A 60,948-nucleotide genomic window follows, 5' to 3' on the forward strand; every position below is an offset into this window, starting at 1 on the left:
GTCTTAACTTTAATTCCTCCTTCAGTTGCTATCATACAGCTCTGAGGTGTTTGGTGCTGGTTTATCACATAGTCCAGAAAGAGCAATGGGGCTCTTCAGTTCAGGTTGCCTTGAAGGAGATCAGGCACTCACCAGTCAGCATGAACTGATAGGCGTTGTCAGAGATGGAGAAGATGTGTGGAGGAGCCTCCTGGCGCTTTTTGCCTCGGTAGGCCAACACCACCTCCGGGTTGTACACTGGAAGCCACTTGTAGGGGTTGACAGTGACACAGAAAAGGCCCGAGTAGGTCTGTGAGGAAGGGACACAGCACGTTCTTGCATTGCACTCAGCCTGGCACAGCAGTCCTCTCCAGCTACGCTACCCAAGGAAGAGCTGCTGGTACTTACATAGATCATCCAGGCTGCATAACGCTCTTTGAGGTTGTACAGCACAGCGGGTTCATGGAGGTGGGTCATCATGGCCATGTCCTCAATTTTATCGTACTTGGGAGGGTTCATGGAGAAGATTTGATCTTCCTTCACAGTCATTGTCTGCCAAAGAAAAGACATATCCCTGCATGTCAGCTCAAAGACCACTGTGGGAATTAAATTCATGCTGTAAATCTTGCCTTTTACTCACTTCTCCACCTTCAGTCTTGACAGTGACCTTCCCTGATTCTTTACTCTGTATTGTGCTTTTCACATAGGATTCTTTGGGATGTACCACAAAGACAGATGTCTTGGCATCAAAAGGCTTGTTCTGGGCCTCAATCCTCTCCTTTTCTGACTTTCGGAGATAAGGGGCTGCCTCCCCGAATATTGCCATCTCAGCGTCTGTTGACATGGCTGCAGTTTATGCAGTTCAGCACAGCAGGGGGCTGAAAGGAACAAACATACCAAAGTGACAAGTGAAGGAAGAAATACCTTTGTACTACACATTACTGTGTTCTGCTCTATCCATTCTTGTTTTACCTCTTTGTCTAATCTTTTTTTCTCCTACATTTATTTTTAATTTATTTAGATCTCAGATATGACAGATGTCTTTGAGTTAGATTACTTTTACTTTCTCTTATTTCCCATTTTCATGTTCCATTTTTTAGACCTATTAGATTTTTAGTAGCCTACAGAGGAAAACTTCTGCAAATTTTGGTTCTAGCATGACATTCTCCTGAGTTAGAAATTGGCCCTCTAGCTTCTCTAGTTGTTCTGCCTTTTTCTTTTGAACTGATCCTTTAAGATTAAGTTGTACCAAAATCAGGAAACTTTTCAATACAAAATTTCCAGAGCAATCTGAGAAATGCATCTTCTCCTTCATGAATTTCTATTCACAGGCAGTTTCTTATTAATAGTCCTGTTTGGTAAAAGGCTGAGTATTTCCCAGCACGAATAGGATGTTTTATGAATGAATAAATAAATAAATAAATGCTGTTGTAGACAGCAAACTGAAGTGGGAATACACTGCAGTAATTTGTACTGATCTAAGAGGTTGTAGCAAGTGCCCACGTAGCTGCATAAAACTCCTCCTAGAAGGTCTATTCCTATGGAATATGTAAATCAGAGTCTTACCTCTTGTGACACCAAGTGGCTTGCAGGCTGGATGCTGGTCAGTGCTGAAAAACAGAAATGACAGATTTGTTCTTACTGTTGCACAGAATGCAAGGATAAACCATGGAGTGAAAACATGCAAGTGACTTGAATGTAGAAAGAAATCTCTGCTGATAGAAGCAGCCCTTTGAGGAAATCCTTTCCACAGGCAGCAGAAATGCAAAGGGCTTCTGCCAGCACCCAGCCAACTATCTTTGTACCTTGAAGGTTTCTGTGGAGACAGAACAGGCTTGTCCTAGCAGTGCTTTTATAGGTTCTGATCAGCACATGCAACTCCCTCCTCCTCTTTCTTAGGTAAAAAAAAAAAAAAATTGGCAAAGCATTGTTTGGCAAACTTGACTGAGTACATGATTCTCTTTCATGTTCATCATGGATATATTTAGAAATATTTGAAGTATTACTTGCTACATGAATAAATCTCCTATAAATATTTTGACTAGGGGTCTGAAAGGAGGAAGTGCTATCCAGCAAGTAGAGCAGGACTTGGAATTGTTGGCTTCTGTTCTCCTGACTCCTGGATTGCTGTTTGACATATAAGATTTGTGTGCCACACGACTCAGCAGTAATGAGAAGGATAAATGTTACGAAGAGCAAAGAGGGAGATTCTATTCCAAGATATTCCTCCAGATAACAACTAGGAATGTCTTGAATAATCTAGTTGTAAAATTTTGGACAGCAATGTCATCTTTATCTTATCACAACTACTTACAACTCACTGTTCTTCTTGTTTTGTTTCAAAAGGTTGTTTAACCCATATACTTATTTACATCTTTTACTTTCTTCTGAATTGCCACAAGTTGGCTACAACTGGAAACTGTAAAAGTAATGCCTTGCTGTTCACCATATCTGTCTGTGAGAGTTCCCCCAGACATATGTCTAGCAGAGGTTTCAGTCAGGTTAGATCAGGAGCAATTACTGGCTTTTTGATTTCTTTCCCTTGTAGGTTTATTGACAGTATTAACTCAGCAGTCTACTGCTACTGTAAAGGCCTTGAACAGTGTCTGTTTTTTCCAAATTAGAGAATGGGGTTTAGATCACAAATAAATCTCTTCTGGCTTCCCAGCTCCCAAACACAGGCTCCACAGAAATGTGCAGAACTCGTGTGGAATTCGGAGTCTAGACAGGTCCAACCTGTGGATGTAGACACATTTATTTCCTACAGCAAACAGTGCAAATTCTGAGTAGTGTAGGCAGATTTATTTCACCAGATGTTTCTACTAACATAAAGTAATAAGAAAACTAACATAATTGTAATCCATAGCATACAATTTTAGATCAGTAAAGATGTTTTTCCTTAAACTAAGAATACCTTTCCTTTCCATTTGAAAAACAACAGCAAAAAAAGGAATAATTAATTTGAGGAAAATTCACTAGGGTTTTAGATGCTATTTATGTAGAGGAAGAAGAGCACTTGTTGTCTTCTCATACATCAGTAATGATATATTGTGACTTAGGAAGGCACCTTGTTTACCCATGTACAAGTAAGTTTCATTGTCTAGATAGCTTTTAGACTTAGCATGATAGTTCTCAGTGGAAGGGAACATTGGATATACTTGGAAGAGATGCATTAAATAATTGAAAACTATTCATGTATTTTTTAAATTCATAGCGTAGTTTAGACAATATGATGTGTTCATATTCTCTGGTGCTACAGATAGACAGTAGATAGAACTAATGTTTATCATCTTATATGAAGGTAGTAAGGAAAAAGACACAAGTAGAATGCTAGCTGTTCTATATAGTGGAAGTCTGAGATTCATGTGTTTTATAGGAATAATTTCTGGAACCTGCAGATCTGTAGTTTTCTTTGCAAAGAGTAGGTGCACTTTACCACTTGAATTCCTTCCATGGAAGAAGGATGAGCTGCTCTGACTTCTGACATACTGACTTCCAAGTTGTGCAGGAATGGAAGGCATAGCAGCTGAAATCCATACAGTGGTAAGAAAACTGTCATAATTTTCATTTTGATTAAAGCTCTCAGTGCCCTTGGCAATACCACTTAGGCAGTCCTTACTTTGTCATTATGTCTAGTATTAGTTGAAAATGATTATTATTCAGCTTGTTTTTTAGGTCCTCTGCACATGTTAATTAAAGAGGATGACTAGGATTCCAGTACAGTGGTTCAAAGGTCACACTAACAATATATCATCCTGTCTGTCAGTTTGATACTTTGTATTTTGTTTCACTTCCTAGGGCTAATAGGAATGATCTGGCATGGCAATAGTTTAAAGAGGGAATTACAGATGACTTGCTGTTTTTAAACCTGATAATAATGGGCTGCTTTCTGCAGTCCATAGAATTCATTTCAGGAGATAGCACCTCAGACACTTTCTTTATGCAGCACATGCACTACTATGTCCCAGAGACACGTTGTGCATTGCCTTGCATCTCTATCTAGCTTGAAAAAGTGAGAGTGCGGAGACTATAACCAGCCTTTATTTCCATCAACTCAGAAGCATTTTTCCTTACTTTGCTGTATGAGAAGAGAGGAAATGTTTCTCTTGCCTGTCCTGGTACTCAACATACTTATCAGAAACACAACAATAAGTGTTCCCCAAATTCATCTGTCTCTCGTAGAAAAAGAAGTGGCACTTCATAGAACCGCAGAAATGTCAGTGGGAAAGGACATCTGGAGGATCCTTATCATAGTTTCAGTTTGAAATGGTGCACTATCCTCCTAGCAGAAAACAATTTGCAGGCTGAGCATTTCAAACCACTACTTGCAGACACTGCCACTATTTCATCATGTGATGATTTCAGGAATAATTTGCCTTCATCATCTTTTCAACTGCCTGTCAAGCAGTTTTAGTCTGCCACACCACCCTGCAATCTATTTCAAAGACTGAATGCCTTGTGTCCTGTATGTGTTGGCCAATTCAGTAGCTCACCAACCCACTCTCTCCTGTTTTTCTATGTTGTTCTTGAATAGAGGGGTAATAATGCCTTCTTCCCATGTGTTGATCACATTCTCTAACATATCCTCATATACGATAGTTAAATTACATACCATCATTATCCCGGGTGTTGGTGAAAACACTGAATAAGTATCACGGTGTTGAACCACTGTGTGTTGTTGACTACCTGCTGAGGATCACACCATTCATTACAATCTCTTGAACTCAGGATCTGAGACAATTTTCAACCCACCTAATTATCCATCCACCTATTCCATTCTTCTGTATTCTGCTGTAGAATATCATGTCAAAACCATTACTAAAATCCAGTCCTCTTTTCCCTTTTCCCCACATACCACACTTACTATTCCTGGTGGAATAGTAATCTCTTTTCTAATTAAATATTAGGAAGCCCTTTACTGTTGAGCAGTGGCATAGATTGCTGAGAGATTGCAGAATCTTCTTCCTTGGAGATCTTCAAACGCTGCCAGTACACGGTCCTGGGAACATCGTCTAGGTGTCCCTGCATGAGCAGAGAGATTGGACCAGATGACCTACAGAGGTCCCATCAATCCTTAACCATTATGTGATTCCAGTGCAATTCTTTCTCCTTCCTTCTTTCCATCACTTAATTGGGCATTCTGTGACTTCTAAATAAGTTTTTAAAAGAGAGAATGAAAAAAAAAAACACCAACCCAACTACCAAAATAAAAAATACTGTCACGGTTTAGTAGTTTTGCTGTTGGTATTCCACATCATGAAATCATGTGAAGCACAGAGAAAAAGAACCACACATCCCAGAGGACCTCACGGTCAGAGAGGGAAATACATCACAGAAGTGATGCTCACTCTCTCACTCCTGGCAGCGGGTATGGGTGTGCTTCCAAGCCATGCACCTTCCGTTTCAAAGCAGGCTCCTCAGTCTTCGGAAAACCTCTCTCTCTCTTATTTTACTTGATTTATTAGCCTCAATTTCAACTAGATTGTATTATATTGTGTTATCTTGCATTCCAATATCATAGTTAGTAAAATAAGTTTTCCTCCTTAGATTGTTTCCTTGAGTCCAGCTCCCATTTCCCTACACCTTTCCCTTTTTTCTTCCCATTTTTGGGGTCAGGGAGCGCATGAGTCTACTGCCCCCTAACACAGATATAGATTGACCTAGATAACTCCATGACAAATACTTAGAAAAGAGCAAAACAAAACAAAAAGCATTAAGTGGGGAATAGATACCCAACAATCTAAAGTTCATTCAATTTCAAAATTAAGTTATACCTATCTAACAAATCTACTGTATCTATTTTATAATTTGTATTGTTGTGTTTGGTCACCTTGCATCTGAGGACTGAAATTCACACAAACTGGCACATCTACATTGTTTATGACATTTTCTGATTGATTTTCATTTCATGGTGTTTCTTTCCTCTGATAATATCATTCAAGTGATTTTCATCTTATAGATATAAAATGTTTAAGCAGTTGAATCATAGCTGAAATAATAGAAAAGTTTGTAACTCCAGCTTTCTTTCTTGACCAATCTGGTCACTTTCTATGATGATCTGACAACATCAGAAGACTCAGGAATAGTAACTGATATAATCAGCTTGGACTTCTGCAAGGCCTTTGACACAGTCCCATAGCACATCCTTTTTGCCAAGTTGGAGAAATGCAGATTTGATGAGCGGGCTAGTCAGTGTGCAAGAAATTGTGTGATTGCAGCTAGAGTATGGTGGTTAATGCAACAAAGTAACAAAGGCCAACAGGCAGAAATTGGAACACAGGAAGTTCCAGGCGAACACAAGGAAGAACTTTATTTTCAGAGGGATTGAGCACTGGTACAGGTTGCCCAGAGAGGCTGTTGAGTCTCCTTCTCTGGAGATGTTCAGGACCCATCTGAACTCCTACCTGTTTGACTGCTTCAGAAAGGGGACTGGACTCAATGATCTAGAGAGGTCTGTACAGTCAGAAAGTGTGCTGTAGTGAAATAACAAAGGAACAAATGGAGAAGGAATGCTCACTTGTATCCGAAGACTTCGGCTCACAATGAAAAGCTCTACAAATGAGGGGTCTCCAGAAAGAGATCCTTCCCCAGTTGGGAGTGAACCCTTAAATGGTGTCTAGGAGAGCTGCAGCCAGGCTCCAGCCTTTCTGGTCACACAGATGAATTGCCTTTACTTGTGCTCCCGCAACTGACTCAGTGCTTGCCTCAGGTGGTCAATCAGAGGTTCAGGCCATGATTCAACAGTTCCCATACACTTGCATTTATCTAGTCTTTCTTTTTGCTGATGTTGTATTTCTAGAGGCCCTTTTATTTCTTTTTGCTTTGCCAAATTCAACTCAAGATGGACTTTGACTTTCCTCACTCCATCCCTACACACTCACACATCTTTATATCTTCTATGTGATGTGACCTTTTTCCATCTCCTCTGTGCCCCTTTTATGTTTGAGTTAGGAGCTTCTAGTTCCTTGTTAATCCATGTGTGTTGCCTGCCATTTTTCCCTGACTTCTTGAATGTCATGATGGACCAATGCTGAGCTTGGAGGAGATGATAGAAATAATCTTGAAACTTAGCCAGCTTTCCAGGATCCTTCTCTCCAGAACAGTCTCCCATAGGATTTTTCCAATGCTGAACAGGCCAAAATCCAGGATATCCAGGATTTTGTTCTTGAAGTTCTAATTTTTCTCTCCTCTCAAGATCCTGCATCTCACCATCTCATTTTCACTAAAGCCAGGCCCTTGCATCTTTGACTCATTCTTACTAGTTTGTAAGTATCTATCCCTTCCTGCAAGTCACTGATGAAGATGTTAAAAAAGACTGGACCCAGTGTTGATCCCTGGGGAACACCAGTAGCTAAAGGACTCCAACTAGAGTCTGCATCATGGATCACAACCCTCTGAGCTTTTCCCGTCAGTCAATTCTCAGCCCACCTCACTGGCCACTCATCTACCCCACACTTCCTGAGCTTAGGAAAGCTCAAGGCTTGTCAAAGCCTTGATGAAGTCAAGGTATGCAACATCTATTCCTCATCTACCCAGCTGGTCATGACATCGTAGAAGGCTAGCAGACCGATCAAGCATAATTTCCCCTTGGAGAATCCATGATACTCCTGATAACCATTTTCTCTTCCACTTGACAGCTCCCTTGACACTTGTGGGTATATCTTATTGGAGTCAATGGATTTCCATGCATTCAGTTTACTTATGTGACCTCTGATCAGATGCACCTCAACCAAAGGGAAATCTTCCATTCCTCAGACTCTCTCTGTTACCTCCAGGGTCTGGCATTTACAAGAGGCAGTCTTAGTGGTCAAGACTAAGCAAGGAGAGTGTTCAGTAAATCTACTTTCACAGTGCCCTCTGTTACCAGAGCACCTATCATATTCAGCAACAGGACCATATTTCCCCTAATCTTCCTTTTGCTATTGGCATGCTTTCTTGTTGTCCTCAACATCTCTTACCAGATTTAATTCCATGTGGGCCAAAGCTTTCCTTTTCACATCCCTGCATGCCCTGAAATTGTTCCTATATTCCTCCAAAATGGGCAGTCTAAAGCCATAAAAGAGGAATGTGAGATAATGTATCAATGGCCTTACTGAAGTCCAGAGAGGTGACATCAGTGGCTCTTCCCATGCACATTGGTGCATTGACCAACATCATAGAAGGCCACTAGGTTGGTCAAGCAAGATTTGCCTTTGGTGAAGCCATGCTGGTTCTCCCATATCATGTTCCCATCTTTCATGTGCCTTAGCACAGCTTTCATGTGGATTATACCCACAATCTTTTCTGGTACAGAGATGAGACTGACTGGTTAGTAGTTCCTGCAGTCACCCTTTTTATCCTTTTTAAAAAAATTGATGTGATGTTGCTTTTTTTCCTGTCACCAGAGATTTCACCTCTCTGCCATGACTTTTCGAATATTATCAAGGGTGTCTCAGTGACTACGTCATTTTTCACTACTAGAGGTTTTTCAGACTTGACACTGTCTGACAGTAGTGTCTGAATGTCTACATGTTGGCGGTATGGCTAATCTTTTCATGAAAATTCTCATATCAATCTAGCCTGCTGGAAGGAAGATTAGCCCCATCATTAATTACCCAAATATGTGTGAATGGGAGTGGTAAGGTTGAGGTCTCAAAATGACTGCAGACCTCTCTCCAAACACGTACACATAGTTAACACAAATAAAGGACATAATTTTGGTCCATTGATGTACATGTTAAATAGCAATATTCCCTGTGTCTATCACAGTGCTTTCCTCTGGCTGTGCAAAGAGGGCAGGACACAGATCTATGTTCCTAGTCCTCTTCCTTAGTTTGTACTGCATCCTTTGTACAATATCCTTAAACATATACTTGCATTTCTATCATCATTAACTGCTTGAACCAGTCACATTTGTTGGGGTCCAACTACGATGGGAATTAAAGAAATTCAGGCATGCATTATCCTTTTGTCTCACACCAATTTCCATCAATTAGATTTCTGTAGCTTTGCCTTATAGCCATACCGTCATATATCCTACTGGAAGAAAATGTTATCCAGTATTTCTCAGTTTTCAGCAATCTGAAGCTGTCTCTCTGCATACTCTGCCAGGTGAAGTACAGCTTCTGATAAAATTTAGACGTACAGTTACCATGTCTACCACATCATAAGTGCTGACTTCAGGGCTACCTTACTTACCTTTTTCTTCTATGCTTTGTGTTCTTCATCAAAGAACCAAATCTAGTTTAAAAATAGATGCTTGTGAGTTCAACTGGGAGACCTACTGATGCTTTAGAAGAGAGCATAGCAAGACTTCACCACAAAGTACATGCTCTTTGTGTTCTCTCAGTGTTGGGTTTAAAAACTCCTCTATACATCTGCATTTTTGGTATAGTATTTCCTGACTTTTGGGAAAATTTTGCTCAAATAGGCTTGCTCAGTTATCTTTATCCTCAAAAGAGACAGAGAGGAGTCTTTAGCAGTAGATTGTTACAGTTAGGGTAGAATGGTTGGGTTGTGGATGGACTTGATGATCTTTAAGGTCTTTTTCAACCTGATCAATTATATGAATCTACGATTTAGCTTTCTTTATTCTATTAAAGGGAGAGACCACTTGAGCACATCCCTGTGAGATCCCTCCATCTGTTAAAAGTCACAGCTGCTTTTTTATCCCTTGTCTTGGCACATTGTCCCTCCTCCTTTCCTCATTGGCTGAAGTACTTGGTGGGTGCAGACTTCCTGGTCCACTTAATACATGTGATCTATTAGGCCTGTGCATTAAGTTCAAAGATCGTAAGTTCAAGTTGTCTATAGGCCTTTGTAACTAAAACCTTATTTGATAAGAGTGTACAGACTGAGTGGAAAGGAACTGGCAAGCTTCTTCACAACAACTTGCAAGCAACAGAAAATCATTTGTGAGCCTCTGAGTAAATGATCTTGAATCTTCAGGCTTTTTTTATCTCACTCACTCTCTGCTTCTTGGAGGCAAGCAGGAAAGTTGTTCTACTCTGCCCTTAAAAACTGATGGAAAACACCTTGAATTGAACTGCTGCAGGGGTAGGTAAGAGTAGAGATAGCTTCATTGCCATGATATGATCGTTGCAAAGGGATGAGTCTTTGGTCCTCAGAGCCTTTATTGAAGGAGAAGCTTGGAGCCCTGCCCAGAAGACCAGAAAATTTTGATCAGTTGATCTGAGCAGCTGCACTTTTCTGTTCCTACTCTACCAACAAAGAAACAGGCTTAATTAAAGACTGTGTTATTGGAAAGATGGTAGGAAATAAGTAGTATGTGAAAGGGTACTGGTGTCTTCTTTCTCTTGAGACTGGCAGTTTCCTGATTCTGTCTTTCCTAGCGCATATTTGTGCTTTCCTTTCTAGCACATATGTGTGCACAAGTGTCAGCATTTCCTGGTCAGTGTCGTTTGATCACTATCCCTGGCAGCTGCTCTTTGCTATCCTGTTAACTGCACCTGGATACTAATAATCCTCACACATCCTTGAAAATTACTCCTGAGTAGCTTTATACCTTCCTCTGACATCCTGTCTTCAGTATGACATGCACTTCTTGCTGTATATAAAGAAACTTGCAAAATTATGCCTCTTTCCCTCCTTTGTCCAGGCTTCCCTCAACCAAAGTTGTAATTTACTGCAGTTTATGAAACAGCTGTTCACTCTGGATGTATTTTTTCTTGTGATCTTTGGGTAGACTGCAAAGATTTCACAACAAAGCTGCAAGTCACTGAATGCAAGGGAAGGGGAAAACTTGCCAAGATGCACTAGTGGACAGAGAAGGTTCACTTGTAAAACCTCTATGCTTCTGATCCATCCATTTCTGATTATTTATTTTTTTAATGTATGTTCTTATGAACTCCATTTAAGTAGGATCAGGTTAACAGTCCTATAGAAATGCTGATGGCATGACTTTATAAAAGATCATTTCTGAAGAATAGTAACAAAGATTTGATTGTTCTGGGGCCCCAGCTTAGCCAGATATCTCAGAAATTTTATAAAAAGCGATTAAAAATGTGGCACTCAGTCAAATAGGTCAGAGTTTGGCAACTCTCAAAACATTAATAGAATATAAAAAAGACAAACAGGAAAAAACATTGTGCTATGCTGTTAAATGAACGAGGCATGCATATCTTGAGGGAGCCCAGATGATAACTCCACTTAAAAAAGTACACAGTAGAAGCAGAAAATAAAAAAAAATAAAAAATTTTTTAAAAAAGGAAAAAAGAGAAAAGAACCATCATTGATTAGGAGTGGCCCTTATATAAAATACACTATGTAAGAAGGGACTCTCACTTTTTGGAAATGCAAAATCTCCACAGATCACTGTGAAGATCATGAGATGGACGCATTAAAAAGAACTTGGTTTTTTTTGTTTTGTTTGTTTGGTTTTTGTTTTTTGTTTTTTGTTTCTTATGTGAGATTTCAATTAAATTAAGAATAATTTTGGGGGGAATAAGTCCATTTTGATCCATCAGCTGAACACAGTGCTCTGAACGGTGAAGAATACTGTTCACAGCAGTGCTTTCCATTTTGATATGAGAGAAAGTGACTGCACTGAAAAGTCTGGTTACATCTCTTTACTGGACTTTCATACTCCCTCTCCTATTAGAGAAAAATAGCCTTTGATGAACAATCACACTTTATTCATGTCATCAGTTTTTGGCAGTACACTCATTTTTTAGCAATTGTATTCAAGGATGAGGAATAGGAAGAGTGAAATTCCTTCAAAAATCTCTTCACTGTTTCTCACTGAGACGTCACTGAGAACTGAGGCCGCTGCCATCAAACCAAGGTGATATGTTTGCTTCACAAAAATGAGGTCACATATCCCACTAGTTTATTTTTTTGTTATTCTCTTTTTTAAATGCTTTAAGAAAATCACTAAAAATTAAAATGTTTTTTATATTAACAATATTGTATGCTTTAGAAGGTCTGCTCTGAAAGTAATACATCTAATGTTATGATGTTGGCCCATAATGTCAGTGGCATACATATTCATTCTTTTCAAAAACTCAGTAATATATGCTAACATCCCTCAGTGAATGTGCAGTTGCATCTAAGGTACAACCACATTCTTTCTCTCTGTTTTTCCATCATCAGCTTCAACACTGAGACCTTTGGCTGACCTTCAGCTGTTTTTCCAAATTCAGCAGATTTTCATTGCTTATTATGCCATAATGAGCAACCATATGCAAAGGAAAAAATACAAGGAAGAAGTCCTTGCACCTAGTGGATGCAAAGAAAAGTGGCCTATTACAGTGCTTCTTGTGGAGCAGAATCATTGAGAAAAACAAGACTGCTCACACACCAAGAAATGCTGAAATGGAAAGTTTTAGAATTCACTGATTACTTTTGCTAAACTAATGCATTGGTCTACTACACTGATCCCTACTGCTAAACAAATCAGCCTATTTCAGTGTGGCAGCAGAGGCTGCATCTTCCCACCAATATTCCATTACATTTTGTTGCTCTGTGACAGATGGCAGCAGAGGGGCTGTCTGAAAAAATGATGGCTAACATGGAAGTGTATATGAAGCAAAAGTGTGTCAGTGAACTCATCCATGTGGAAAAAATGGCACCCACTGACATTCCTTGGCTCTTGATAAATGTTTATGAAGACCAAATAGTCAATGTGAGCACAGTGTGGCCTTGGGTGGTGTTTTACAACAGTGGCAACTCCACGGGTACAGATTTTTTTGAGCATGGCATGCAGGCTATTGTTCATTGCTGGCAAAAATACAAAGCTAATGGTGATGACAATGTTGAAAAATAGTGTTTTGCAGCTGAGAATTTGCTCTATCAAATAGTATTATTGTGCTCTTTGTATCTGTTGTAGCTTCTGTGGAAATAAATAGGAGTCATTGCTTCCAGAGCAACTTACGTACATGTGGCCCTGACAAACCAAAAGTTTGGACATCCATGCACCATAGCACGTTGTTTGCAATTTTCCCACTTCTGTCCAGGCTTCTTGCTAAACTAGAGAACCTTGGACAAATACAAGTATGTCAGGATACCATTGGATACCATGAATACTGTGGGACTATCCAGAGCTGGTGCTAATCCTTCTTGCATGTTGAACATCAAGATACATTCCCTGATGATTCAGAACAGCCTGCAGTTAGCATCCACTTTTATAATGTAATTTTCTACTGTTAGATGATATCAGGACTTTGATGTAATAATGCAAGTACACTTTAAGATAGGTCAGACTGAAGCTTAATAAAGAGAATGCTCAGGCATCATTTCTCCTCAGTGCCCCTATGTTCTGTCCCCACTGATTGCAGAAATCTGGATTATATCCTGTTTCAAAGAAATGAAAGAGGTAAGGATCATCGCTGTAGTGTTTATTTAAGTCAGGTGTGTTGTTTTGGGAAGACTGGACTTGAGACAATAATTTATATGTTAATGAAGGCAAGGATGCATTCCTGGGAGGGATGGACTTCTTAGGTATCTCGTTAATTGCCACAGTCATAGACTCATAAAGTCATAGAATGGCTTTGGTTGGAGTGGACCCCAAAGATCATCAGGTTCCAAGCACTCTGCTACAGGCAAAGTTGCCAACTGCTAGATCATGTACTAGATCAGGTTGTCCTGGACTTGAACACCTCCAGAGATGGGACACCTACAACCTTTCTGCATAGCTTGTGCCAGAGCCTCACTACCCTCTCAGTGAAAAACTTCCCCCTGACATCTAATCTACATCTCCCCTCCTTTAGTTTAAAACTATTCCCCTTTGTCCCATCACTATCTACACATGTAGAAGATGATTTCCCTCCTGCTTATAATCTCCCTTTAAATACTGGGTGGCCATAATGAGATCACCCCACACCCTTCTCTTTTCCAAGCTGAACAATCACAGCTCCTTCAGTCTATCTTCACAGGAGAGGTGCTCCAACCCTCTGAGCATCTTCATGGCACTCACTCATCTGGACACTTTCCAAAAACTTGACAGCTTTTCTCTGTAGGGGGCCTCAGACTGGATGCTGTACTCTAAATCAGGCCTCACAAGAGCAGAGCAGAAGGGGAAAATTCCCTCTCTCTCCCTGCTGGCCACCCATCTTCTGATGTAGCCCACATTGTCCATTGACCTTCCGGCTGCAAGTGCACACTGCTGGCTCATGTTAAGTTTTTCATCTACTAGAACACCCAAATCTTTCTCAGCAGGGCTACTTTCTAGGTTGTATACATATCTGGGATTGCCTCAACCCAAGTGCAGAACCTTGCACTTTGCTTAGGTCAGTAAGGGCCCACCTTTCAAGTTTATCAAGGTCTCTCTGGATGGCATCCCTTTCTTCCGCTATATCAATTTCACTGCTTAGCTTGATGTCATCAGCAAACTCGCTGAAGGTGCACACAGTTCCACCATCTTTGTCACTGATTGAGATGTTAAAGAGTACTGGATCCAAGACAGACCCCGGGGGACACTGCTCATTACTGGCCTCCACCTGGACTTAGAGTCATTGACCACAACCCTCTGGCTGCAACCTTTCAAACAATTCCTTATCCACTGAGTAGTCCAGCCTTCAAATCCATCTCTCTCCAATTTAGAGATAAAGCTGTAATGGGGAACAATGTCAAAGGCCTTACAGAAGTCCTGGCAGATGACATCTGTTGCCATCTCTTTGTCCACCAATGCAGTCAGGACCTGTAGGAGTGGCACGTGTACTATTACATTATCTCAGAAGTGGGAAATGGGAACAATCAGACTGCTAGATTTTGGTTGAATGTTCCTTTTTTTAGAATAAACTTCTTAGACCTATTGTATCTTAAATGTTAATATTTTTTCTCACCACAGTACTCTTTAGGTTCCTAAGGTCTTTATCCACCTCATCTTAATCTCTGGGATGGCATAATCATGGCTTTTCTCTCTGGAAATATTAAACCTTCTTTATCAACAGCTGTCAAATGAGTAGCCTAGAAGAGATACATAGTATTCATTACAGGTCCAAGCAGAGATGATGAAGAAATCTGTCAAGATTTCTTTGGCAATATTGTCAGTGTCAGCATGTTTCAGTGTTTTGCTCCGGTTTGATTCTGTGTACAGACATGACACTTTGCTCCCAGAATCCAATCAAGCAAGCAAACTCTCCACCAGGCAGCTATAGCACAATGAGATAATGTTAGTTCACCTCAGGGTCTGATCCTGCCAGTCAGCACAGTTACAGAACACACTGTCACAGTCACTATTCAGAATCAGTTTTTAACAAACATGAAAGGGAGGTTAATTTGCTAAAGCACACTTCCCTTCCCTTCCCTTCCCTTCCCTTCCCTTCCCTTCCCTTCCCTTCCCTTCCCTTCCCTTCCCTTCCTTCCCTTCCCTTCCCTTCCCTTCCCTTCCCTTTTCCCTTCCCTTCCCTTCCCTCCCTTCCCTTCCTTCCCTTCCCTTCCCTTCCCTTCCCTTCCCTTCCCTTCCCTTCCCTTCCCTTCCCTTCATTATTTTCTGAACTTCTTGTGCACATCAGCCCATCTTAACTTCTCTGAGCATTTTTCTGTGGTAGAGGTATGTTGTCTGATCATATAGATTACTGCTTCAATTGATGCTGTTGAATGGTCCGGTCAGAGGGACCTTGGCAGGCTGGAGAAATGAGAAGACAGGAATCTCTGGAAGAAAGGGAATGTTCATAGTTTAATGTCAGGTAGGTACAATCCTAGGGAAGTGAAAGAGGGAAAGGATATGCATGTCTGTATGTTTTAAAAGCAACAACAACTAAACACAAAAAGTGTTCCTACAAAAGAGGATGTAATTGTGACCAGAAACACAGAATTGCACCTGAAGTTCACAATGGGAACTGCATTCAGCCTGTGAATCTGTATACTATATCAAATCAGGATTCAGCTACATAGTGCAGAAGGACTGTCCTGACAGAGCCAGCAATATCTTGATACAAAATGAGAAACAACTAAGCTCCTGTCAGCAGCTGAATTTTGGTGAATCCCTTTTCCATCTCTAACGGCTGGACTCCAGTAGTGCTGAAAGTAAAAAAGCACAGTCAAGTAGAAGTAGTTGACTGAAAGCCATTTCTGGATATATAATATCCTGCACTGCTATGTGGTGTGAGCAAGGCACTGGATTGCTGACATTCTCTGCAAAGGAGGGGGGATTTGGGTATGCAGAAAATAGATTCTTCCCTGGAAGATGATCTGGCAGCTGCCTCATACTGCCAGCTCCAATGACACAACGTCCAAAGACACAAGGGGCCATAGAGGGGAGAGGTTATTCCAGCAGTTCAGATAAGGTTGGAAAGACTCAAAATTTTCAGTTTGTTGTTTGGCATTTCAAGAGCCTCAGGAGAAGTTAAATTCCTCCTTTTCATGTTGCTGCGGTGCTGATGGTTACATTTCAAGTGTAAACAACTGAGTTGAACAATGCACTAATTTGAAAGGAGTATTTACTCATAAAGAATACAATCTCTATGGTGTTATCTTCATCCAGTAGTATCCAGTTTTAGTGGACAGTATCCATATTTTAAGGCAGTACACTATTTTGTCAGTGCAATGGGTTAGAATCCTGCCTACAACTTGTTTATATTACTCAAACTATTGGGAGATTTCTAATCTGTGGCACCTTCACTTCATTCAGTCCCTTTGCACTAATTCATTTAAATTGGGAAGAACTGTATGACAACACAGCACTTCAAAGTAGGTAGATCATAGGGTTTCTTGTCCCAGACTTTGGACTCTGATCCTTCCCCTGAACAGTCTGATCCAATCTGAAGCTTCTCTAATCTACCAAGTCTTAACTGGGAACAGTGCTGAGGAGTTAATGGCCTAGACCACATCTGTTCTAGACTGAAAATACTTTACATAAATGTGTTTTGGGGTTAGAAAGAAAGAGAAAATGACTGCACATGAGAAAGCAGATGCAATATTGATTTGTGATCTTTCCTAGGTGTCTCTTCAAGCCCAACATGACATCTTTCCAGACTATTTTCTATACCTTCTCTTTATCTTCCCTCCCTCTCTTCCTTCCCATTCCAGACAGACAAGGGCCCTGGATAACCTCCCCTCTAAGACTGTGATGGAAAATGTGTATCACTTAATAACTAGCATGCAGCTTATTTTGCTTACTGGAAGTAACCAGAGCTGCTACTACCTTCCTAATTGTTACACAAACAAAAAAAAAAGCAACAAAATAAAATCAAAGAAAAAAAAACCCCTCCAAATTTCAAGAATATAATAGTCAGACATTTTTCACAAAACCAAAGTTTTCTGTAGTTTACTGGGGAGAATTAAAAAGCAGTAGCAGGTTCTGGTGAGTGTGATGCTTCTTCATCTCTTAAGCTTCATCTTTTGTTTTACACTTTTTTCATTACATGCTATACAACACATGCTCACAAATATGACTTTGTTCAGGAAATGAGTTTAAGAAAACCAAATAGATTAACTATATATATCTTCTAGCTATTCAGGCAAAAATTGAAGAGCTCTCTTTAGGGAGCCATTTCTTTAAGTGCCATCGGTCACTTATATAAATAATGTAACACATCACAGTACCTTAAAAACAAGTAAAACAAAACAAGTCTCAAAATCAGGTGATGTAACCATGGCAGGTTTCCTCTGGTAAAAGAAGCATCTAACATCATCAACTCATAGAATTATAGAATATCTCGAGATGGAAGGGATACATAAGGATCATTATGTTCAAATCCTCTGGATCCACTTGAACAGCCATAAGTCTTTCTTGTGCTGGGTGCCCCAGGTCTGGACACAGCACTGCAGGTGAGACCTCACAAGAATGTAGTAGTTAAGAACAACCCCTTCCCTGCCCTCTGCCACCCCTCTGTTAATGCAATACAGGATGCAGTTGACCTTCCAGGCTGCAACCACACACTGCTGGGTCATTTCCAGCTTTTCTTCCATCTGAACACTCAAGTTCTTCTCTGTAGAGCTACTCAATTGAGTTATCTCAGTCTGCATACATATCTGGGATTGTCTTGACCTAACCTTGCTCTTGGCCTTGTTGAATCTCATTAGGTTAATGTGGGCCCACTTTTCAAGCTTATCCCAGTCAATGCGTGATGGGTCTTTTCTGACTCTGCTCAGTGTGAATTAAAAGCATATTCTCATTTTCTTCAGAATTGTCTTAAGGAACTGGTAAATTATATACTAGGGCTGGGAATATAATAAAGAATTAAATGAGGGGATATTGGAATATCTTGGTTTTGTTATTGTTGAAAACGTTATACTCTGCATAGAATAAGTAAATATTTTGAGGGCAAAGTTGATTAGAGATGTTCAAACACAGAATTTAGCAACATTTTTCTTTTCAGATCTATAGGCCTGTCAGTTAGGTCTCTGTTCATGTAGATGGACATCTATGATATTGTAGGTCCTTTCCAACCTTGTGACTCTATGATTCTATGAGTCTGTGATCTACCTGCCACTGATAGCTGTTATTTATGTAAACACAGCATTATAGTGTGACCTTTGGTGCATAATTATATGCATCTTAGCAAAGACTGCTCACAGCTCCCCCATGAAAGGCTGAAGTTTACATCATCCCTTCAAAGAAAAAAATCCAAGCTGTCAACCTGTGAGAACTTTCTGCCCCCTCTGCATTAGCAGATTTTGAGTGACCTCATGGAGTTAAAAAGCAATCCCCGTGCAGTACAACACTGGATATTAAGATTTTACAGCTTGTTCACACGTTCTTACCTCAGGCCATGATTTCATCTTGGGCTACTGTAAAAGTCCTTCTCTGGGGAGCTAATTAGAAACAGCATGTTCTTTTCTCTGGGGCAACAATAACTCTGAGAAGTTTTTCTTCTTTCTAAGGATATTTCCACCACTCCTGAATACAAAACTTTTGAGGACAATTCATTTAATTGTTCTTCCTACCTCTGGTGAAAGTGAAGTATTGTATTAGGAAAAGGAAGCAGGATTAAATGATCTAGATATAGTGATCTGGTTTCAGATGTAGAGGCCTGCCATGGCTTCTTTATAGTTTGTGGAAGATATTCCTAGATAAAACTGTGACCACCATTTAAAGTCATGGCAGACTTCAGACTACAGAAGTTTGGAATTCTAAAAGCAAATTGATTTCTAAGCTGGCTTACACCTAATCATTATTATTCTTTCCTGTTGACGTAGGTTTCTGGGGCGACTTCTTCTCATACAGATTCAATGTCACCAGCTCTTCAGTAAAAATGCTTCATGCCGGAGTCTGTTTCTCTGCCTCTTGTGACAGGTAGCATACTCTAATCATGCCTACCCACATCAGCTCTGTTGGTGAGCAGCTGATATGAGACAGTATCAGAGACCAATATTCTTTGATATATTTAGATGTTACACATGAGGAGGGTTTAATGCATTATACCAAGTTTGCTTATTTGAAGGTATTTGATGTTAGAGAGGATTATGATTTAGCAGAGTGAAACAGCAATACAAAGAAATGAAAATACAATACAAATGCAGTATAGCAACTGCAATATATTCTTCAATTACAAAACAGTTTCCATTACTGGTCTCTGTGTTCACCATTACTGGGCATCCACAACAGCTGGGAACATATCCCCTTCCTGTCCTGCTGAGATGGAGCCACTCCCACATTTGTTGGTGACCTTTGGTGTGTGATGCAAATGGAAAAGAGACCAGTGGAGTTGCTTAACTGATGAACTGGTAGAGGTAGAGCTGGTGGATGTAGCCCAGGTAGGGACTCTATGGGAGTTGCTAAGTTTCCTGTGACCATTCCTGAAATGCTGATCTCCCTCAGCCATGCTTCAGCATTAACCACCTTCCCACCTTTTCTCTGAGACTTCACCAGACTTCAGACTTTCAAGACTGCACATCTTCCTAAGCCTGCTTGGTTTCTAACAACAAGGACATATCATGGACCAAATAGCTCTATGTTTGAATTCTATTTCTAAGCACCAAGTTGGTCGGGGGATGGAAGCACATGATGTATAAGAAGAAACAAAAAGAAATGGATTTTTTCAGTCTTACAACAAAGAAGCAAAAGGGAGACTGATGTCTGCTGCTGCCTGATATGATGAGGAAGAGTGGATGCAAGCTGAAACACGGGAATATCAGATCTAAATAAATATATAAGGCACATGAGATAGAAGAATATAGACCTCTGAGGGCCATCTAGTCCAGCTCCCCTGCAATGCATAGGGACACCACAGCTCCATCAGGTTGCCCAAGGCCTCATGGAGCCTCTCCTTGAAAGTCTCCAGGGACAGGGAATCAACCACAACACTAGGTAATCCGTTCCAGTGTCTTACCACTCTCACTGTACAAGACTTTTTCCCTGTATCTATCCTAAACCTACCCTCCCTGAACTTGAAGCCATTTCCTGTTGGGAGTTGGTTGAGAGAACAGGGAGGACATGATGGCTTCAAGGACATAATGGCCTTGTGAGAGGCTTAGTGAGGTGGGGACCAGGTGGTGAGGGTCTCAAGTTGTCATGGTGTCAGGGTATTGTTAAACTGTTTAGTTGGGGATGGAAGACAGCCAATCATTTGTTATGCTGTGTCTGGGTTATCCAATCGTATTATGCCATGACTGCAGTTTGAAGGTATAAAAGGTTGTTTGCACCATAATAAAGTTGTACTCAGTTGTTAACTCACATTGAGTCATCTCTGAGTTCCACAATCCCGCTCTTGCAGTTTCCCCTTGCCGCTGAGCCTGATTCAATGCAAGAATGGATTCCCCACAGATACTGTGGAATATTCATCCTTGGAACCTCTCAGGACTTCATAGGATAATTGCTAGAACAACCTAATCTATTTAGGCCTGATTTGAGCAGGGTGTTTAATAAGATGACATCAGGAGGCCCTTCCAATCTCAGCCTTTCTGCATGATTCTATAATCTCAGCTACAAAGTAGCCGAAACTGCATTGAAGGCTGTTTCTCTCATGCAAGAAGCTGCAGGCGGCTGTTTTATGTACCTCTGCATGACATTGCAAACTGCAGTACAGATGTGCAATAGCAGCACCTGTATTAGCTTATATCTCATTAGTCAGAAGGTATTAACAGTGAGAATGTAATGGGCCAGGGACCAAAGAAGTGAGCCAGGATCTCTGGGTCAGACTTTCATTGACATACATAAGCAGTAGAAGGCAGACTGACTTCAGCAGCTCCCTGGCTCCACTCTCTTTGTGGCACAGCCTCTGTGCCAGGCACTGGGGGCCTACCTGCATCACTGCTGTGTGCCGGCTGCAAGTGACAGACCTGCCAGGAGGTGGGAGCTGCTCTGGTCAGCCCAAAGATGCGCCCAGAGCAGTGTCTTTCAGGCAGTGGCCATGAGCCTCTCTGGTGCTGAGGATGAGAAAGGAAAGCAGGCCAGCCAAGAGGCTGATGTTTCCCCTGGGTGCTGCCCTGTTCTCCAGCAACTCCTAACTCAGGCACACCCTGATCCCATTGTCTTTGCTGTGGGGGTATTGGGCATCTGCACCTGGGCTTCCCCCATGAATGCTTGTGGAAACTCTTTGAACAATGAAAAAGCATCCACTGGTGGTGAGGAGCTGTGCAGATTAACTGCAAGTCAATTGAAGAATCCCTTCTGTCTTTGGCCACCTGCTAATTTCACTAATTGATGCACTCTTGTGCAGGCAGATTTCAAGGATCCATCCACTCTCTACAGCCTGTTCTTGTCCTCTCTCGATTTTACAGACCTTATCTTACCCTTGCTGGCTGTGTCTTCTCAGACTTGAAAAGCCAAAGGCTGACTGGGCATTTTCAAGCATGGAAGGACATTTCAGATGCCTGCACCAGATGACACTGAATGTTCTTTCCAGTGGGAGGGACCCCATCAGGGTGCTTGAAAATCTCACTCCTTCTGATTCTTGAGCATGTTGGAATAGATGAAAAAGTTGCCTGCCTCCCTCCTGTACACTAAATGTATGAAGATTTCCTCAAAATGGACTTGCCTATACTGGGGGAACCCAATAGAGCCTGATTTGGTATCAAAATCTCTCAACTCAGCAATTCCAGCACAAACACGTCTATGAGGACCCCAGCTGAAGTGTCTATTTTTAAGGTTATTGATACCACTGAGCACCTTCTCAAACCTGGGATCAGGTTTCAGTAGAAAGAATATAATTTTTCGCTGACGTTGTAAATTTGGAAGGGGAGGTTAAATGTCTCTGGAGAGTAAATGAAGCATTTGGTTCCACCAGCTGCACAGGGAATATGATCTGGGCCAAATATAAGAACTCACAGATTTATACATTTGCTTTAGATGTTAGAAGTTCATCTAAAGTGATGGTTCTATTTACACCCATACCTGCACTGGTGCCTGCCCATACTATTTATGGAAGTTTAATATTTCTCCTTTGGACTGATCATGTTGTTGCTGTGCAGAGTCTGAAGCCTTCCTGGGAGGAGGTAATCTCTGGATGAATGTGTAGATGGACTGGTTTTTCCTCAGAGAATCATAGACACTGTTGACCATGCTCACTCTTCTGTTTCATCAGGACAGTTCTCAGTTATTGCCAGTTAAATGAAACAACATTCATGTTTTTTGTGTTTTTTTGTTTTTTTTTATTTAATTGTAATTGAACTAGTTACAGAGTGCAAGAGAATAAAAGTTATCCTCTTCTTATTTGATAAAATTGTTATTTTTAGAGGGCACTGCTGCTTTTGCACTGGCAAGAGCATTTATTTCCTCCTTTGACAGCAGCAGAAGTGAGACTGTGGAAACAAAAGAAGATTCTGTATATAAGGTTTCTGTATAAGATTCTGTATATAAGATATAGTTAGACAGTCATTTTACAGTCATGGAATCACAGAATCATAGAATCACAGTTCAGGTCAGCAGGGACCCCTGGAGGTCCCGTGATCCAACCTGTCGTACTCATGCAGAGTCACCAAGACCATCATCTGGGCAGCTTTTGAGTATCTCCAAGGAGGGAGAGTCCATCTCCAGACCACTCTGTCACACGAACAGTAAAGTGTTTCCTGAACCTCATGTGTGCCAGTTTGTTCCTATTGCCTCTTGTCCTGTCCTTGGACACCACTGAAAATAGCCTGACTCTGACTCTTTGCACCCTCCCTTCAGGTGTTTATGGAATTATAGAATCATTCAGGTTGGAAAAGATGTTAAAGATCATCAAATCCAACCACAATCTAACAGTACTACCCTAACCCTCTGCTAAATCATGTCCTTGCACACCTCATTCGAATAGTTTTTAAACACATCCAGGACCAGTGACTCAACCACCTCCCTGGGGAGCCTATTCCTGTGCTTAACAACCCTTTCTGTGAAGAAGTTTTTCCTGATACCCAAACTAAAGTTTCCCTGGTGCAACTTGAGATCATTTCCCCTCCTCCTGTCACCTGTCACCAGTGAGAAGAGACCAACCCCGCTCTGCTGGGAGCACCTTTTAGATACTGGAAGAGAGCAATAAGGTCTCCCCTCAGCCTCCTCTTCCCCAGACTATACAGCCCCAGTTCCTTCAGTCACTCCTCATAGGCCATATTCTTCAAGCTCTTCACAAGCCTTATTGCCCTTCTTTGGACCTGCTCCAGCACTTCCATATCCCTCCTGTACTGAGGTGCCCAGAACTGAACACAGTAGATCCTCTCTTGAGTGTTCTGCTCTCTAAATAGTCCCGTCTCTCTCAGCCTTTCCTCACATGTGAGATACTCCAATTCCCAAGGCGGCCAAGAAGGCCAATGTCATTCTGGCTTGCATTAGAAACAGTGTTACTATCAGGAACAGGGCAGTGATTGTCCCCCCCTGTACTCAGTTCTGGTGAGGCCGCACCTCAAATGCTGCACCCACTTTTGAGCCCCTCACTGCAAGAAAGACATTAAGGCCCTGGAGTGTGCTCAGAGAAGGGCAGCAAAGTTGGTGAGGGGTCTGGAGCACAGGCCATATGAGGAGTGCCTGAGGGAGTTGGGATTGTTTAGTCTGGGATTGTTTAGTCTGGAGGAGACTCAGGGGAAATCTTATTGCTCTCTGTAACTACCTGAAGGGAAGTTAGTGAGCTGGGGGCCAGCCTCTTCTCTCATGTAACTGGTGATAGGACCAGAGGGAGGTTCAGGCTGGACGTTAGGAAATACTTTACTGAAAGAGTGGTCAGGCAGTGGAATGGGCTGCCCAGAGCCATGGTGGAGTCACCAATCCCGGAGGTGTTCAAGGAACATTTGGATGTTGTGTTGAGGGACGTGGTTTACTGAAAACTGTTGGTGATGGGTGGGTGGGTGGACTGGGTGATCCTGTGGGTCTTTTCCAGCCTTGGTGATTCTAGGATTCTTCAGTCCTGTAGCCCTTCACTCTCTCCAGTACATCCATTTTTCTCCTGCAATGGGGAGCTCAGTACTGCTCACAGTACTCCAGGTGTGGCCTCCCCAGTGCTGAGTAGAGGGGAATCACTGAATTGTTAAGGTTGGAAAAGACATCTAAGGTCGTTTAGTCCAAACATAAACCCACCACTGCTTTGTTCAGCAGAAACTTGGGTTTATTTGGGGTTTATTTTATATTCAAGTATCATGAATCTTAGAATTATCTTAGGCACATGTGACATGACCAGCATGTATCAAACCATCTGGCAGATTACATGGAGATATTTCCTGTTACAATTTGCTGTGCGCTCCAGTATATTGCTGGAAAATACACCTAGATGTAGAGCAGCTATGAGCACATATTCAGGTATATATACGTACAGAAATGTGCACATTAAGTTGGCATGTTTGATAAATCATGTCATGAAGATGGGTTTTGTGAATAAAATTACAGTTACACATGGGGACAACTTCCATAATACTGCATTAAAATCTAAATCCTCATTTATTTGTCACGACTGATTGTGTATTAGTTTCATAGTTTCGTGCGGGTTGGAAGGGACCTTAGAGATCATCGAGTCCAACCCCCGGGATTCGAGCTTCTGTGTAGCAGAGCGGCACTTCTACCACTTGAGCCACAGGGGGGATTCGAACTCCGGGCCCCAGTGTTGCAAGGCGGCGTCTTTAACCACTGCGCCACCGGGGCACACAATAGTTCTACAATTTCAAATGACTTTCAGGACTCACAGAGTTTTAGACTAAAATCAACAAAGGCCAATTTAATAGCCAACTTAGAATTAACTAATTTGTGGTTGTCTATTATATAATTATAGCTTGGAAGTACAGGCATGGTAAGCACTTCTGCCTTTGTGAAACATGTATACTCCTAATGTTATCTTAAAATCTTATTTCCTTCCTTATAGGATAAACATTTATCCTCCCAGTCTTTGCCATTTGAATAAATTATAAACATACTTATTCCAGTAGTATTTGTCATTGATAATATCTTTTAGAATTGAGGCCAGCTGCAAGGCCCCAGGATGGGGGAATCCCAAGCACAAATAAAGTCTGGATGATGAGTGGATACATAACAAAACTGCAGGCGAGAACTTGAGGGTACAGGTGGATAAAAAAGTGAATATGGTCCATCAGTGTGCACTTGCAAGCCAGAAATCCAACTGTGTCCCGAGCTGCATTAAAATAAGTGTAGCTAGCAGGTCAAGGGAGGTGATTCTTGCTCTCTGCTCCATTTATAAGACACGGCCTGCAGTAGTCTGTTCAGCTTAAAATAAGAAGTATCCAGAATAAGGATTACGTAGACACGAAGGAGGTGAAGCAGTGGAATAGGTTGCCCAGAGAAGTTGTTTATAAAGTTCCAGATGATCCCTAGAAGTGCTCAAGGCCAGGCTGGAAGAAGCTTTGGACAACTGGCTTTAGTGGCAGTTGTTCATGACTGTGGCAAGGCTAGTTGCACCTAGGCAATCCCTTCCAAATCTAACCATTCTGTGATTTTGTGAATAGCTTTATGCTCAGATGACTTCTGTCCTTCTATTCACCACAAAATTCTGCATCAATGCTAGAGAAAATGGTGTGTTCAGTGGTCACAGAAACCCTGCAGTAAAAAGGAGCAGTGTTATCAGGAAACTGACAACAGAATATGGGGATGGAGAAGATCTGGCAGTTGACAATGCTCTGCATTTAGCATAGGAGAAGGTGCTGAGCTTCCACCAGTTCACCCTCACCAGAGCAGCAGTTCCCTCATGTCCTCAGCTGAGATGTCCATGCGGAAGTCCTGCCAGAAGCAGCCCTGCAGCACAGGGCTTGTTAACATGCCCAGGAAACAATCCACACATTGAATGGCTGCTTGGATTGTTTGTGAACTGTTGGAGTGTCATAGAATCTGCTAAACAGTGGATTATCTGCATAACAAGGAAGTTTGGCACCTACAGAGTTTGGCTTCCACATAATGCAAAGCATTCAGGCAGCTTCCAGCACAAGCCAAGGGCTCAGTGTGGTAGGTGTGAGGCATACACAGAGCTGGTAGTTCTGAACAGGACAGAGTATGGACTGGATGCTGACACTAGCACAGCTTTGTCCTCTTAGATGGGAGAAGGGAAAAGAAGGGGTTTGCCTTAAGACTGCTTCTGTGTAGAGGAGAAAATGCTGGAATGCTGTTTCTTGGGTTGTGAGCATCAAATTTCAGGTGACAAGAAAGAGCCCTTTCCAGGCTTTGTGTAGTTTGGTGAGGGAGTGCGTGCACATGTGAGAGTACATGTGTTTGTGCAGCTGCCTGCACACACTCCTGCATCTCCTACAGCCTTGAGCCAAGTGCTCTCCCACTTTTATGCCACCTGCACCATCAGCCAAGGGAGAGCTCAGCATCCCTGTGCCAACGTGTCTGCGTTTTGCTCTGAATGGTGCACTTCCATCGCGTCCTTTTGTTTGGACATTTCACAGAACCGCAGAGTCACAGAATGCCAGGGATTGGAAGGGACCTCGAAGATCATCTTGCCCAAATCCCCAGCCTGGGCAGGAACACCTACTTTATGTCACCCAGGAACTGCTCCTTTCAGGTGAACCTGGAAAATGTCCCAGATGAACAAGGCCTTTACCAACAGTTCTCTGAGGGCATACTGAGCTGGAGATGGTGATCACAAAACCACACCATTCTATTCAGTTTCCTTCTCTTTTATTTGATTGATTTGCTTTCCATCAAGCTTCCTCCTTGTCAGCACTGAGCAAATAACAAGTTCCTAATATAGAAGACAAATAGTGAGATTTGTCCCTTCTTGGCCTAGTCAGACACAGGAACTTTCCAACTATGTTTGTCATTCACTTGTTATCTAAAACACTGCCAGAGTATTTTGAGCAGCGTGTTCCTGCAATGCTGCCACTTGACAGGGGTCAGTTAGAAGGCTGTCTGTCCTTCAAGGAAACACTTCTTTCCCCACCTTACAATGATCATCTCCTTCCTTCTCTTTTGCCAGCAGTTTTCCTGCTGGCTTTGTTTTAGAGCCATTTCTTGCAAGACAACAGCTGAATCTGGTAGTCTGACAGAGGCAGGGCTGCTGCAGCAACAGAGCCAGGGGGAAACAGAAGACATCCTAGACATGCAGCATATATATATATACATACACACTCGGCCACACAGATCAGCACAAACACACTACACCGTCACAGAGAGATACAAACAGCCTGAACAGACTCCTCTTGTTTCCCTTTCTGACAATTCAGGATGAAGGTCTAGTAGTGGAAATATATTTACGCATTCAAAGTGAAGCTCTCTGATATCCAGGCATAGGCATGAAGTCTGTCCCATAACTGCTCTTAGATACCATTCTTCTTGGCCGTTAGTACAAACACTGTGGCCATGGCACCATTCCAGTTGCTGGTACAGACTGTTGTGCCCATGCACACTGAGATATGCATGTGCATGTGCGCACCCACCCAGAATGGGTTGGGACTCCCCTAGTGGCCTTGTCTCTCTGTGTGCCTTTGTGGATGTACAGATGCACTTCTGTTATGTTGCCTCATGTTGCTGAAGTGCAGCCACATCAGAAACATCACAGCTCTTTTCCCCCGACAATTGGGCTTATTATCAGAGTAAGACAAAAGGTTAGTCTATCTTTGGCCCGTCTTTGACAAAGTGCCTTTCATCCTTTTCTCTTTGTAGTATTTTACAGACACTGTTACAGACTGTTTCCACTTGCTGATGGCCAGAGCACATTCCCTGATGTGCCCCCACAGGACAGCCATTGGCTCTCAGGTCTTGTAATTCCTAAGCCCTGCTGTGGGCCCTACATGGCATGCTCCCCTTGGCATGCAAGACGACATCTTCAGAAGTCCTTTCTAAAGGAAATTTGGGCAGGTATTAGATATCTTTCCCTTGGTCCCAGCAGCTGCAATTATATGGTGATTGTATTTTCTTTGCAGTTATCACCAGAGCTGTTATTAATTTGGGCCTACCTTTTTGGAGTGAATATAAGCATGCAACTGTTTTTCTGTACTACATGGAATTGTGATAATGGTGCACAGTAGATCTGTTACAGTCATTTATGTGGATAAACACTTCCACATAGGATCACAGAAACACAGAATGGCTTGGGTTGGAATAGATCTTTAAAAATATCTTCCTAATATCTGTTCTAAATCTACCCTAATTCATTTTAAAGCCATTTCCCCTTGTCCTTTCACTACATGCCCTTATAAAAAGTTCCTCACCAGCCTTCCTGTAGGCCCCCTTCAGGTACTGCAAGGCCATTATAGGGTCCCCCTGGAATCTCTTCTCCAGGCTGGAGAGCCCCAACTCTCTCTCACCCTTTCCCTGCAGGAGGTGTTCCATCCCTCTGATCATTTTCATGGCCCTCTTTAGGACCCTCTGTGTCTGTGTATGGGGTCAGATGGGGTCTCATGAGAGCAGAGTAGAGGGGCAGAATCACCTTCCTCAGCATACTGGTTACAGTTCTCTTGATGCAGCCCAGGATATGGTTGGCCTTCTGGACTGCAAGCACATATTGCTGGTTCATGTTGAATCTTTCATCAACCAACACTCCTAAATCCTTCTTCTCAGGGCTGCTCTCAAGCCATTCTCCACCCAACCTGCATCTGTGCTTAAGATTGCCCCTTGAACGTGGCCTTGTTAACTTCGTGAGGTTGGCATGGGTACACCTCTCAAGCCTGTCCAGGTCCCCCTCTGGATGTCATCCATTCCCTCTAGCATGTTGACTGCACCACTCAGCTTGGTATTGTCTGCAGACTTGCTGAGGGTGAAAGTAATAGTGGTGTGGACGGAGTATTCTTATCTAAACAGAAGGATTATGAGCTACCACTGACGGATAATTCCCTTTGTTACCGTTTTTATATATATATATATGTTTAAACAGACATATCTCTGCGCTGGACCTAGCCTCAGCCAAAGAAGTGGGAATATTCTTATACTGATGCCGCTAAATTTTTCAAGCTGAATAAGCATGGTCACAGATCTGCTTCCAGAAAGCACTGACTAGCAGTGTGTCTTAGTTTCATCTGGAGTGGAATTGTTTACTTCAGAGTGACTGGAGTAATGCGATGTTCTGGTTGTGGGATAAAAATGATATTGATAACACACCTGTGTTTGTAGTTTCTGCTAAGCAGTGCTGTACAGAGCCAATACCATTCTCAGTGAAGGAGAGCTCCCCAAGGAGCTGGGAGGGAACTGAATTAAGACTGCTGACTTACACTGCCTACAGGGATATTCCATACCATGTGACATCATGCAGAAAGAGTTTTGAAGGAGGTGAGGGGATACCTTGCTCTCTTCCACTGCTTGGGAGCTAGCTGGGCATCAGGTAGGTGGTGGTAAGCTATTGCTTGTGCGTCACTTGTTATACACATTTATATACACATGTATATACATAATAACTATTATCCTTTTCTCTGTCTTAGTTCTATCTCAACATTCTTTGGTCTATTTTTTTTTCTGATTCTCTCCCTCATCCCAGTGGGAAGAGCGGGAGTGAGTGAAAGACTGTGTGGCGCTGCTTTAAGTTAAACCAGGTCAAACATTTCTCCATTCTCTGTGTTGCTCCTATCTGTGCGCTTGCCTTGGTGGTAGAAAAGTGATCAACGTAAGAGGGATTCTGGAAAGCTAGTGTGCTGGTATTGAAGGCCAATACAAGGCTAGTTCTATGAACATAGAGACTTACAAGTCATTGCCCTCCAGAGAGGAGAAGTCTTGTCCTTACTGCAGATAAAGGCACCTTCATCATGACTGTCCATTTAATATTATGCTGCATTGTGAACTATTCCATTTGCTTTTTGACATTTGAGGTTCCTGTGATGAGATCCTGTTGAAACACATTGCCCAAAGACAGGAATCTGTCAATACCTGGAGTGACAGAGGAACAGGGCAGTCTTAGCACTGCTAGGTGTGAGCACTGAGGCACCCAGCAGTGACTCAGACACTTTTCTGCCCATGCTCTCTGTCTTGGCAGCCATGAATTTTTTTTTTAGAAAATCTGTGCTAGTACTTATGCGGTGTATTTATTTTATACTTTTTAGCAGTATCTATTGATATAGACTTCATAGTTGCTTGCATGCATTCTTGGATTCACTCCTGAGCCCATTCTGAAGCCTGGTTTTCCACTTAACCATTTCCATGTCTCTGGCATTTATTTAAGCATTAGTTATAAGTCTTAGAAAAGAAATAATTTTCTTCATAGTTTAATTAATAACAATACTGTGGTAAGTACTGTCTATTTTTGGTGCATTGTAACTCTTCTGTTTGCCCTGAAAATTATTCTTTAAATAATTGTGGTAGTGTCCTTAATTTCTCTGTAATGAAAAAACAACTTTTCTGCAGAGGCCTTCTTTTCTTACTTTACACCATGGTTACCTGTTGGCTTTCTAAGTTTGCCTGAAATCTTCACTGCTCCCCAACAAATAACAACAACAAAAAGTCCCTCAAAAAACCCACAAGAACCCTCCCATGTGAGTCGACTTATCTAAAGATCTAAAAATGGTTCCATAAATGGCTGTCAGTTAAAAATAATGTTTCTCTTAATTCCATTAATAAACATCATTTTTATTGCAGTGTCTTTGCTGTTAGAGTAGGCTACTCTGAATAATCAGTGTATGAACCACTGTGTCTTCAGTCATTGCCAACCTTACTCACAAAAGCCATTTTCCTCCCCCTATTAAGGGGGGGAGTATTATTCTTCTTTGCAATTAGCTGAACCAGACATAAGTCTTGTCAGGCAGAAGAGCAAACATTTGGAAAAAAAAATAAAATAAAATAAATGTCCAATCATACAAATCAATGGATTATTCAGTACAACATTTTACTTGAGAAACATTCCCGCTGGGATTTGCAGCTTGCAAATGCTGTTGTCAGCCACACTTTCAGTATGAGCAGTGCATGCTAGAGGGATCAGTAAACCCTGTGGAGTAGTGTATGAACCAGCTGACAGGGAATGCCCAGCCTGCTGTGCAGCAGCATTTCTGCTGTCCTCTGTGTAAAACAAGAGCACATAGGAATGTTAGCACCAAAGAAGTGGAATTGCTGAAACACCAGTCTTTCAGAGCAAGACTTCTCATCTCAACATGCCCCAACATTAAGATGCAGCTGGGCACCCAACTCTGGAGATGGTAGGACACACTTTCCTTATTAAAATCTATTGACTAATGAAGTGCATGCTTTTATTATTATCTGTGGGAAGTATCTAGTCTGAAGTGTTCCTGTAATTTAAATTAGAAATAAATTAATCTCAAAATGATTACAAGATAAGACTAAAAGAATTGCTTAACTTCTGAAGAGGACAGACTGAGGGACAGATCTATCAGGAATTTGAATGTATTTGGGGAGAATGTGTGCAGGGCAGTTTGGGGCATTTGTGTCTTTTCACATGGCAGAGATAAGCTGTCATTTATAGGACTAAGAATTACTTCTGAAGACTGCTCTGAACCAAGCACCAAACCATGGAATGTCTGTCATGGTCTTACTGTCTCTTAATTTTACTCTGTTGACTTTGCTTCAAGATTTAGTTTTGCTATGCATTTGTGGTACCACTTCATAGTATAGAAAAATCTGCTGCTCTTTGTGTGATGTTTCACACATAAAGCTTGTGACTCCTAGAAGAGCAGAGCACCACTTAATTATGAAATAGAGTAGCATCTTAAAAACAGCACCCAGACAAGTGCAGAATGAATGCCAAAATTCACAGGTATTGTGCTTTTCTCTTCTCAGTAAGCATCAAGGACAGAGAGTTCTGAATGAGGACATGACATTAAGAATGGCCCTTCCAACATTCTCCTGTCCAAAGGAGCTGAGGAACTCCTGTTACAGAGAAGTGAGTGGGACGGGAAGGCTAGGAGTTTCTGGGTAGAACAGGCAAAAAGAGAGACAATAGGTGGTAGAACTTAAGAACAAGAATGATGTGGTAGCTACTTGCTACCATGCCACCACTTCCCTACCAGTGCTTTCCCAAAGTGCATCTCCCTTATGTTTTTTTCAATAATTTTTTTGGCAGTGTGGTTCACAGGGGCTTGTAATGCGAGGAGGCTCTAGGCACAGCCTGCCTGTCTGTTCCTTCTGCAATGCCAGGGCAAGCAGAAATTTAGAAAACAGATTTGAAGTGTCCATGACAGGGAGTTCAGGCCACACAACCCAAACCATTCTATTATGATTCTATGATTAAGTATTCAGATAGTCAGGAAATGGGCATGAAATGGCTGGAAGGACACTGGGTTCACAAAAGCACTGTGGATCCCCCTTCTTGAGTACGTTCAGCTGTTAAACACACTGCCAAGAGAGTCTTCTGCATTCCTGTGTACCTATCAGCACACCTTTTGCCATCGAAACAGCATTCTGTACTTAGGAAAAGCACTACCTTTACATTGAGCCAACCATGTGAAGGCTGCCAAGGCTGTAGCTCCCAAAGCTGATGAAAAGCAACATACGCAAAATCTGAAGTCATGTATCAATAGCAAGATGATATTTTATTGATTGTTTTCTATCTTTTCCTTTCTCACTTCATTGCTTTCTTTCTATTGCTTTCTCTTCCTGCCCATGTTTCCCCCTTAATATGTCTGCATTTCTACCTTTTCCTCTTTCTGCATTTGTCTTTCTCAGCCTTTCACTCCCCCTCTCATTCTTTCCCTCCTCCTCTTCTCTCCCTTTTCTATTTTTCTCTCTTCCTTCATCAGTAGAGAGGAATGAAATTTTCTGACAAGGCACTGCTAATGGGGCCTGAGCAGTGGCCTGAGTTAATGTCTTAGACATGCTTTGGGAACAGGAATGCTGAATCTAGTATTATTGACAAGAGGTGTCTGGAAGGAATCATGCTTTTTCCAAGATCGATTACCTTTGCATCAGCACTTATCAGGTCACAAGCAGCTTGACTCCAGAAATAGTGTGTCAACACAAAATAATTCCTGTCCTCCCTGTATGGCAGCAAATCACAAAGGGAGAAGTAAATATTTTTCCTTGCCCTTGCCATTAATTTTGCACTTAGATTCCAAGAACTCATTTCTGGGATGCTCAGTGGTAAGACTAGATTGGCCCAGTGCAATGTGCAATTTAAAGTAAAAAAGAGGAACCTGTAATGTTACTTTTCATCACTTCAGTAATTAGGAACAAATTCTCAAGACATAATTGCTGATAGATAAGAACATTTAACATTTTCAGCTGCTTTGTGACTCCTTCACAGATGGGCCATGTAATTTGTTTTGGATAGTCATTATAATATTGTCCAAGGGAAGAGGAATTATAGGGACCAAACTATAGTCTATTGTGGTATTCTCTAGTCAGTCAACAGGCTGAATAAGGTACCCATGGACCTAGAAATATTTCTGCATGTTTTAATGATCTGCAGTTGCAGTACACTGATTTCAGAATTCAGCTTTATCTGTAAGTTTAGTTTGCATAACCTCTTGGAAAAAAAAAAAAAAGCAAGGAGTAAATCAAGCCTCTGAGAGAGCACTGAGCACTGTGTCTGATGTTCCCTGTGGCTGGATGGATGGAGATTAACTCAGTGTATTCTTCTGCACCTGCAGCTTTGTGGGCTGTATCATTCACATGGAAGGAACTGAACAGTGCAGAAACATTCTTCTGCTAACATCCAAGGGAAAAGTTTCCCACAGCACCAGCTGCATGAAAAGGACTTTATGCATATATATATATATATGTGCATATATATATATTTATTCATATATATACGCGTCTTTATACAGAAGTTGTTGTTCATTTTCTTCCATTCAGTGTGTGGAAGATTTTGAGTGGAAAGAAAGAATCTCATGTTTTCTTGGAGCATGCTGAGGAAAGGGAGAGTGGAGAGGGGCTGTTTGCTTCCCTTCTTTGGATCCCAGATATCACTGGCGTTGATGCAACTTTCACACATAAAGATGCTGACTCTTAAGAGCAGTCATACACAGAGTGTCACCTTCTCCTTCAGTATATTTAGTTGCTGCTTAGCAAAGTACATCCATATTTGGTTACAACATGAGAGGACTCCATGGGTCCTCTCAATGTACCTGGACCTTTCAGTGTACCTGAGAAGAGAACCCTCCTGATCCTAAATGCTGGTACTGCAAGTACACTGCTGGCTGTGGTTGGTGCCTAAGTCTTTCACCGCACTCTTTCCTCCACACATCTTTGCCAGTAATTCCAATTCCCTTCTCCAGGAGCTTCACAGCTCCTTGAAGTACTCTACGGAAACAGTGGTGCAGAGCTAGCTAGGACCTCAGGGGGCACATGAGAGTCCCATTAGTGAGTGCCCTGACATTAGTATTGCCCATATCCCATGAGTGTCCAACATTTTGGCTTGCCTGTGCCACACTGAGTGAAGAGGAACTGTCTTGTCATGCATACTTGAATGTTGTTTCAAAGCCTTGGATTTATTTCTACAGAAACTACCACAGAAACAAAGAACACAATACCACAGTTTGAGCAAATACATAACACAAGTTTTCCACATAGTCACCATCATCAACTATGAATTTTTGCTAGCAATGAATAAAATCCTGAATGCTGTACTTTGTAAAAATCTACCAGCAGAGATGATCCACTGTCACTTTATATCACCACTGCTGAAATGCACCAGACATGAATTCACTGTATGCCACTCCACATCCACTGTCCACATCCAGTTTTTATTCTTCATAAACATTCAGTGAGTGTCAATGAATGTCAACGTGTGCCATTTTGTCTCCATTGAAAAATTCAGTTCCAAGCCATTGCTTCATATGCATTTCCATGTCAGGCCCCACTTTGTCAGCATCCTTGTGCTGCCATCTACTGCATAACAAGAGAATGTAACAGGATGTTGGTGGGAATGTCCAACTTCTACTGCCATCCCACCAGCTACTGCCTCTGGCATTGTGGGACAACATGATAAAACAGGAGGCATTACTTTCAGAGCAGCCCTCATCATGTAGACAATATAGTTAGATTATATAAAATAACAACACTTATCTTAATGTTTGCCTCTATTACAATGTATTTAAAAGAGGGCAAAACCTCCCACAAAAATAGTACGATATCAGACTTTGTGAAACAAACATCATGCTGATTCGATGGCAGTTGTTGTAATTCTAAGTGCGCTCTCAAGGTGCTCATCATAGATGTTTGATGACATTGTGCTCCTCATGTGCTTCATCCTTCAAAACAGTAGTTCTCCAACATGTGCACTGCCAAAAGTGATGACATGAACGATGCATGACTCTGATGTGAGGGCTATTTCTCTCAGATAATGGTCTGGTGAAGTGACACAGTCACATTTTTGATTCCAACTCCAAACATTCCATTTGAAAATCTGCAGATAACATACTTACGTTGACTGAAAATGGAGTTGCAAATAAAACAAAACTGATGATTTTTTTTGCAATCTCGAATCCTATTCCCAAATTCCTTTACCAAACTGGAAGGCATGGCTGCATATTTTTGCTGTTTGCAGGATGATGTTTATCCAGTGTATCAGAACCCATCCAGTCACCGGCCATCAGGTGAGCTGTCCCTGCCCCTCAACCCATCCCCAGGCTCAGCCCAGAGTGGCTCATGGCACAGTGAGGTCTGCTTAGTGCTGATGGGAAGGGCTGCCATAATGGCATGGAGCAGGGATGGCCTCAGGGACAGCTGGGTCAGGATGCATTCAGACCATAGGCCGTGAGTTGGATACGCCTGCCTTAGCAGATACACAATGCAGCATTGTTGAGTGCTGACAGGTTGGCTGTTCCTTATTTCTAGCCAAACTGCTGCTTGCCTGGCAGAAAGTTGCCTTTATAAAACTCTTTCATTTACATTCTATGTAAATGAAGCAATTATGTTTTTCCAAGTGACCCAGATTTCAACACTCTTTGCTTCAGAGTAAATCTTCTAGTGAGACCCCAAAGTGCTGTCTGCTAAGGCTGCGTAGACCTCTTGCTTCACTGCTGAGAAAAGCTGAAGTCAGCACCATTTGGGCCTTGAAGATTTCTTCTTGGCCTGATCTTCCTCATTTTTGTCCTTCCTGTGTGTTTTTTGTTTGTTTGCTTTTTGGTGTTTTTTTGTTTGTTTGCTTTTTGGGGTTTTTTTGTTTGTATGTTTTGTTTTTATTTGTTACTCTGTTAGGGTTAAAAAACACTGGCTTTTCACTGCAAAAGGAGGACAGATGGGAATGTGTTTCATTCTATGTTTTCTTATTTGTTTCATTTCTAAATTTCATTTTGTTTCATTTCTAAGTTTTCTCATAGTGTCAGGTTAAGAGATTCCTTTCATACTGTCATGTTCCTGGAGTTCTTCCCATTTCAAGTTTTAAAAACAAACAAACAAACAAATAAATAATCAGTTTCTCTTGCTATTTACCCTTAAAGATTCACTCCTGTGGAAATTAATTCAAATACTAACTTAAAACCACACTGTTGGGAAACACTACTTTGTTGCAAAAATTTGCTTGCTCTGCTACAACATTTAGAGTTCTACTCCATAAAATTAATTGTTCTTAGAAACATCCTTTGAAAATAAACCACACCCATTAGTAACTGTAGAATTCAGTTCTGACAAATAGCACCACTGCTTCAGATGTGTATGCAAAGGAATCTACAGACTTTATTCTCTAGACATTGACATGGTTACAAAGACATTTCAGAAGAAGGCAACAGAGGGTTCACATTTTGTACACTCCTCAGGCTTCTTTGCAGCCTCATGACATCCTCATTCTTCCTCTTCTATCTTCTTACTGTGAAACTCCCGGCTCTTCACTCGGAGCTTGTTGACCTGTGACTCTGCAATGTCAGCCCGCTCCTCAGCTTCCTCCAGCTCGTGCTGGATCTTGCGGAATTTGGTGAGGTTGACATTGGACAGCTCCTCCTGTACAAGGACAAGGAGTTGGTGGTGAGGAACCAAGAGGCGATTCTGTCCTCCCGTCCCTACCTCTTGAGGTCTGTCAGGTCTTTCCCAGGTTAAGGCATAGATTTTTTATCAACCACTAGTCAATGATTAAACATAAGCCTCCTCAGTCTCAATTATTCATGACACCACTGTAAGGTCAAACGCCTTGCCTCACAGCTGACCACTAAACTTTACAAAAACCTAATTCTGTCTCAATGCTTATAACCCAATGTGTGATTCTCTCTTGGAAAATGACTCTTGATCACACTCAGCATAATACTTACAGCTTCCTCAGCTTGTCTCTTGTAGGATTTCACCTTCATCTGCAGTTTGTCCACCAGATCCTGGAGTCTAAGAATGTTCTTGCGATCTTCCTCAGACTAAAGCAGTTGGTAAGCAGGAAAGAGAGAGAACTGGTTTTCCCCACACCACAAAACAACATTTATTCATGGACTTCATGGAAAAATGCAATGGCTTCCTGTAGAATGGTATGTAAACACAAAGATGCCATCAGCCTTACCTGGTAGGTCAGCTCCTTCACCCTCCTCTCGTACTTGCGCACACCCTTCACGGCTTCAGCGCTGCGCTTCTGCTCAGCATCAACCTCCCCTTCCAGCTCCCGCACCTGCAATGAGAAACCCATCATTGGAGCTTCCCTGCTCTCTCTGACCTAGGATTACACACACTTGAACAAATACCAGTCCTACGCACCCTGGCCTCCAGCTTCTGGATTTGCTTCTTGCCTCCCTTCAGGGCCAGCTGCTCTGCCTCATCCAGACGGAGCTGCAGGTCCTTCACCGTCTGGTCCAGGTTCTTCTTCATCCTCTCCAGGTGGGCACTGGTGTCCTGCTCCTTCTTCAGTTCTTCTGCCATCATGGCTGCCTGGAGGAGGAAGAATCACAGGCATTTTGTGACTGGAGATATTTTGAGGGAGAATGCATCCACCATCAGCAGTAAAACAGTCCCTTAACTCACATCAGTGATGGCCTTCTTGGCCTTCTCTTCAGCATTGCGCGCTTCCTGGATGGTATCCTCCATCTCACTCTGAATTTGGGCAATGTCTGTTTCCAGTTTTTTCTTGGTGTTGATCAAACTGGTGTTCTGTAGAAGAAAAAACACACAGCAGATATATCATATATTTTTTATCATCACTTGTATTCAGTAAAAAAACATTCCCTACTTTTATTTAGAGTTCTATTAGGTTTTAATATGAAGAATGATGCTTCTGATAATAGGAATGGTAGAGGTCTGTTAAAGTTATGTATTTCCTAATAAATGAAAATAGGCTTGATGATTGGATGTTTTCAACCCATGGACTTGCCTGGGTATGGAGGAGCTGCACACGCTCACTTGCATCCATCAGTTCCTGCTCAGCCACCTTCCTTGACCTCTCTGTCTGCTCCAGAGCTGCACGTAGCTCCTCAATCTCAGCCTGCAGCAGGTTTGCTCTGCGCTCCACCATGGCCACTTGCTCCTTCAGGTCCTCCTGTGTCCTGAGAGCATCATCCAAGTGTATCTGGGTATCCTGGTTGGAGATATGAGACACTGTGAGGAATGTTCTTCCTGTTTTCATATTTCCAATTTTCCATCACTGTTAAACTGATAGAAGACAGAAAAAAAATTAGTAGTATAAGAAAATGGTGATCACATCATCAGTTCAGACATACCTTGAGCACTCCTTGTGTGTTTCTCAGGTTCTTTTGTGCCTCCGCAGCCATGCGGTTGGCATGGCTCAGCTGGATCTCCATTTCATTCAGATCTCCCTCCATCTTCTTCTTTAGTCTCAGGGCTTCATTCCTGCTCCTGATCTCAGCATCCAAGGTGCTCTGCATGGACTCCACAATTCTGAGGTGGTTTCTCTTCAGCTGGTCAATTTCCTCATCTTTCTCTGCTATCTTCCTGTCAATCTCAGATTTGACCTGGTTGAGTTCCAGTTGAAGGCGCAGGATCTTCCCCTCTTCATGTTCCAGGGAGGCCTAGGAAAAAAATAATAATAATAAAAAAAATAATTAAATCAAATCAAAACAAAACAATACAAAATAATACAAATAAAACATAATTGAATACATGAATGAACATTTAATGATTTAATGCGTTAAATGGCATAGAGACTAAAGAAACCAAAATCCCATAGAGTCTACTGTATAGCATCATCACTGCACAAAAGAAGAAAAGGATTGCCATATAATGGAAGACTGTAATTACGTTTAACACCCTACACTTCCCATGCCTGGAAGTTATCCTTACATGCATATAGTTTCACAAATGATAGTAAGGTCTCTAATCTATGTTAAATAAACAACTGTACATAAGAAATTATAGCTAAACAGTTAAAGAAAAAAGAATGCACCTCAGCTTCTTCCAGAGCAGCCTGGATTTCAGACTTCTCCTGCTCAATCTGCTTCTTGACTTTCTCCAGCTCATGAATCGCCTTTCCTCCCTCTGCAATCTGCTCCGTGAGGTCAGAAATCTCCTCTGAAGAGAAAAATGGAATAATCACATGGTCAGATATAGAGCATAAAGGGAAAGGCCCTGTGACACCAGCATAAACAGGTCTCCTTCCATCACTGCAGGCACAGACCCAGTTGGAGGGGTGGGCAGGAAAGCTTCTGGGAAAGCCCTGCCAGCAACAAAGGCTGAGCAACTTACGCTGCAAGTTCTTGTTCTCACGCTTCAGTGTTTCCAGGTGGTCCAGGGACTCCTCATAGGCATTCTTCATCTTAAACAGCTCTGTGCTGAGGGACCGAGACTCCTTCTGGGAGGCCTCCAGCTCAGCCTGTGTTTCTTCGTACTTCTGCTTCCACTCTGCCAGGATCTGAGGAGCAGCAGAGCGTGAGTATGGATGTGGCAACCACCTTCTGCTCAGGAATCACAGGGCTGGAGCCCAGAATACCTTGTCAAAGTTCTTCTGCTTCTTGTCCAAAGCTGCGCAGGCAGCATTTGCTCTCTCCACATCAATCATCAGGTCCTCCACCTCATTCTGCAGCCTCTGCTTTGTCTTTTCCAGGGAAGCACATTTGGCGTTCACAGCTTCAACATGTTCCTCAGCATCCTGCAGGCGCTGGGCCAGCTTCTTCCTGTAAAGAAGCATGCCTCAGTCAGCAAAGAGTACAATCTTACTCTGTTGCTTTTTTTAAAAGTGTACCTAACCACTTATGAAGTGGTAACCACTTATGAAGGCTGTAATCTATAACCCTTAGTTCTCAGTCTGACATTTTCAGCCTTCGGTGTATATTTTCATTTTCATTCCACACACATTAGAGGATGTATTTTCCATCCTAATGCCATCCATCCCAAAGCACTGAATTGGGTTTTTCCTTACAATACGTCAGTGATCTCTTCAATTTTCTACTATTATTTTCTGCAAGCATTCCCTGCTTTCCCCACATACTTGGCCTCCTCCAGCTCCTCTGTGCGTTGAATAGCATCTGTCTCGTATTTGGTTCTCCACTGGGCCACTTCACTGTTGGCTTTGGACAGGGCTCGCTGCAGCTCCCCCTTGGCTTCCTGCTCCTCCTCATATTGCTCCCGGAGCAAGTCACAGTCATGGCGAGCAGACTGCAATGCGTGGGCAAGGGCACTCTTCGCCTAGAGTAACAAGAGTGTTAGGAAAATGAATTGAAATTTCCAAACAGAAATGTTTTCCAAAATTGTTTCTTTATCAAGTTAAAACACTCCTTTCAATGGAGAAGGAAATGTTTAGCATTTACAAGAAGATTAATAAATGGATGGCAGGGAATGAGCAGCAGAGCTAACATGGGAAGACACACTGTTTTCTTCTATGGCATCATATCAGTTCTGAAGCACCTCTTGGTCAGGAGGATCCACAGGATAAGACAGAAATTTGGAAAGCCTCCTCACCTTTATCTCCTCCTCTAAATGCCTTTTGAGTTCCTCAATCTGCTGGGTGAATGCCTGCTTGCCTCGAGACAGCTGAGAAATCAGAGCATCCTTTTCCTCCACCTGGCGTGAATATTCACCTGCGAAAGTTCACAGATACACAGGACTTTAATTGCCATTGATGACAGTGTTGTGGACAATTAGAGCTGGGCTTTAAAACAATATGTTTGGTAGAGCTTATCGAAATTTAATATCCTTTTCAATGCAATTTATCTTCAAAGGACAGAAAAGTCCTTCTATACCAATTCTGATACTGTACAGTGACACATCAAAGATTTTAAAGCTTCACCTGATTCTGTCTGCAGACGAGCTCTTTGAGCATTGAGGTCATTGATCATCCGTTGATGCTCCTCTTCTTTTGTTTTAATCTCACTCAGCTGATCTTCCAATGCTCGACATGTCTTCTCCAGACTTGCCTATATATAAAAGGACAATACAAGCTTTATTGAATAACAATGTTATTCAAAGAAAAATAATACAACTTCATAATTATCTGCTAAGTATTCGAGAGAAACAAGGTACAGACTGCTCTTGTGAGCAATCTGTAAGAACTATACCTTGGCTTTGGAGACAGACTCCATGTTGCTGGCCAAGTCATCAATCTCCATCTTCAGCTCACTCTTTTCCTTCTCCAGCTTCTGCTTGACTCGCTGCAGGTTGTCGATCTGCTCCCCAAGCTCCGCTGTGCTGTCCGCATGCTTCTTCCGCAGGGCGGCAGCCGTGGCTTCGTGCTGCAGCGTGGCCTCTTCAAGGTCACGGCGCATCTTCTGAAATTCTGCCTCACGCTTCTTGTTCATATCGATCTGAGCTGCTGTAGCCCCTCCTGCTTCCTCCAGGCGCTCACTGATCTCCTCCAGCTCCCTGGAGAGGTCAGCCCGGTGCTTCTCTGCTTTTGCCCGAGAAGTTCGCTCTGCCTCAATTTCCTCCTCCAGTTCCTCAATGCGGGCCTGGAGAACATCAGGAACCCTTCACACCTATGTTCTTTTCCTTCACATGTTTTCTGAAGGGCAGAAGGGAAGGAACATGCAGCACTATAGGCTTGGGGCAGAGTAGCTTGATGACTGTGAAGAGGAAAGGGACCTGGGGGTCTTAGTCGATGCTCGGCCAAACATGAACCTACAGTGTGCCCAGGTGGCCAAGTAGGCCAACAGCATCCTGGCCTGTATAAGAAATAGTGTGGCCAGCAGGAGTGGAGAGGTGAACATCCCTCTGTACTCAGCTCTGGTGAGGCCCATCTCGAGTACTGTGTTCAGTTTTGGGCTCCTCACTACAAGAAAGACATTGAGGCCCTGAAAAGTGCCCAGAGAAGGGCAACAAAACTGGTGAGGGGTCTGGAGCACAAGTCTTATGAGGAGCAACTCAGGGAGCTGGGATTGATTAGCCTGGAGAAGAGGAGGCTCAGGGGAGACCTCATTGCACTTTACAACTTCCTGGAGGGAGGTTGTGATGAGGAGGGGCTTGGCCTTTTTTCCCAGGCAACAAACAGGACCTGAGGAAATGGCCACAAGTTGTATCAGATGAGGTTTAGACTGGACATAAGAAGGAACTTTTTCTCACAGAGAGTGGTCAGGCACTAGAATAGCCTGCCCAGAGAGGTGGTGTAGTTGCTGTGATAAAGTGTTTGCTCATTAAGACCAGGATGTGGCAACAATGTTTGTAAAGCGCGCGAATTTACAGGTAGATTTTGCAAGTCTCAGCAAGTCTCAAGGAAGGACCAATCAACTAACGACACACTAGCCTAACGACCACGGCCGACCAGTCGGATACCAGCACACCCGGGACCTGACAATACAAAAGAAGTTGCAAGGAACAGGAACGCGCGGCAGTTGGAGGAACGATAATCCCCCTGTCGTCCAGCGCTGAATTGCCTTTTTGTTTTACCCGCTACATTTAATAAAATTTTCTGATTGGAATATCGTTGACACATTGGCGTATTGCTTATAAATTGATGACAGTTGCCATCCCTGGCATTGTTCAAGAGGTGTCTGGATAGGTAGCTAGAAGATATAGTTTAGGGGTTTTTCTGTAGGTATGGTAAAGGGAGGACGGTTGGACTAGATGATCTTGTAGGCCCTTTCCAACCTTGTGATTCTATGATTCTATGATGACCAGAGACTTGCCTGCAGCTCCTTGATCTTCTTCTGTAACTGCATGCCCAGGGCTTGCTCATCCTCAATTTTGCTCTGGATTTGACTGATTTCAAAGTCTTTCCTTTGAAACAAGATAAATGGTGTTAGTGTCTGAACAAAATATCTAAATGTACCCACCAGCACTCAGGTGTCAGATAACCATACTTACTTCTTCAGTTTCTCATCCAGCTGCTGTTTATCATTTTCCAAATCCATTATGCTGTCATGGGACATCTTCAGGTCTCCTTCAAGTTTCCTCTTAGCTCTCTCGAGGTCCATGCGCAGCTTCTTCTCTTGCTCCAGGGACCCTTCCAGCTACATAGAACGAGATCATCAGGGCTCTGACATCCATGTTTATCTCCACAACTGTCCTGTAATGGCTGTGTGCATTTTGCTTACATCGTCCACTTGCTGCTCCAGCTTGGTTTTAGCTTTGGTCAGCGTATTGACTTTGTCCTCTTCAGCCTGCAGGTCATCCAGTGTCTGCTGATGGGCCTCTTGGAGGGCTTTCTTCTCTTTTGTCAGCTTGGCAATGTTCTCGTCCAAGGATGCCATCTCCTCTGTGAGGTTTTTCACCTTTCATAAGAAGGGAGCAAGTATAATTAATGGAAGTCAGTTCAAGACTCCTGTAACATTTGGACTTACAACCCTCTTGAGTCTTTTCTATCTCAAGACTGTCTGTATTTCCAAAAGCACAATGTGCTTTATTGGAGTGCGAGTGACATCTTCTGCCTCATACCTTGTTTTCAGTGGCATGCTTTTCCTTCTCAACTTTGGCCAATGTTAACTCCAGGTCATCTATGTCTTTCTTCAGCTCTGAGCATTCATCCTCCAATTTCCTCTTCTTCGCTGTGAGTTCAGCATTAATTTCCTCCTCATCCTCAGCCCGTTCTGTCACCTCCTTAATTTTGGCTTCCAACTGGATTTTGGTTTTGATGAGCTGGTCACATCTTTCTTCAGCATCAGCCAAGCTATCTGCTTCCTATGGGGAGATACAAGATATCTTTATTTTCTGTATTTATAATAGCTACAATATTTTTATTTTTTTTTCTTTTTTACCTTTTATATATTTTATCTTAGAAAACTGACAAGGCACCATTTTACTTTGTAGTGAATATGAGAAGGCTCACCAGGACACTACCTGATAGTATTTTATTCAGCTTCATAATCGATATGCTACCTACCTCACTAAATAGATGACATTTCGTCATGTATAATCTGAATGTCATCTTGGGAAAGAGCAATCTGAATTTATGCACCCTTTCTGTGAGTGGAAAATAAATTGCAATACTCACAGCCTGCACTTGGAGCTGCAGATCATTTTTCTCCTGCAGCAGGGACACCATTTTCTCCTCCAGCTCCTTCCTCTTTGCCTCAGACTTTGCAAGATCTTCCTTGGTCTTCTCAAACTCTTCTTTCATATTGGCCATCTCCTTCTCAGACTCTGCACTCTTCAGCAGAGGTTTGATTTTGAAGAACAGCTTCATCCAGGGCCAGTGCTTGACATTCATGAAGGCACGAACATTGTACTGAATGCAGAAGATGGACTCCCTAAAGCACAGTTAAAATGTACATTTGATTATTTCATGTGATGTGATCATCCACACTTTCCCTGAAGTATGGTGCCTTTAAGCGAGGATGGGGAACACCTACCTCCTCTCCACCATTCTCTGGTACTCCACTCTCATCAGGAAACCCCTGCACCTGGCTTGTGTGCGAGTGATGAGCTGTGCCAGCTTCTCATCCCTCATCTCCTCCAGGAGTCCCAGCAGCCCAGCTTTGAAAAACACCTGAAGACAGGGAACAATGCAGCACATCACTGTCAGGTGGAACAAAACACAGACGTAGGCACTGAGTTGAGGAGACCTGGTACCTTGGTGTGACCAAATTTGTACTGGGTGTGGTCCACATCGATTGACCCAAGAAGCTTCTCAGAAGCTTTCTTGCTATCAATGAACTGTCCCTCAGGGATGGCACTGGCATTAAGCACCTTGTACCTGTGAAAAGCAAAAGAGGAAGTTAAGGCCATTCTTCCCAAATCCTGACATTACTTACAGTCATGCTTAAAGGTAGAGTACTCTTAACCTCTGCTTGAAGTCTGCATAGAGGACTCTGCTGGGGAATCCTTTCCTGCAAATCCTGATCCCCTCCAGCACACCGTTACAGCGCAGCTGGTGCAGCACCAGTTCATGTTCCATGGCACCTGACAATTAATTTTACAAATGAATACCACTCTTTCCACCATCAAGGGAAATGACTTCATGGTCTCTGCTGGACCATCTTACCAGGTGTTTTTGTTTCATTTGGGATGATGCAGCGCACAAAATGAGGGTGAGTACTCCGTAGGTTGGTCATCAGTTTGTTTAGGTTCTCCTGTGGGACCACAAATTGGTATTTGTTTAAATAAAAGCTTAGATTTTCACTGTTAGATTCCTTCAACTTACCATTAAATGTTCACACACCTCGTGATAGATAGGTACTTGCCTGAAACTGGTGCAAAATTAGTTTATTTCTAATTTGCAGAGATAAAATATAAATAAATAAATAAAATTCTTACCCGGAAAAGAGCTGAGACAGTCTGGAAAGAAGACCCCTTCTTCTTGCCACCTTTCTTGCCACCACCACCACCACCACCACTAGCCTCTGATACAGTGAAGACAATAAAATATTTTTTCAGACCAATTCATTGTTCTGCAATTTTGTAGAATCACTGCACACCAAAGAGTAAACATTTCAGAAGAACTGACCTGCCTCTCCACCAGCAGAAGCAAACAGTAAGGCCAGTGTCTTCACAGATGACTTCTGGTACAACCCAATGACAGTTTCATTCAGGGGGTCCTTGTTCTTCTCAAGCCAACCAGTAATGTTGTAGTCCACTGTGCCGGCGTAGTGCACCAGGGAGAAGTGGGCCTCAGCCTTGCCTTTGCCAGGTTTAGGCTTCTGGAAGTTGTTGGACTTGCCCAGATGCTGGTCATAGAGCTTGTTCTTGAAAGAGGTGTCAGTTGCCTTGGGGAACATGCACTCCTCTTCCAGGATTGAGAAGATGCCCATGGGCTGGGAGAAACAGCAGGAAATAAAACAGATATAGAATATAAATCCGCTTTCATAAGGAGTTTGGAGTAAGGCATAGGAATCTGAGAAATGGATCTGAGTTTTTTTAAGCTTTGGACATATATTTCTGAAAAAAATGTGAATTTCTTATGTCTGAAACTGAATCTGAAGCATTTCAGAACTGATCTCATCAGAAGAGACACACAGATCTTTATGAATTTTTTGAAAAATCTAGTGGATCAAAAGTTGATTATTATTTTTGCATTAAGCTTTTCTCTAGCTAACATGATGTTGACAGAGGTGTCAGTTAAATTTGACATTTGTCAAACAGATCAACAGATGTTTCAAATACTTCCTGAAATATTTTGCTGAGATATCCTTGTTTTTTCATTAATGCAGGGGAGGATATTACACAAAATTTTTGGCATACGGTTATATACTTATTTGGTCCTGTACATCCAATAACCTTTTTCTATGTACACCTCTTAGCAATTGTGTTTGTGAAATCACAACATTAATACTGAAAGCATAATCCTAATACTGTAAATAGTGCCTGAGTTTCCATAAAGAACTGATTTATCTTTTCAAACTTAAAAATACACTCCAAAAAATCCTTCATATCAACTTATGGATGAAACACGTATTTGTTTTGCTCATCTACTTGCAGATGAGCAGGTTTGTAGCTTGTTTTTTAAAATGCTTACTAATGTACTTAATGGATATTCTAAAGGTACTTCATTTGTAACCAAGTTGCCATTTCTTAAAAATTATTTTCTGAACTAAAACCTGAGGCTGAAGAAAAGTCTTAAAATTCTGTCACAAACAACAAAAACCATCTTAGATATAATGAATGTACTTTTTCAATGAGCTCAATGCAGGCAGCCAGGTCCATCCCAAAGTCAATGAACTCCCATTCAATGCCTTCCTTCTTGTACTCCTCCTGTTCCAGCACGAACATGTGGTGGTTGAAGAACTGTTGCAGTTTCTCATTGGTGAAGTTGATGCACAGCTGTTCCAGACTGTTGAACTGTACAAAAATAAGATTTACTTGTCAAGATAAAGTACTCTCTGTACAGCTTAATTCTGTGCATCCAGTTAAAGTTTTTGGATTTTTTTTATTTTTTTTTTTACAGTTTAAACATCTCAGGTTTTTGATTATATTTGTTTTAATTCCAATCCCCGGTTTTTTTTTTTCCTTTTTTTTTTTTTTTTTTTTTTTTTTTGTGTGTCTGTGTGTGTTTTGTTTGTTTGTTTGTTTTGTTCCTGTTATTTTAAAAGCAAATTTCAAAATAATTTTGTAATCTTAGCTCTAACAGTGTTCAATTTACATCTGTTTTAGGATTTTTTTTCCTGTTATTATATACACTTCCCTACTGAACTAACAAAATTTATTAGATGTTACAATTTTTTGCCAATAGTGGCCTGAACTCAGGTTCTTTACCCTGATTTTGACAAAAAAGCTTGTCTGCCTTCTGTGCTTGCATTGAAGGAAGTCCGTAATATCCTCCTCTTGGAATCACATTCTAGGTCTTCAAAAGCAAAGGGTATGAATTGCCCACTTTTTTCAAAACCTTGGGACAAACGTGTATGGGACTTGGGCTTAGCTCTCTGTTTAGACAGTCTGTGATGTTGTATGCTGTTTGTCAGTGGATTTTTTTTTTTTTTTTTAAATAAGCTCAAGATAGTGAAAAACTTCATTTGTAGCAACTATATAAAATGCAGTAATTTCTTCCTTTTCTACTTCAGAATGCTATTACATGAAAAATATTTGAAGCTTGTGCTTCGAGATGGAGAAAAGGCAGTCACATATTCAAAAGCTGTGACATATTCAAAAAGGCAAGCATTTCCAAAAAATTTGAAATTCATTGATTGCAATGAAATGCAGACCTTTATTTGAAATTGTGAGTGAATAGCACATTTTCAAAGAACAGAATAAAAGCAACACATAAATCTCCAGTTTCTTATGACCTGCAATAGTCTTTAAAGATTTTACTGTTATTTCTGACTTCCTTACATCAAAGATCTCAAAGCCTGCGATGTCCAGGACACCAATGAAGTACTGCCGGGGCTGCTTGGTATCCAGCTGCTGGTTGATGCGAACAACCATCCACAAGAACATCTTCTCATAGACAGCCTTTGCCAGAGCACCAACTGAATTGTGCACCTTGAACAGAGAAGAATGCAGCAGGAGCAGAATAGCAGAGTAGCAAGATCGTACATTAAGCCAAGAGCTTCCCAGTCATCAGCTGTTTCTTACTTGCTGCACAGTCTGACCCTTGGTCACATACTCATTCCCAACCTTGACTCGGGGGTAGCACAGAGCCTTGAGAAGGTCTGCTGAGTTCAGACCCATCAGGTATGCAGCCTTGTCAGCAACTGTATGCAGAGGGAAAGAGTGACACGGGCAGTGATCAGTGAACTGTGGATTTTCTTTAAGAGTTAAGTAGAGATCCGGAAGTTCTTTAACTGCAATACTTCAGTAGCTTAAAGGAAATTTTAGAAACATGATTACTGTGGAAACTGAGATTTATGCCTTCATGAAAGTGAATTGGAGCAAGATACCTGACTGCTACCTGCTAGCTCTGGAACTATTTCTGTTATTGGCAGCTCTACATATTATTAATACCTTCTGTGCCGTCTGGCTCTGCCTGCTCCTCTCTCTGTTTCTGTTTGAACTTCAAGTTCCCATAGTGCATGACAGCCCCTGTCAGTTTGTAGATGGCTGTTTTTTCATCAGGTGTGAAGCCCAGGATGTCAATGGCGCTCTGGCAACAGATTCAGTGAATATAAATGCCACATATATTTAATGCATTAATAAATGTAGTACAATTTCTATGTGTAACTTACATCTGTCGCCATTAGCTCCTCCTGGTCATTAATGCTGGGCACTGTGATCTCACCTTGACTCACAAATTGGTAGTCATAGGGGTTGGTAGTAATGAGGAGCATGTCTGTAAAAGGGTATAGGACATATCTGGGCATAAGAATGAAGACAAATATTAACTACGTTCAGACTTCATTAAAAAAATTGGCACTTCCTACCAATTAGCTCTGGCTTCTTGTTGGACATGATCTGATAAAAGATGTGGTAGCTTCTTTCAGCCTTGAGCTGGAAAGTGACCCTGGACTTCTCCAGCAGATCTGTCAAGGAAGGAGAAAATTGTTAGGTACAAGACAGGACATGGAGGTTGGAATTTGGGAAGGAATGTGAGCAGGCCTGGATCATCTCTTACAAGTTTCAATGTCAGCAGAAGCCAGTTTGCCTGTGGCCCCAAAATGGATTCTGATGAATTTACCCTGTTGAGGGGAAAAAACATTCCTTGAAATTTTGCTAGGAAAGACCATAATCTTTTAACACTATTATTCATGGAGAACACATGCTGAACTAAGAAGTTCTGTGAATTTGTTTTTCAGAGTTTTCATAAAACAGAAACAAACAAACGAACAAACAAACAGAAGAAGTAACCAAAACCTAGCAAACAAAAACAACCAAAGAAATCCCACCAGAAACAAAAGAAGAATTAAATTCAGGAAAAACTGTCAACAGTAAGATAAAGACCTGGGCCAAGTTTTGCTGGATGTCCCTGATTGCAGAGGAGTGGGATAGTGGAAAAGAACTTACGGAGTAAGTATTAATTTTGTTTGTTTGTTTGTTTGTTTGTTTGTTTTGGATCTTATGGAGAATGGAAAGTAGCATTTATCTTCTGAATAATGGAGGTACATAGAATGTAGAATTTGAAGCAGGGACTGTGGATTGGCATTGCAATCTTTCAAGGATATTTAACAGCTTATCTACTTATACACCTTTTGAATGAAAAAGGCCACAAATATGCCATAGAGCAGTTCAGTTTGCTATAGGATGTCTTGAAAACTTTTTGTCCTATCCCTCAGCTCATGTCAAGGTCTAAAGTTAAATTACCAGACCTGCCCAGTTCTGTATCTAACAAAAGTGACAGTAATATTTCACTGTTTAGATACAACATTTTTGTTTTGCATTATGGAAAATTTACACAATTTAGTATCAACAGTCTGTATGACAGATACTATGGATGTGTTTTGATATATGTACAGAAATTCTAAATACTAAATAATGAATACATTTACATATATTTAAATGATGCATGTTTGTATACATCTACTAGCTGTAAAACACTTCACGTAAAAACAGTTCTAAACTATGTAGAACAACTACATAGTTAATTGAAGAAGTATATTGATTTTTTTTAAAAAAATACAAGGAATTGATTAGTTCAAGACATCCAGCCATCCTACCATGTCACTTCAGAAGTGACAGCTCCTGTTCTGATATCCTTGCTCACCCATGAATGTCAAAAAATCTGATCAAAAACTTACAAAGCGTGAGGAGTTGTCATTTCTCACAGTCTTGGCATTTCCAAAGGCCTCCAGCAATGGGTTGGCACTGATGATTTGATCCTCAAGTGTTCCCTACAGAATGATAATTTTTCATTTATAGTGTATATTTAATCCATGTAGAAATTAAAGGCTGAGCCTTTAGACTGTCCATCAAGGAGCTCACCTGCATTTTGCCAGGCTGGTCTTCCTTCTTCTTCTCCCCGCTAGCTGCAATTGTTGCAAAGTACTGGATGACACGTTTCGTGTTCACAGTCTTCCCTGCACCAGATTCTCCACTGTCAAAGCAAACAGAGAAGCAGAGAGCGTGAGGTCAGGGAGAAGGTCCCCTGGCACAGGGCAGCCCCGCAGGGACCCGAGCCGGGAGCATACTTACGTGATCAGGATCGACTGATTCTCGCGGTCTGTGAAAGAGACAGAAAGAAAATTTTTAAGTGGAGAATAGAACAAGATTGAAAATTAGTGCAATTAACTTAAATTGCACTGACAAAAAAAAAAAGTGTTTTTTTTTTTGTTGTTGTTGTTTAACTTCCATTGTTACCAATAGTTCATTCAATTTAATTCTTTTGTAAATTAATAATTTTCCATAAACTTTAAAGAAACTTGATCAGATGTGTTTTTCCTCCATATTGCACTGTTATGGTCTATTTTCTCCTACATGAAGTACAGAGAATAGGTTTCATTTCTATTAGTTTTGATAGTTTTGATAATTTTCTTCTACTTAAACTGCGTTTTCAGCAGACGCAGAATTTTCACAGAACATACGGAGTTCATAGCTTCCTGAATTATAAATTCTGCTTTTCATTTTCCCTAACGTGTTATCTGTTATTCTATATTTTCTTTTTAGAAATAATGATGTAAAAAAAAACACCTGTTCAAGCCAGAAATGATTGATTCTACGACTGAAATAAAGCACAGATGACATGTTAAAATGATATCAACATATTTATCAGTAAAAAATATTTTTAGCACATTTACTTTGAGTACAACTCACCAGTCAGCATGAACTGATAGGCGTTGTCAGAGATAGAGAAAATGTGTGGAGGGGCCTCCTGGCGCTTTTTGCCTCGGTAGGCCAACACCACCTCCGGGTTGTACACCGGCAGCCACTTGTAGGGGTTGACAGTGACACAGAAGAGGCCTGAGTAGGTCTGCGAGGAAGGGACACAGCATATTGGATTCCACTCAGCCTGGCACAGCAGTCCTCCCCAGCTACACTACCCATGGAAGAGCTGCTGGTACTTACATAGATCATCCAGGCTGCATAACGCTCTTTGAGGTTGTACAGCACAGCAGGTTCATGGAGGTGGGTCATCATGGCCATGTCCTCAATTTTATCATACTTGGGAGGGTTCATGGAGAAGATCTGATCTTCCTTCACAGTTAGAGTCTACCAAAATAAAGAAAAATCCCTGCATGTCAGTTCAGAGACTGAATTAAATTCATGCTGTAAATCTTGCCTTTTACTCACTTCTCCACCTTCAGTCTTGACAGTGACCTTCCCCGTTTCTTTGCTCTGGATTGTCCCTTTCACAAAGGATTCTTTGGGATGCACCACAAAGACAGATGACTTGGCATCAAAAGGCTTGTTCTGGGCCTCGATTCTTTCCTTCTCTGACTTTCGGAGATATGGAGCAGCCTCCCCAAATATGGCCATTTCAGAATCTGAAGACATGGCTGCAGTTTATGGAGGGTCTCGTCAACAGTGAACACTATGGAAGAACAAATAAGTTGCCCAAATAAGTAAACAAATTCTATTTCCTTTCAGTTTTCTGGAAAACTACCACAGCATCATACACTTGTTTGGCTGGGAAGAATATTATAACATCTGTCTATGGTCCATTTTTTTTCTGCACAAAGCAGGTACAATATTAGATTTCACCAGGAAATTTTTAATTAAGAGTACTTCTGCAGGAATACTGACAGGCTACTGTGATGAAATCAACATCAATAAAGCATCTGTTATTTTATGATCTCAATGAGTTAAAAGCATTTTGTAAATAATTTGTCTTTCAGCAAGCACTGGGTTCCAGAGAAGATGTGAATCATCACAGAGGCATGCCAGAAGAAGATACTCATACCACCTACCTGGATTTATTCAATCAAAATGCCAACACAAACAACTATACATGCCTATAGACAAAATAGAGGTGGGTGAATCCAGAAGGTGTTCTGAGGACTATTGCTTGATGCTCATTGCTGGTGCTCTGAATCATTCACCAGTTTGCCCTCCATCACAAGTTTCTTAAGGAGTCCTTCATCGTGAATTCACACTTTAAATAATATGTGCAACTCCTCTTTCTCTGTGTCTTTCTGGTTATAGGACTAGAAACACTAGCTGCAGATTCTAAACAATTATACCCTTCAAGCAACATCCATCCTGCTTGTCCTCCTGCAGTACCAATGGATGCTGCATCCCTGGTTGCACGGTGGCACATTTGCTCCAGTAGAAAGAGTTAGATGTGTTCCACACATTTCCTACTGTCGAACTGAGTTCTGCATAAACTCTGAAGTAAGTAATCAGCCATACAAGTCATTGCTAGCTGAGCCCTGCTTATCAAATTGACTCTTTTAGGTGTACAAGAGTTACAAAAAACTTTTTTGTGTGTGTGTTTAAATTGAGAGAATTACTAGGTTCTATTCAGAAACAATTCTAGTTGTTAATTTATTGGAGGCAATGTCAATGATCTAAAAAAATTATACAGGAAAATTCAGAGATCTGTTCTAAACAACATCTAAACAAAGTAAGACTTTTTCCGTGTTTCATCTGAGGACGCACATATATAAGTTACAGTGTAATTCATGCTTAATCTCATGCTTAAATTTCAGTGCGGATCTCACCATAAATAAACTGCACTGTTATTTCATTGACAACAGGAGAAACCAGTTGCAAGAGCTTTAGCTCTGGAAAATAGCACTGTGCAAATAGTACATAAGGATGGATAATATAATATGTTAAAATATTGTATCATCAGAGAATAGCTATGCTAAATATTTATCAGCCTCAGTTCAAGAATTTACATATCAAAAATGGATATGGAAATGCAGTATTGAGTTCCCAAGAGAACACTGCATGTCTAGTAATGGAAAACACCTGAGTTCCTAGGATGTCAGGCAGATTTTATGTTAGAACTTGTAGATGCCTAAATGAATCAACCAAATGCCACCATTTGCACAGTTCCTAATAGCATGCAGAGACTCCATTTTACTCTGTTTAACTTCAGAGGTAAAGCAGAAAGGTACGTCTACAGTTTTTTTGTAAGTATGTTAGTTGTTTTTGACTTTTTTACCAGGTTTCCTAATATAATTACTACATGCAGATTATAAGCCCACAGTATGGTCTGATAGACATTTTCATTGCAATTTCTGGCCAATGTACAGTGTATGTTCTGTACAGTAATTCATACATGTTATTGCAAACATATAAGGTTTTGCCATTAGTTGTTCTGTTGGCTGGCTTTGTCTAGATAGACTTCATGCCAGAACTGGTCTTTTACTTCACTGATCCATGATTGAACATGAGGAATCCCCAAGGAAGCATTTCCTGGTATGGCAACTGTGGCTAGTAGCTTCAAGCACATACATTTTGAAAAGCTTGCTTGCCATGAGCAGCCTAGCCTGTTCAACCATAAATGTGCTGTGTTTACCATAAAAGGGCAGTGGCCAGGAATGTATGGGCTTATTTCAATTGCCTGTGCAACTGCGCAGAAATCTGCCACCACAAAGCAAAACAAAATCAGGTCTACAGAAATCATCCATCTTTTTGACTGTCCCCTTAAAACGTGAGTAAATTAGGCTCTTACCTCTTGTGACACAAGAAGGTCCTGTGCTGGCTGGAAGATGATCAGTGCTGTAAAGCAGAAATGTTAGTCCCTTCTTACCGCTGCACAGAATTCCATAAATCAGTTAAAGTTGAGATACAAACATGCTTTATGTCACAGACTTTAAATGCTTGCAGACATAGATATATACACTAGGACAGCAGTGGATTTCAGGGACACTGTCCCTGTCTGCCAATCACAGATACTCACCATGAAGTTTTCTCTGGAGACAGGACAGCACAGCTTCAAGGAATCTTTTATAGAGTCTGGTCAGCACATGCTACAGATACCTCCTCTGTCTTTGGGCAAAGCATTTTTGGCAAACCTTGTTTTTGGCAAAGCATTGTCTGGCAAACTGAACGTACTGAAAACTGGAAAGTGATGTTGCTAGATATAATTAGAAATTTTTGGTCTCTGTCTAGCTATGTGGATAAATCTCCTATAAATAATATGAGAAGATTCTTAGGGAGAGAATTTCAGCTAACGCTGACTTGAGGGTGAGAGTAACTACTATTAACTGTAGGCCATGGATGCTCCATGAATCTGAGGCAGCAGGGACAATCATTCACTGGGCAAGCATGGTGACATTTGGATGCATACCTTAACCTTTTCTTGAGGTCAGCACAAATCTAATGACAGCTGTCCTTTTACAAAGCTCTCCACTTACAGACTTTGGATATGAGATGTGGATTTTACCGTTGGCTGCACTTAATCAGATTATTCTACTTCTGCCAGCTGCAACATAATTTAGCATACTATGTGAGGTAGAATTGCCACCTCAAACCAAAATGAGTGTTCACTAAGCTGTATTTCATCTCTGGGTATAAACAAAAAATAACACTGCTTTTTGTACCTTACAACATCCTGGAAATCTTGAGTTTACAGATTTGTAGTAGGACAGATGACTGTGTTCAGGTATCCCCAGCCAATTTTCAGGCGGAATGTATAAAACTGTAATCAGATATTCAACTCAAAGAAAAACTGGATCATATTTCTTTCATCCTGCTGTAAGACCTCTCCTATCAGATAAAGATATCCCTCACTTCACAATCATGCCTTATTCATGTAATCTCTTCTTGGCATTACAAACATTTGTGACCAATTGTTTTCAAGGATGAATCATATGAAGAGTAAATTTTCATTAAAAAGCTCTGACAAACACCTTGGAAACTCACTGGGAATTGCAATCACATCCATTGAACCAGGGTGATGTGTTAGGTTCATAAAACCAGTATTGAATATCCCATTAGTTTTCTGTTTCTGTAGCCTACTTCCTTCAAATAAAAATATGAATGATAAAAGTGTCTTGTTGCTTATCTGCTTTAGCTGTATTATATATTTTATGAGGGTTGCTCCAAAAGAAATGTCTCCCATTTTATTATATTGGCCTACAGTGTCAAGAGGTTGGGATGGAAGTAGACGTTGAACCTTCCTGCCAATGTCCCATTACATATTGTTTCTGTATGATGGATGGAAGCAGAGGGGGCACTTAGACAAAATGACATCTGACATAGAAGTGTTTATGAAACAAAGGTGTGTCACTGAATTCTTGCACGTGAAAAAAATGGCACCCACTGACATTCATCAGTGCTAGCTGAACATCTATGGAGAGCAAACAGTGGATGTGAGCACAGTGAGGTGGTAGGTGGTGCATTTGAGCAGTGGTGGCAGTAGCAGTTGGTAACCTTTGCTGGCACAAATTTTAATGACTGAAACCTGTAGGCTCTTTCTTTGCTGGTGAAAATGTATATCTAATGGTGGTGACTACATTGAAAAAAAGTTTCTGCAGTTAAGAAATTGCTTTATTTAATAGTGTTACTGTGCTCTTCCTGTAAATTGTAATTTCTATGGAAATAATTCAAAGGAGTTACTTTTGGTGCAACCCATGTATATGCAGCCCAAGACCCCGTTCTTCACTCACTGTGGCCCAGGTAAGCCAAAAGGTTGGATACCCATGCATTATAGTCTGTCTGCTACAGGATGTCTGGTCAGGAAGAAGGATAATGACCTCTACAGGAACAGCCTCATGTTTCCAGGCTCATATGTTTCCATGTTTCCATTTCTCATAGGGGACTTCAACTATACTGAGACCTGCAGGAGACACATCATACCAGGGAGTTAGCCATACAGGCAGTTCCTAGGGGGCTTCAGTGCCATCCTCCTGACCCAAATATCACAAGGACACAAAGACAAGAGGTGTTTTGCTGTTCATCCAACTCAGAAACAAGACCAACTGAAATTTTTCAACATTTAAATTTTATACCAGGCTGGGGAAGGGGCACTTTCTTGACAGGAGCGTGCCTGTTCTGTGGCCTTCCACCACTATCCATTCTGGGGAACTGAGGAGACAGGTCACCTCAGGTTCAGTAACAGAGGTGTCAGATTTAAATGTCCTCAAGGAGACTGTGGATCCAACTGTCTTCATGGGTATCTGATGCATTTTGCAGTGCATTTAGCACTGTTGTACTTAACTGCATTCCAAATTGAGGAAAACTAGTCATAGCACTGCAGATGGACTACTTAAATTTCAACTACGCATTTCCCTGAAATTAGACCTGACCCATCTCTTTGGAAACATACTTGGTGGTAGCTGTTGTAGATTGCAGAGCAGCTCAGCTAGTCATGACTGGTCTACTGACATTTGAATAGTGTTTTTCTAGTCCACCAGAGAGGAATCTGTTGGAGCTTTTTCTCATTTTGTATACTTGAATGTTCTCATGGTCGCCAACATTGCTCCAGACATCACTCAGCTGTCAGCTACAAAGAATCACTGCAGATCTTCATATCACTTTGGCCTACTGTCTTATCTAATTGAGGATCCCAATGTTTTGTATTTCATGTGGTAGCCTGGCCTCACAGTCCATGACAATCTTGCACAACATAAGGAGGTCGATGCCATTTATGTTCCTGAGCATGGACTATATGGTTCAAAAGTAACATAAATCTCTTAACAATCAGCTGCCATTTATTTCAGGTCATGCTGAAAAAGAGGCTAGCCTTTCCTACCAACTGATGTGGAGAACAATAGATAATTATCCTCATGTTCTGAACATGATGCAGCATGCTCCTGGCTGTTTTTCCCAACCAGAAAGGCTACATTCCCACTGGGTAAATATGTATTTTTATAATGGCTGTGACAGTGTCTCTGTGCCCTAGTGAGCCACTGGAACAGCTTGATTCTGATTCTGCTTTCCCTGCTCTTTCCCATTTTCTTCAGGTTTGCTCAGTCCTGGAAAAGAAATTGTTACATAGAAGAGCGATTTCCTGTTGTATGCTGACTGCTTTCCCATTTGTACTCTCCTGCTCTCAAAGAGCTTCTTTATGTCCAGCAGAAGTTCTGTTGTTTCAGAGACGAATCTCTGTCATTTTCAGTTTAGACCAGCTAAGGGAGTTCAAAGGCCAAGTAAGGTTCTTTTATCACAGCTCCTGCTTCTAACAGCAAACATTCTTTTTTTTTCTTTTTTTTTTTTTTTTTTTTTTTCCTAAACCTACATTTGAAAAAGAATGAGAAGTCAAACATTCATCACTTAAAACTGATGCATACATTTGGGCAATGTTTTGTTTAATTCTATTGGGTTAAATGGTTTAACTGTCTGCACTGCTGCCACGTTGCAAAATTTGTAGTGAAAAGGAGAATGAAGTGGTCCCTGTCAACCATTAATTTTCTACCATTCTTGTTTCTTTCCCTGCAGGGCTGGGCTCCAGTGGCACTGAAAGGAAGAGACAGCACAATCAGAAGAGAAAAGGTGAGCTGAAAGCTCTCTGAATATAGACTGTCTGACAGCACTGCAGAGTGAGCAAGGCACTGGAGGAATGACATTCCTCATGAAGGAGTGGGCATTCGAGCATGCTAAAAATAGATCCTTTTTGAGAATGATATTGGGCAGCTGCCTCCCTTACTGCCACCCCTTACAATATAAATATTTCTCCGCATATTCTGTGATTATTGAAGAGCCTGAGAGGACACTTAGTTCGAGTAGTTGAATTAAGCAGAAATGTCTAAAGAATGCAAATTCCTGACTCCTTAAAAATGCCCCTGTAATGTTTGAATCTTAGTGACCATTCATCTTATGGAAATGAACATAAGAATAACTATGTTAAGGTTTTCTTAGACCAAGATCTTGTGTATGACATTGACAAAGAAGAGATGCCCAATTATGTTCACATAGCAAGTGTATAGTGATGCTTGCTAAGAATATCTCTATAGTCCTTCTGACTTGTTGCTTTTATTTGTAATTTTATATGTAATATAAAATAAATTATCTTCTTCTATGGATTTGACTACTTCCTGGAGTTGTGCAGAACACAGCCATGATCAAGAAGTTAAACACTTTATGTGCTACCCATGTTCAAAACCTAATGTATTCTGTGACAAAATTCTCCATCTTGTGATTCAGATAAAGAAAGACAAGCACAGTTGTACAGTTTCACCATGGAGATTTGACTGAGATTAAAATGGAGGTGTTACTTTTTTTCATTTCTCAGAAGGCCCGGTGATTGCTGATACTAAAAGAGATTCTTCCACTATGCTGCAGGTATAATAACAACCCATTGTACACAGGAGGGTCTTCAGTCACTGCTAGAAATGGAGGTTTGTTCAGATTCAATTTGAAGTACTTTTGGAAATTCTTGCCTCGGATAAGCTGATTCTGCAACTATGAGACTGGAGATAAGTCATCTGGAAAAAAAAAAAAGGAAAAAGAAAAAGAAAAGGTATTGCTGTTGGAGGCTGAACTTCTTGTGTTGAATGACAAAAAGAAAACATAAAAATAAAGTTACAGGTGAAAGGAAAAATAAAAATTATTTTCAAATGATAATTTGGTATTTGATCTACATGAGTCAAGTGATACGAATGATACTATAACCCTCCCAAATCTATTTGAAATGAGATGAGAACTCATCAGAAAGAATGTATGAGATAGAGAGGTCAGAGCATCAGTGGAATACACCTCCTGCTTTGGATTTCACATAGAGACAAAATGATGCTGAATGCATTAGCTGAAGTTAAGAAACTGATGCAGGTACAATAGTGACAGTGCATTAAGCCCTGATGGCACCTGAGCAGAAATATTCTGCAAAATCTCTGCCAAACCTAGTGGAGAGAAAAAATGTCCTCGAGCTTCAGCTGATCCTACACAGGAGCTGCTGACCACTCTCATGCTCAGCTTCAGACACAGTGCAACACAAAGTTGACCTTGTCTGCCCAGTCACCATGTGTTCATGTCACCATGTAAAGCAGCAATTGGTTGCTTTTGTCAGCATTTGGCATCCACTCCACTGGCAGTGAGGAGCAGTGCAGATGAAATACAAGTCATTTGAACAATTCCTTCCTTCTGCTTATTTTCCATTACTCATTTTTTTGTGCTATTGAGGTGGTAGAAATGTCCCCCTTGTCTGGTCAGCATGCTGATAACCTGAAGAGCAGTCTCTTATATAGCAAACGTTCTTTAAGAAATGTGTACATTATGTTGGTTACAATACCCCCTGGGTAATTTATGCAGCATCTTCACTGTCTGCTCAGACTTAAATATCAAAGACTGAAACAGCACAGCAAAGATTGTAACAGCTATTAGCACAGCAAAGTTGCCACGGTGTTTCCTGAATGTTATCATGGAAGATAACACTTTGCATCCTGCCATCCTACAATGCTTCAGTTCAACAAAAAATTCAAAATTGCTAGAGAAAATGGTGTGTGCTCAGCAGTCACAGAAGCCCTGCAGAAAAAGGAGCAGTGTTATCAGGAAACTGACAACAGAATACGGGGATGGAGAAGATCTGGCAGTTGACAATGCTCTGCATTTAGCATAGGAGAAGGTGCTGAGCTTCCACCAGTTCACCCTCACCAGAGCAGCAGTTCCCTCATGTCCTCAGCTGAGATGTCCATGCGGAAGTCCTGCCAGAAGCAGCCCTGCAGCACAGGGCTTGTTAACATGCCCAGGAAACAATCCACACATTGAATGGCTGCTTGGATTGTTTGTGAACTGTTGGAGTGTCATAGAATCTGCTAAACAGTGGATTATCTGCATAACAAGGAAGTTTGGCACCTACAGAGTTTGGCTTCCACATAATGCAAAGCATTCAGGCAGCTTCCAGCACAAGCCAAGGGCTCAGTGTGGTAGGTGTGAGGCATACACAGAGCTGGTAGTTCTGAACAGGACAGAGTATGGACTGGATGCTGACACTAGCACAGCTTTGTCCTCTTAGATGGGAGAAGGGAAAAGAAGGGGTTTGCCTTAAGACTGCTTCTGTGTAGAGGAGAAAATGCTGGAATGCTGTTTCTTGGGTTGTGAGCATCAAATTTCAGGTGACAAGAAAGAGCCCTTTCCAGGCTTTGTGTAGTTTGGTGAGGGAGTGCGTGCACATGTGAGAGTACATGTGTTTGTGCAGCTGCCTGCACACACTCCTGCATCTCCTACAGCCTTGAGACAAGTGCTCTCCCACTTTTATGCCACCTGCACCATCAGCCAAGGGAGAGCTCAGCATCCCTGTGCCAACGTGTCTGCGTTTTGCTCTGAATGGTGCACTTCCATCGCGTCCTTTTGTTTGGACATTTCACAGAACCGCAGAGTCACAGAATGCCAGGGATTGGAAGGGACCTCGAAGATCATCTTGCCCAAATCCCCAGCCTGGGCAGGAA

At 41.5% G+C, this 60,948-nt stretch overlaps 2 protein-coding genes and 2 long non-coding RNA genes across 7 annotated transcripts in view; 2 read left to right on the forward strand and 2 right to left on the reverse strand.

The window, feature by feature from the left end:
• Nucleotides 1-1,842, reverse strand: part of LOC107322049 (myosin-1B) — a 17,714-nt gene extending 15,872 nt beyond the window's left edge. The window contains exons 1-5 of the mRNA XM_015879644.1: nt 1,785-1,842; nt 1,546-1,589; nt 620-857; nt 388-531; nt 133-289 (exon numbers count right to left, since the gene is read on the reverse strand). Of these exons, the coding sequence (XP_015735130.1) occupies nt 133-289; nt 388-531; nt 620-823 (505 nt within the window). The 5' untranslated portion in view covers nt 824-857; nt 1,546-1,589; nt 1,785-1,842. The remainder of the gene's footprint in view (nt 1-132; nt 290-387; nt 532-619; nt 858-1,545; nt 1,590-1,784) is intronic.
• Nucleotides 1,843-31,088: 29,246 nt separating this feature from the next.
• On the forward strand, nt 31,089-49,573 carry LOC107322056. The gene is made up of 3 exons (XR_001558797.2): nt 31,089-31,323; nt 48,141-48,475; nt 49,534-49,573. It is a non-coding gene; the product is annotated as an uncharacterized LOC107322056 (long non-coding RNA).
• LOC107322046 (myosin heavy chain, skeletal muscle, adult-like) lies at nt 36,734-54,535 on the reverse strand. The gene is made up of 40 exons (XM_015879642.2): nt 54,522-54,535; nt 54,294-54,340; nt 51,962-52,202; nt 51,737-51,880; nt 51,485-51,641; nt 50,867-50,894; nt 50,657-50,768; nt 50,473-50,565; nt 49,353-49,416; nt 49,162-49,260; nt 48,967-49,070; nt 48,746-48,884; nt 48,377-48,495; nt 48,134-48,283; nt 46,976-47,146; nt 45,816-46,122; nt 45,626-45,711; nt 45,354-45,441; nt 45,154-45,271; nt 44,942-45,065; nt 44,722-44,858; nt 44,364-44,619; nt 43,808-44,050; nt 43,468-43,644; nt 43,238-43,383; nt 43,060-43,150; nt 41,497-41,886; nt 41,229-41,355; nt 40,901-41,019; nt 40,431-40,627; nt 39,933-40,116; nt 39,689-39,854; nt 39,390-39,514; nt 38,707-39,015; nt 38,361-38,564; nt 38,015-38,140; nt 37,751-37,921; nt 37,560-37,664; nt 37,324-37,419; nt 36,734-37,018 (listed from the first exon to the last, which is right to left on the reverse strand). Exons 3-40 carry the CDS (start codon nt 52,163-52,165, stop codon nt 36,863-36,865), a joined length of 5,832 nt encoding a protein of 1,943 aa, XP_015735128.1. The 5' UTR covers nt 52,166-52,202; nt 54,294-54,340; nt 54,522-54,535; the 3' UTR covers nt 36,734-36,862.
• Nucleotides 49,571-59,111, forward strand: LOC107322052. 4 transcript variants are annotated; one of them, XR_001558778.1, is made up of 7 exons: nt 49,571-49,744; nt 52,507-52,640; nt 52,814-53,002; nt 57,286-57,419; nt 57,529-57,714; nt 58,004-58,057; nt 58,797-59,111. It is a non-coding gene; the product is annotated as an uncharacterized LOC107322052 (long non-coding RNA). The 4 variants fall into 4 exon arrangements; XR_001558775.1 differs by having other exon boundaries at nt 58,847-59,111; XR_001558777.1 differs by lacking the exon at nt 57,286-57,419 and having other exon boundaries at nt 58,847-59,111.
• The last annotated feature ends 1,837 nt before the right edge of the window (nt 59,112-60,948 follow it).

Source organism: Coturnix japonica, chromosome 18 (assembly GCF_001577835.2).
Source record: "Coturnix japonica isolate 7356 chromosome 18, Coturnix japonica 2.1, whole genome shotgun sequence".
NCBI classification, from domain to species: domain Eukaryota; kingdom Metazoa; phylum Chordata; class Aves; order Galliformes; family Phasianidae; genus Coturnix; species Coturnix japonica.

Excerpts from the sequence above, each read along its gene's own strand:
- LOC107322046 (XM_015879642.2), bottom strand. The coding sequence starts at position 52,165 with ATGTCTTCAGATTCTGAAATGGCCATATTTGGGGAGGCTGCTCCATAT. Across the intron at positions 40,117-40,430 it reads GAGGAGCTGGAGGAGGCCAA|GAAGAAGCTGGCCCAGCGCC; the intron begins GTATGTGGGGAA and ends GCTTCTTTACAG. Across the intron at positions 37,665-37,750 it reads TCCAGAAGCTGGAGGCCAGG|GTGCGGGAGCTGGAAGGGGA; the intron begins GTGCGTAGGACT and ends TTCTCATTGCAG.